The sequence below is a fragment of the Sciurus carolinensis genome (genome assembly GCF_902686445.1).
Source record: "Sciurus carolinensis chromosome 19 unlocalized genomic scaffold, mSciCar1.2 SUPER_34, whole genome shotgun sequence".
Classification (NCBI taxonomy): Eukaryota; Metazoa; Chordata; class Mammalia; order Rodentia; family Sciuridae; genus Sciurus; species Sciurus carolinensis.
Window position 1 is genome coordinate 2,253,339 of NW_025920112.1, and position 72,089 is coordinate 2,325,427.

At 41.4% G+C, this 72,089-nt stretch overlaps 1 protein-coding gene across 2 annotated transcripts; it reads left to right on the plus strand.

Annotated features, from left to right (window-relative positions):
- The first annotated feature begins 9,113 nt into the window (after positions 1–9,113).
- LOC124973367 (zinc finger protein 878-like) lies at positions 9,114–40,995 on the plus strand. Of its 2 annotated transcripts, XM_047537322.1 has the most exons (9): positions 9,114–9,350; positions 18,400–18,538; positions 20,399–20,461; positions 29,858–29,984; positions 30,252–30,312; positions 30,865–32,610; positions 34,338–34,430; positions 36,928–37,128; positions 37,246–40,995. In XM_047537322.1, the coding sequence occupies exons 2-6, from the start codon at positions 18,509–18,511 to the stop codon at positions 32,522–32,524; spliced, it is 1,941 nt and encodes a 646-aa protein (XP_047393278.1). In that variant the 5' UTR covers positions 9,114–9,350; positions 18,400–18,508; the 3' UTR covers positions 32,525–32,610; positions 34,338–34,430; positions 36,928–37,128; positions 37,246–40,995. The 2 variants fall into 2 exon arrangements, with proteins under 2 accessions (XP_047393278.1, XP_047393277.1); XM_047537321.1 differs by having other exon boundaries at positions 30,865–34,430; positions 37,246–40,994.
- The last annotated feature ends 31,094 nt before the right edge of the window (positions 40,996–72,089 follow it).

Genomic DNA, 72,089 nt, shown 5'->3' on the forward strand with positions numbered 1-72,089 from the left:
AAACCCACTTGATCGTGGTGCACTATCTTTTTAATATATATTTGTATGCGATTTGCTAAAATTTTGTTGAGAATTTTTGCATCGATGTTCATTAAGGATATTGGTCTGAAATTTTCTTTCCTCGATGTGTCTCTGTCTGGTTTTCTTATCAGGGTGATATTGGCTTCATAGAACGAGTTTGGTAGGGTTCCCTCCTCTTCTATTTCATGGAATAGTTTGAGGAGTATTGGAATGAGCTCTTCTTTAAAGGTTTTGTAGAACTCGGCTGAGAACCCATCTGGTCCTGGACTTTTCTTTGTTGGTAGGCTTTTGATGACCTCTTCTATTTCATTGCTTGAAATTGGTTTATTTAAGTTGTGTATGTCCTCCTCGTTCAGTTTAGGTAGTTCATATGTCTCTAGAAATTTGTTGATGTCTTCGAGGTTTTCTGTTTTGTTGGAGTATAGATTTTCGAAATAGCTTCTAATTATGTTTTGTATTTCACTCGTGTCTGTTGTGATGTTTCCTTGTTCATTCCGAATCTTAGTAATTTGAGTTTTCTCCCTCTTTCTCTTTGTTAGTGTGGCTAAGGGTTTATCAATTTTATTTATTTTTTCAAAGAACCAACTATTTATTTTGTTAATTTTTCCGATTGTTTCTTTTGTTTCGATTTCGTTGATTTCGGCTCTGATTTTAACTATTTCCTGTCTTCTACTACTTTTGGTATTGGTCTGCTCTTCTTTTTCTAGTGCTTTGAGCTGTAGTGTTAAGTCGTTTATTTGTTGATTTCTACTTCTTTTTTTGAATGCACCCCATGAAATAAATCTTCCTCTAAGTACTGCTTTCATAGTGTCCCAGAGATTTTGATATGATGTGTCTTTGTTCTCGTTTACTTCTAAGAATTTTTTTATTTCCCTCCTGATGTCTTCTGTTATCCATTCATCATATAATAGTGTATTATTTAGTCTCCAGGTATTGGAGAAGTTTGTTTTTTATTCTGTCATTTATTTCTAATTTCAATCCATTATGATCTGATAGAGTACAAGGTAGTATCTCTATCTTCTTGTATTTGCTAACAGTAGCTTTGTGGCATAAAATATGGTCTATTTTAGAGAAGGATCCATGTGCTGCTGAGAAGAAAGTGTATTCGTTCTTTGTTGGATGGTATATTCTATATATGTCCGTTAAGTCTAAATTGCTGATTGTGTTGTTGAGATCTATAGTTTCTTTATTCAATTTTTGTTTGGACGATCTATCCAGTGGTGAGAGAGGTGTGTTAAAATTGCCTAGTATTATTGTGTTGTGGTCTATTTGATTTCTGGAATTGAGAAGGATTTGTTTGACGTACGTGGATGAGCCAATGTTCGGGGCATAGATATTTATGATTGTTATGTCTTGCTGATTTATGCTTCCCTTAAGCAGCATGTAATGTCCTTCTTTATCCCTTCTGACTAGTTTTGGTTTGAAGTCCACATTATCTGAGATGAGGATGGATACTCCAGCTTTTTTGCTGTGTCCGTGTGCATGGTATGTTTTTCCCCATCCTTTCACCTTTAGTCTATGGGTGTCTCTTTCTATGAGATGAGTCTCTTGCAGGCAGCATATTGTTGGATTTTTCTTTTTAATCCAATCTGCCAGTCTGTGTCTTTTGATTGATGAATTCAGGCCATTAACATTCAGGGTTATTATTGTGATATGATTTGTATTCCCAGTCAATTGACTCATATTTGTTTTTGACATGATTTGGTTTCTCCTTTATTTGGCTATTCCTTTAGGCTAGTGCCTCCTGTTGCTGATTTGCATCGTTGTTTTTCATCTCTTCCTCATGGAATATTTTGCTGAGAATGTTCTGTAATGCTGGCTTTCTTTTTGTAAATTCCTTTAGCTTTTGTTTATCATGGAAGGATCTTATTTCATCATCAAATTTGAAGGTAAGTTTTGCTGGGTATAAGATTCTTGGTTGGCATCCGTTTTCTTTCAGGGCTTGGTATATGTTGCTCCAGGCCCTTCTAGCTTTTAGGGTCTAGATTGAAAAATCTGCTGATATTCTTATTGGTTTCCCCCTGAATGTAATTTGATTCTTTTCTCTCGCGGCCTTTAAAATTCTGTCTTTATTTTGTATGTTAGGTATTTTCATAATAATGTGCCTTGGTGTGGGTCTGTTGTAATTTTGTATGTTTGGAGTTCTATAAGCCTCTTGTACTTGGTTTTCCATTTCATTCTTCAGATTTGGGAAATTTTCTGTTATTATTTCATTGAATAGATTGTTCATTCCTTTGGTTTGTTTCTCTAAGCCTTCCTCAATCCCAATAATTCTTAAATTTGGCCTTTTCATGATATCCCATAATTCTTGTAGATTCTGTTCATGATTTCTTACCATCTCTTCTGTTTGGCCAACTTTGCTTTCAAGATTAAATAATTTGTCTTCAATGTCTGATGTTCTGTCTTCCAGGTGTTCTATCCTATTGGTTATGCTTTCTATGGAGTTTTTAACTTGGTTTATTGTTTCCTTCATTTCAAGGATTTCAGTTTGGTTTTTTTTTTCAGTATCTCCAACTCTTTATTGAAATGATCTCTTGCTTCCCGTATTTGGTCTTTTAATTGTTGATTGGTGCGATTATTTAATGCTTGCATTTGCTCTTTCATCTCCTCCTTCAATGCCTGCATTTGCTCTTTCATCTCCTCATTAGCTTCCCTGATCGTTTTAATTACGTACATTCTGAACTCCCTTTCTGACATTTCTTCTGCTGTGCTGTCATTGGGTTTTATTGATGTAGTATCTATGTTTGTTTGGGACATTTTCTTCCCTTGTTTTCTCATATTGGTCAGTTGTCAGTGGGACCCTGAGATATTGCAGTTTTCCGCTATTGGCTTATAGTGTCCCAGTAGATTTCCAGTGTATCACCTCCCAGCCTTCAGTAGCCTGATGTCTTGGAGGAATCTGATAAAGCAGCTCATCTGAGGAAAACTGCCCCTAGCCCCCTACTGGTTCCACGGTTTGGAACTGGCTCTGTGCGGAAATGCTCTCACTGTGGGCCTGCACCGTGCAGCTGGCCATGTGGGAAGAGCCCACTGCCGGAGTGTGGAAGGCTACCTTGGGAAGACTCTAGCTGCCCTGCCCGGCTCCAATAAGCCACCTCTATCTGGGCCTGCCACCCGGGCTGAGCTTTACCCAGTGGGCAGACTCACCCGTGGCTCTATTTCAGTCCGAGTCTCTCAATGCCTCCCCCTCTTAACTCCTGGGTTCTGGAGCGACCGGGGGTGCAGTCTCCCTCTAGGCCGCCATCTTGGATCGCCCCGTGAAGAGAGCCCGCAGCCGGAGTGGGCAGAGCTGCCTGAAGAGGTCTCCGGCTGCCCTGCCCTGATCCCTGAGGCTGCTTGCAGATCGAGGCTCTCCGCTGGTTCGTTGCCGGAGTACACTGCGCTGCAGTGGCTCCGGCACTCGGAGCCTGCTCTGGTCAGAAAGGCTCTCACTAGCGGGCCAGTTCCGTTCCGAGAACCTGGAGAAGCTGGCTGTGTGGGCGGGGCCCACCGCCGGAGTGCGCAGGGCTGCCTGTGGATGACTCTAGCTGCCCTGCCCGGCTCCGATAAGCCACCTCTATCTGGGCCTGCCACCCAGGCCGAGCTTTACCCAGTGGGCAGACTCACCCGTGGCTCCACTTCAGTCCGAGTCTCTCAATGCCTCCCCTTCTTAACTCCTGGGTTCTGGAGCGACTGGGGGTGCAGTCTCCCTCTAGGCCGCCATCTTGGATCGCCCCGTGAAGAGAGCCCGCAGCCGGAGTGGGCAGAGCTGCCTGAAGAGGTCTCTGGCTGCCCTGCCCTAATCTCAGAGGCTGCCTGCAGATCGAGGCTCTCCACTGGTTCGTTGCCCAAGTACGCTGCGCTGCAGTGGCTCCGGGACTCGGAGCTTGTTCTGGTCAGAAAGGCTCTCACTAGCGGGCCAGTTCCGTTCAACACATTTTACTTCTATTAGTTTACCCAATTTAAATTGAACCTTTTTAAATCACATGAATTGAAAGTATTTGGATCCATTTTTTAAAACTTTATGCATGCTTATATTTAGTTGCACATAGAAAGACAACACATACACAAAAGCAAAGGCCTTGTAATGTTTATCTCCAATGCAATGTAACAGATATTCAAAAATAACTCGGGAATTGGATAAAAATAACTGACCAAAAATAATTAATGTAGGATCAAAATTGTGAGCTCAAAAATATAGCATTGGGCTGGAGAGATAGCTCAGTTCGTAGAGTGCTTGCCTTGTAAGGGTGAGGTTCTGGGTTTGATCCCCAGTACCACAAAAAAAAATATATATATATATATATATTTTTATATATTTTTATATTTTTTTATATATTTTTTATATATTTTTATAAATATATAAAATATATTTTATATTTTATATATTTTTTATATTTTTTTATATATTTTATATTTTTATATATTTTTTTATATATTTATATATTTTTTTATATTATTATATATATATAATTTAAGAAAAATGATAATGGCCATTAATTATGGCATGAGAGAGTCAGAAAGAGAAGGGCAGAGAGAAGGGGTGAGAGGGAGAGATAGAGTGTTCTGTTTTGCAGCCCAGGAGAATTTAAAATGGACACTTTTTTTTTCCTTGGGTTTGAGACTGGTCTCTCACTGCGCCTTCTGGTTTCCTCCATTTACATTTCAGTGTAAGCCTTGACTGAGAACTGAAAGGAGCTAAGAGGTTCTAGCGGAAACTTGATACCTAGGGTATTTTAACCCTTTTTCCTGGTTAGTAATCAATTCAGGTTTGGATGCAGAAAATTGTGAAACATTATCTCCCACTACTTGTGAGGAATGGGGCTGCTGTATCACACTCCTTACTGGGACATGCCACTGACTGTTGGGCTGGTTACTCCCTCCACACCGGCCCACTTCCCATAGGGGGGACTAGAATATGTATGTGGGACCTCGTGGCAGGAGGACTAGGTAGGCTGGGCAGGGGAATGGAAGCAGAGACAGAATGGGATAAAGGAGATGGAGAAGCAGGGGCCGGAGGGGCCTCTGTCACACTGGAACGGTATCAGGATGGTTTGTTAGCTGAGTTGATGTCAGAGGAGGAGGAGGGATTAAGAGGGGAGAAGAAGCCAAAAGGAGGCGTTCAAGTTTGCAGGAAGAGCAAAGAAGTGCAATGAAGAAAAGACTTGAAGATAAGGAATCCCTTTCCATCTGCCCGCTTGCTCACAGAAGCTATGTGCCATTACGTGGCCATTTTGGATTGATTATCTAAAGGGTATCATGGCCAAATATCATTAAGTTTTGATGGCTTTAAGCTGGGGGTCAGGTGAAGGGTTCTAAAGTTGTCTAATAGACATCCCAGGGGTGAATCTGCCAGAATGGAGGACCCAGATCCCATGGTGGAGACTGATACACCCAAGTTAGTGGCCAGTGGTGCCGAGGGCAGAGTAGTCGACTGGAGATGAGAAGGCAGCACATCAATGGTGTCATCACACAAGCATCAGTCTGTGTGCTGGGCAAAAGCCAAGAGAGTTGAGGACCTGACATCAGGATTTTTGAGAGAGAGCAAGCGTGAAGAGGGGCCTCAACCCTGAGAGAGAATCTCCACCATAAAATCAGGAACCCACCTGGCAGATAAGACTAAGGGGACCAGTTGTAACTATAAAAGTCATGGCTGGGGATACCCCCACCCCTCAGTCACCTCGAGGGCCCGGGACACTCAACGGTCACTTCTCAGGTTGGCAGAGGAGTGTTTAAGTCAGCCTAGGGGAACCCGCCTAGGGAACTCACCAATCTGAAGTCCAGTGATGGATGCAGAGCAGAGCATCTGGGCTAATGGAAGGTGAGGCCATGTCTAGGGGGCAGTGGGGTGTCAGATGGGGTTCCACTTGCTTAAGAGACAGTGGAAGAGCCCATCCGAGTCATGGCACCAATGTAAGAACCCAGAAACCACTCTGGACATGGGAACTCACATAAGAGGGTTTATTAAGCAAACAGAGTGTCTCCCTGCAGGGTAAGAGAGAAAATGAGAGGAAAAGAGAGAGAGAGAGAGAGAGAGAGAGAGAGAGAGAGAAAGAGTGAAATAGAGGAGAGTGCATGAAAGCAAGGAGGAGAGAGAGAGAGTGACAGGGGAGATATTCTTAAGCAGTCGAATTCACAGGTTAACAGGGGACCAGTAACAGAGAAGGATACTTGCAAGCTGACTGATGAACCAATAGCTAGCTAGGATGTTCTTGTTCACTGACAAGAAGCTGGGAGGCAGGGAAATGACTGCAGCATAAAGGGCCAGGGAGCAGCTTTATATTATATTATAATTACTGTAAGAAATGTGTAAATAAAGTTTCAGAATTGAAGATCCAGTGCCCTTAAAACAAGAATGGTTTTAATGAGAGGAAATGAGTTTTATTTTAAATGCAAATTATCCTACAAATTTAAAAAGAAGGAAAAATAGCAGTTTAGTTGAAAATTGGCACATATTATTACTTAAGCAGTGGAAAGATAAGCTGAGAGGCTTCAAGAAAGCAGTTCCAAGGCAGAAAGAGAAGGATAATAGAAAATGTTCACGGTGAATGGAAGTCATTTTCATTTTCGAATGTTCTGGGCATGATCAGAACATGCTGAACTTTCCAGACTGTGGGGGTTCATGACTCCGTAACTTCCTGAAAACTGAGCCTGGGTGAGTCTTCAAAGTTTCTGTAAAATGGGGATGTTGTTGTCCCCTGTAGAACCTTGTGAGAACTGCACCCACTAATGCTCACTTCCTTCTCAGAACAACAGTGTTTGGCTTACAGAAAGTGCTGTGTTGCTCTATGAAGCATTATCATTATGCACGACGTCATATTATATTATTAGAGCCTAACTAAGGTGTTCCCAAAGAGGAAAAGAGAGTATCACAATTTGTATTTGTAGGTGATGTGGCACCTGTAAAACCCACGAGAGTCAATGGTTATTAAGGTTCAGCAAGATGTCAGATATAAACTTAAGAATCAGTTGTCTACTATGTCACAGTCATCAGGGTGCCTGTTATGAAAACAAAGTAAGCATTGTTATAGTTACAGAGCACTGAGAATTCTAGTTTATTGCTGGTGGTGATATAAAATGATACAGCTGCCACGGAAAACTTTATGGTTATTTCTCAAGAAAACAGGACAGCAGTATTACCATATGATCTTTTATTTGTTACTGGATTTATGTTGAAAAGAATAGATTTTAGGATTGCAAAGAGCCTTTTTCTTTTTTCATTCTAGGGATTGAATCTAGAGGGGTTTAACCAATGAGCTATAACCCTCGGCCTTTTTCATTTTCTATTTTGAGACAGAGTCTTGCTGAGTTGATTAGGGCCTCACCAAGTTTCTGAAGCTGCAATTGAAGTAGGGATTCTCCCTAGGATTACAGGCATGCTTCAGGGAGCCAGGAGCCAAAAGACATTTCTGCACCTATTGTTCACAATAACTCATAGGTGAGGGCAAATCAGCATTCACTGATGGTTGAAATGCAGTAACAATGTCCTACATCCATGCCATGGATGACTGTTGTATTAACAAGGAAAACTCTTGACATGCTGCAACATGAATAAACGTTGAGGACATTCTCTTAAGTGAAATAAGCCAGCAATGAAAGAACAAATTTCTCTGGATCACTTAGAGCAGGAAAATACATGGAGACCAAGTGGAATGGTGGTTGCTAGGCAGCGAGGATGAGGCAGTGGGGAGTCATTGTTCAATGAACACAGTGTTCCATTTTGGTATAATGAATAGATTTTGAATATGGGGGTGGTTATAGTTACCCCACAAAATGAATGTACATATCTCCCTGAACTGTATGCTTACAAAGCTTTAACATGATTATGCTTTTTTTTCCCATAACAAAATGAAAAAAATAAAACAATGGTGTTTTAGTCAGTTTTCCCACCAGTGTGACCAAAAGACCTGACAAGAACAGTTTTATAGGAGGGAAAGTATATTTGGGCTCATGGTTTCAGAGTCCATAGACGGCTGGCTCCATTGGTCTGGGCCCAAGGTGAGACCGAACATCAAGGTGGAGGGGTGTGGTGCAGGAAAGCATTTCAGGACATGACAACAAGGAAGCAGAGAGAAGCTAAGATCAGCTCACCAGGGACAAGAAATAACCCTCAAAGGCATGCCCCCAGAGACCCATCTGCTCCAGCCACACCCTACCTTCCTTTAGTTACCACCCAGTTACTCTCTATCAGGACATTAATGCACGAAATAGGTTAAGGCTTTCCTAACCCAACCATTTTACCTCTAAACTTTCTTGGTGGGTGTGGTGGCACATTCCTGTAATCCCAGAGGCTAGGGAGGCGGAGGCAGTATGATTTCCAGCCTCAGCAATTTATGAGTCCCTAAGCAACTCAGTGAGACCCTGTCTCTAAATAAAATATAAAAAAGGGCTGGGGGTGTGGCTCAGTGGCAAAGCAACCCTGAGTTCAGTCCCTGATCCTAAAAATATGAATTAAAAAAATAATTAAACTTTCTTGCATTGTCTCACTCATGAATTCTTGAAGGATACCTCTTTACTAAATCATAACAAATGATCTTTCATATATAAAACAAATTACAATTTTGCAAATTCTATTTGAGGAACAAACACAATTTTTAACATAAAACAAATATATCCAAAAGTAAATTTGAAAGGAAATGTACAAAACTTACACCAAAAAACTTTTTAAATACTCTAAATGACAGAAAAGACTACGTGAATTTGCTCCATTAGGGTGACATAACATCTTAAACGTGCCAATTTCAACAATTCCATTTCTGCTGGAAGGCCCGTGAGGTACTGGATGTGGAGGGGACTATGCACATACCTGGGCATTAATTACCCTGTCCAGGAGTGACACTTTTAGGAATCTGCCCTGCAGTGAACACAGGTCAGCAGGTCATGCAATCTGAAATTCTAATGTATTCTCATATTGCTTCAGATCTGAACAGCACGTTCGTTTCCACGCGGTGCTGGCGTCTGTGGCTCCCATTCAGACACCACCTTCTACACCAGGAGAAATACAAACCTTTCCCGCCAGGGTCAGGTCCCAGCGGGCAGGGTGTCCTGCTGCAGAGGGCGGGGCAAGCGCCTGTCACTCTGCCGACTTCAGCCAGGGATTGGGTGGCATTAGCTGTCACTCGGGGCTGGGGCGGTGCCTGGAGGCGTCCGTCAGGGCGCTGGGGCGGAGCTGTCCAATCAGGCGCGCAGACGGAGGGGCGGGGCGGGCTTCCGCGGTCTCGCGCGGTTTCCTTGCTGAGCGCTCAGCTCCTTCCTCCAGGTCGGGCGTCTCCGCTGACTGCGCACCCTGTGCGCCCCGCAAGCCCCGGAGGTCCCTCGGGAGGACGGCGGGTCATCCCGGAGGAAGCAAGGTGCGTGTGCGGCCTGGGCTGGGGGGACCCGGTCAGCACCTGCCGTGCGGACCCGGCGTGTGAGCTGCGGAGCGTGGCCGAGTCCGGTTGCGGTGGCCCTGGGGCCTGTCCCCTGGTCCCGGAGGTGGGCTGGACGGGTTCCCCGAGGGCGGATGCTTAGGGCGGCGGAGTCCCCGCTGGAGGGTGGCCCTGGGGCCTGTCCCCAGGTCCCGGGGGTGGGCTGAGCGGGGTCCCCGAGGGCACCTGCCTAGGGCGGCGGAGTCCGCGCTGGAGGGTGGTCCTGGGGCCTGTCCCCTGGTCCCGTGGGGTGGGCTGGGCGGGGTCCCCGAGGGCTGCTGCCTAAGGCGAAGGGGTCCCCGCAGGAGGGTGTCTCTGGGGCCTGTTCCCTGGTCCCGCGGGGTGGGCTGGGCGCGGGTCCCCGAGGTGGGCCGCGGAGCGTGGCCGAGTCCTATTGGCGAGTGGCCCTGAACCCCTGAGCCCTGGGCCCGCGGGGTGGTCTGGGAGCGGGACCGCGAGCTCGACTTTGGACCGTGCGACCGAGTCTCAGCTTGCTCGGTCGCCCCGGTCGCCTTTCCCAGGGGCGGGCTGGGCAGCTCTTAAAGCCTGAAGATTACCGGTTGTGGGTGAGCAGGGGAAGGAGTCGGGGAATCTGGACTGGAGTGTGTTCTGAGTGCGACAGTTGACCCTAGGAGTCCCCACTTGTCCCTCCTTTCACCTGGGATTAACCTGTGCACCCCACAGACAGAATTCTAAATGTGCAGGAAGCTGGTTATCAAATCCATTTTCCATGTGGAAGCCTCGCTCCTCCTAGGGCTGGCAGCAGACCTCTAAAATTCCAGTTCCCACCCCGCATTCCCAGATGACAACTGTACTCTCTAGTGAACAATTTTATCAACTATTTGTTCCACAGTGTACATTCAAGTAGACAGTATTTTAATTGTAGTTTAACAACAATGGATGACACTTTTAAGTAACTTTTTTTTTTTTTTTTTTTTTTAATGTAGGCAAACATTTGCTGTGAGTGTCAAGCAGAGAGAAATGACCTGGCAATTGTATTTAAAAGTACTTATGCCTCTCTTTATCTTGCCCAGGTACAGACACCTGTGCAGTGTCTTTGGGCAGAGGTGTTATTGGCCACTACACGGGATGCTGGATCTTCAGCTGCTGACCTTCCTTTCCTGGGGTTGTACTATGTCCTGCAGGGTGCAGCCAATTTTAGGCCCTAAGTTCGCTCCTCCTAGGGCAGCCTAAGGTGTGGGGTGCAGCCTCTCAGGGGAGCAGCTGCAGATACCAAGGTCAGAATGAGATGCTGGTGTTGAGGGAACATGACAGACATGGTTCCTGCCCTCTGGATTCTCTCAGAGTTGGGAAGGAAGAACAATCATCATGATGAGCAGGGAAAACTGGCCTCAGCAAGGCGCAGCAAAACCCTGCTAAGCTCTTGAGCAGCAGGAGGGTGGGAGGATGTTCCTGGTGACAGATGCCTGACCTGAAGCTCAAGTCTGACATGTCAGTGTCCAGTGGTGCTGCCCCTCCCTGGGTTAGTTGTCTTGGAAAGAATTGCTCCCTTATTTTAGCTTCAGTTTTTCATTAATTGTGAAATGTAATTTATTAGTAGATCTGAAAAATGAGAAAATATTCCTGAAGGGCAAGATGGAGGTACAAGTCAGGGGAAAAAATAAAGAAAAAGAAAAGAAAAAACATTTGTTATTATAGTCTGTACCTTAAAAATTCTTATGTACTGTTTTTCTTCCCCAGAGTGAGTTCACTGAGTTTTTCAGGTGTGTTCTCTTGGTGTGTGTGTGTGTGTGTGTGTGTGTGTGTGTGCACGAGCGCGCGTGTGTGCACGAGCGCGCGTGTGGGTGGAAGACAGGGGTTGCTAATTTAATATAGAATTCCAGGGCTTTGCTTTGGGAATACTATCTGGGAATAGAAATAGGGGAAATCCCAGTTTCAGTGTGGTTGCAGAAATGATTGCATTCCCAGAACAAAGTGTGATGGATAAGTTGGTATCTTTATTAAAAAGATTCAACCTACGTTGCTGAGGGCCTTGCTAAATTGCTGAGGCTAGTTTTGAACTTGTGATCCTCCTGTGTCATCCTCCCTGGTCACTGGGATTTTAGGTCTGCACCACCACAGCTGGCTAGTTAAAAATTCTTACATACCTTTTGTCTCCCCCAGGGTGAGATTAAACTTATCAGATGTGTTCTTTTTTTTTTTTTTTTTTTTTTTGGAGGGGTCTGGGGGTGGGGGTGTGGTTTAAAACAGAATTCCAGGACTTTGCTTGGGGAATGCTACTTGGGAAAAGCAATAGGGAAGATCTTGTACCAGTATGGATGCAGAAAGTGAGTACCTTTCCCCAATACATCTGCTAGATGAATTAGTTCATGACAAAGATTCACCAAGACATCAACTCCTGTGTTTTGCCGAGTTTTAGCACTGGATATTTGTGCTCTGTATCCTGTGAACTACAGGTGAATGTTTAACACTGATTTTATTCATCAGAACTAGAAATTCCAAATAGTAGTCCCCTGTGGTGATTGATCACCAAATACGTTGTCTTGGAAATACCAATTAAATAACATGTTTATTGTCCAAAAGGGAATAAATTTGATTTTCCTGCTGAATTATAAGTGTCTTAAAATTTTTCCTCCTGGAAACAAAAACACTGTTTGATTTTTTTGGGTTCTTTAAACACTGAGTCACTTCTAATCGAAAACTTGACTGAGAAGCAGAGATCTTGATTCCAGTGGCTGTAATCCAAGGCCAGACTAGATCCTGCAAAAGGAGGCCATTGATCCAGTCAGAGCTTTCTGGGCAGCCTCCCTGCAGAGGCCCAGGCTGCTCACACCAACCCTGGAAGGAGCCCTTTAGGCTGAGAAGCTCCAGAGCTCTGGAGAGCTGGGTTCCTCAGGTAGTTGTGGTGGGAGACAGGATGGGAAGGCTAAGGGATGCCCTTCCTGAGGGTGCAGTTGATGTTGTCCAGGCCTGTCCCCAGAGTGTGCAATGAAGCAAGTGTGGATTTGGGCAAGAAGCGCCCCTGTTCTGAAGGAGTAGTGCACTCGGGGGCGAGAACCCCAGGTGAGCTCTGCAGGCACCCACAGCTCCTGCAGAACAGGGCTGTTCCCCAGGGAGGGCAGGCAGGGTTAGGAAGAAGCTGGAGGGGAGGCAGCAAGGAGGGGCAGGGTCAGATCCCAGGTCAGAGTGTTTCTGCAGAAGTCAGCCTGTTCTCAGGAGGGGGCAGGAAGAGGGGTCCTGTGCTGGCTCCAGGGGCCAGTGGGTCAGAGTTCAGGGTCTTGGAGGAGGGAGAGAAACTGGAGGCAAGTTTGATTAACAAGTATTTGTTCTGATCCCTGAAGAGAAGTGTGTTGAGCTAATTGCTTATGAGGGAACAAAGAGGGGAGGGATTTCAGGATCAAGGTGTGTCTACCTGGAGGTGAGCTCAGTGCCTGTCACTCCCTGCAGTTTAACCATCTGTAAGGAGGCAGAATGTTCCTTGCTTCTGTCTTACTGAGTTTTCACTAACTTAGTGCTGCATTAGTACTCTGTCACTGTGGTGCTGTGACGTGTAAGGTGGTTCCTCGGCCTCAGTACCGTAGACTGGGTTTGCTGTCTGAGGCTGTGAGTCTCCCAGTTCCCCCACCTGTTCCTGCTTCAGGAACCTGACAAACTTTCTCATTTTTTATGTTCTTGACAATTTCATTCTTTTTTTTTAAATTGGTCCCCACGTTGTAGGGGATGCACCCTAATGGCAGCTGCACCCTCATGACAACTTCTTCCTCATACGTGGCACTGCCTGATCCACCAACAGTTTACCTGGACTTCTTTGTACTGCCACTCTCCCCCAGAAACTGAAAAATGTTCTTACCCAGCAACTCCCTGATTGGCCTGCTCATCTCCACCCCCTACTGTCTGGGATTGGTGAGCAGCAGTTCCTGAACGTGATCAGCTCGTGCCTGCCATTTAGTCCTATGGGACTCTCTCCCTCATGAATTCCCCGTGTCTTGCTGACCTTTAAGCTGATTGGTTCCCACCTAGCCCCCACCCTACATAAAAGCTGTGTAACTCCCTCAATAAACGAGCTCCTACTGTGCTTCGTGTGCTGATAGACCTCCCGGCTCTGGTGGGTTTCCATTGCCACCGACACTCATCATCCTGCTCGACCCGTATTCTCCTCAGGCGGGCCCTGTGGAGATACATCAGACCTTGTTGCTCGACAGGGAGCAACAGCTGGTGCCCCGTGTGAGGATCACAAAGTCGCCGACGGGTCAATTGGACTGTGGGTGAGTGTACACCCATAAAATATGGGACAGTCCAGTTCCAAGTCTGACCCCTCCCTTGACTCCCTTAGGATCCTCCTTAGAAGTAGAAGATGAGAACTCTCAGATCGCCAGGCATTTCAGACCTGGAAGGCTCTCATTAAGGCAGCCCCTTGGCTGCCTGAAGCAAACTTGTTTGACTGGGAAACATGGGACAGAATTGAACAACTTCTTCATAATGCACAAGTTAATAAGGGAAATATCCCCCCTCTCGGGGCTTTCCCCACTATTGCAGCCCTTAAAAGCTGTTTCCCACCGCGTCCTGTCCGCAACCCAGATAAAGATAGGGGCCTCCAAAGGACAGTTCTGAGGTTCTCCCACGCAAAGGTCAAGAGAAACTATCACAAGAGACAGAAACAGGCCCCCCCCCCGTCTTGATCCCTTTGATGCAGCTCCATGGCCACCTAGGGAGGGAACACCCGTGTCCTTAAAGCAGTCCTCCCCCGAGTCCACTCCCTCTTCTAACCCTTTCCAGGCTTCTTTAGCCCCTCCTCCACCCTATCCAGATACAAAATTTATCTTGAGCACAGGGCCACTCCCTGCCCCCGCCTCTGAAGCATGTCACCTCTTTCCAGTGAATGCTAACCCAGGAGGTAATAGGCCTGCTATCTGGTACCCATGGGAGGCTCAAGATTTAAAAGAACTAAAGAAAGCCGTTGCTGAGGACGGCCCAAACTCCCCCTGGGCAGAAACTATCCTTCAAGGTCTTGCCCACCAAAAAATTGCACCACACAGGACTGGAGAAACCTGACTAAGGCCGTTCTTCCACGTCCAATGTATATTAAATGGTGTGCCTTTTTCAATGATGAGTGTCATACCCAGGCAGAGAAAAACCAAGCCCAACACTTTTCTCAATCACATCTCCTAGTACCAAGACCTTGCTACTGAAGCCTGCCACTCTCCCAACGGGGACCCTCAAGGACCCCCTAGTAGCTCTTCCAGAGCAATCCTACTTAGTCCTAAACAGCTCTAATCCCAATATCACTAAATCCTGTTGGCTGTGTTATGATACAGCCCCACCATATTATGAAGGCATAGCAACTCTAGGAAACTATACCTCTTCCCACAACTCTAACAAATGTTGCTGGCAATCAAAAGGTTCCCTAACCTTACAACAGGTCACTGGACAAGGGCTCTGTATAGGCTATATCCCTGCATCTCATCAATCTTTATGCAAGCAAACTGTGACACTAAGCAACTCAAGTCAGTATCTAATCCCCCAGCAGGACACTTGGTGGGTCTGTTCTACAGGACTCACACCATGTGCCCATACAGAAGTGATCAATAACTCCCATGGCTTTTGTGTGCTTGTTAGGTTAGTTCCCAGGCTATTATATCATTCAGATGAAGACTTCTATCTACGACTAAGAGGAAGCCCCCCCTAGGACTAAGAGGGAACCTCTTATGGCCATAACCCTAAGCGTGATTCTGGGTATGGGACTCGTAGGAGCCGGAACAGGAACAGCTTCCTTGATAACTCAGAACCAACATTACTCTGATTTAAGAGCAGCTATTGATCTAGATATTGAGAAGCTAGAAAACTCCATTTCCCACCTTCAAGAATCCCTCACTTCCCTAGCTGAAGTAGTAATGCAAAACAGGAGGGGATTAGATTTAATTTTCCTACAGCAAGGAGGATTATGTGTAGCCCTAAGTGAAGAATGTTGCTTTTATGTTGACCATTCAGGCATAGTTAAAGAATCTATGACTAAAGTTAAAGAGGGACTAGCCAAACAGAAGAAGGAGCAAGAAGCACAGCAAGGCTGGTTTGAATCATGGTTTAATTCCTCCCCTTGGTTAACCACCTTGATTTCTACCTTACTGGGGCCACTTATCATTTTATTCTTACTCTTAACCTTTGGCCCCTGCATTCTAAATAGACTAATAGCTTTTATCAAGGACCGTGTAAGCACAGTCAAACTAATGATGTTGAGGCAACAATACGTGAGAGTACCAGCCTAAGAGGATGGATATGTGCAATACCCAAATGAGCATGATTCCTCTTTATGAACAACATGTTAACAAGGTAGCTACTAAAGCGGGAGCCAAAATTGCTGGACTAGGCACCTCTCTTACCTTATATAATAAACCTTCACAACAATTAATAAATGATATGCAATAAAGTAACTGGTGCAATCTTAGACCTCCAGGCATAATTAGATTCCCTTGCAGCAGTAGTCCTACAACTTGGGAGAGTGTTTAACTTACCAACTGCCATGGAAGGAGGGCTTTACTTGTTTCTTCAGGAGGAATGCTGCTGTTATGCCGATCGGTCCAGAATTGTCCATGACAAGATCAAGCAACTGCAAGAAAATCTGAAAAAATGGTGTACCGAGCTTCAATCTAGCTTCTTCTGGACGAGCTTACATGGCTGGCTCCCTTACTTACTTTCCTTGCTTGGTCCCTTTTCCTTCTCCTTATAGCACCTACATTTTCAATAAGGTCATACAGTTCGTACAGAAACGTTTGAAGGCAGTACAATTAATAAATGTCCAAGTACAATACCAATGGCTAACCACTGGTTATGAGGAGGCATATAATGATAATGCAAGGTTAACCCCCGGAGACCCCTTGAGCCAATGACGGGTAAGATCCCAGGTGCAGTTGGACAACCTAAGACAGGCTCTTGATGTGGCTCCCCTCCTCCCTGAACTGTTGAGGCACTGTGGAGTATTCAGAGACGGGTAAGATCTCTAAAGAGGAGACAACCTAAGACTCCACCTTCCAACTGGCTCCAGGGGGGGGAGCTAATAAAACAAAAAAACAAAACAAAAAGGGGGAATTGCAGGGGATGCACCCTAATGGCGGCTGCACCCTCGTGACAACCTCTTCCTCATACGTGGCACTGCCTGATCCACCAACAGTTTACCTGGACTTCTTTGTACTGCCACTCTCCCCCGGAAACTGAAAAATGTGATCTTACCCAGCAACTCCCTGATTGGCCTGCTCATCTCCACCCCCTACTGTCTGGGATTGGTTAGTAGCAGTTCTGTGAACGTGATCAGCTCGTGCCTGCCATTTAGTCCTGTGGGACTCTCTCCCTCGTGAATTCCCCGTGTCTTGCTGACCTTTAAGCTGATTGGTTCCCACCTAGCCCCCACCCTACATAAAAGCTGTGTAACTCCCTCAATAAACGAGTTCCTGCTGTGATTCGCACTGACAGACCTCCCGGCTCTGGTGGGTTTCCATTGCCACCAGCACTCATCATCCTGTGCGGCCCCATATTCTCCTCAGGCGGGCCCTGCGGAGATACATCGGACCTTGTTGCTCGACAGGGAGCAACACCACATGTGCAGTGTTTTCACATTGGCAGATCTTTGTCAGGTTATAGATTATGGATGAATTCAGATTACTGGCAAATTCCAGTGCAGTGTGTGGATGAGTTCTGCCTGTTCATCCATGTGTGTTCATGCGCTGCACACGTCTATCTTCTTTACCTCCATGTGGCTACAGAATGCTTTTCACTGAATACCATTTGCATGAGCAATTTCCTGTGTAGTTCCATGTTCATGGAAATGGTTTTCAGTCATTTTCTCATGTTTAATTCATTTGTGAGGTTATTTCTCGTTTCACATACCTGCACATGAATTCATTTTCTATTGTAACATGGCAGACGTTTCCTCTGAGGTGGGGCAGCTTTCTCTGCACCCTATTGCAGTTTGATGGAGTGACCTCATTCTTAATTGTCTTGGGTTTATCATTCTATTCCTTTGAATTTTCTTGAGCTTATTAAGAAAACCTACAGAACAGGGACATGTTGGGCTCTCAGAGGTAGATCCAGGTGTCCCCTGGATTAAGCCTTCCTGGGGCTGCATTTCATCAGTCAGAGTTGGGCTCCCAACTTTGGGAATGGTTTATCTCTCTACAAGTGGGTTTTCTTTTCTTTTCTTTTTTTTTTTTTTTTTTTCTTTTTCCAGGGTTTGAGCTTAGGGGCACTCTACCATTGAGCCACATCCCCAGCCCTTTATTATTCAGAGAGAGGGTCTCACTCACTTGTGCTGAGGCTGGCTTTGGACTTGTGATCCTGCTGTCTCAGCCACCTGACCGCAAGGATTACAGGTGATCCAACAGCCGTTTTCATTCTGTGGGTGAATCAGGCTCCTTACCTGATGTGGTTCAAATGTTTGCTCTTCTTTCTTTTTATTTCCATTTATTGCCATGTAAAGCATTCGATAATTGTATTGTTGTCTTTTTATTTTTTTTGCCTGAAAGTGAGTTGAGAGAGTTAAAGTGTGAGGAGACCTTGGCCATGCAGCCCCAGGCTCTTCCCAAGTGAAAGCTGCCTGTGTCCCTCCTCTCCAGTCTGGCCTGACCTGGATCCCACCTTCTCTGAGGTCAGGATCAGCTGCCTTGGACCCTGAGTGTGTAATTCCTCACACTTGCTTGTGACTCTGTGCTCAGGCAGAAGATGCAGGAAGAGGCTCCTGAGAGGAGAAGATGACAGGGCCTACTTGAGAAAGGTCTTAACTGCCTGCCTGGAAATGTTCCCCTGATGAAGCAGGTCCCCTTGGAGGGAGGAAGTTCTGATCAAAAGGGTTTTTGCCAAGAACCTGTCCTTCTGCCCTCATTATCCAGGAATTGATCCATCCCCTGTCACTCATGGCCCCACAGCGTGCATGTGTGGACTGGGGTGAGAGAGGGGTCTTGTGCAGCCCTGGGCAGTCAGCAGGCAGCTGGTGGGAGGGGTTGGCCTTCCACAGTCTCAGGCCTTGATCTCTCACCCTGTGCAGCTCAGAATCCATCTCCAGGACTATGTCTCCTCTGCTGTGTGAGGCCCCAGTGGCTCTGGCTGAGACTGTCTCCCTGTGAGCTGCAGGTGCTGTGTGATCCCCAGGAAGGATGTCTGGACTCCCCAGAAGGCAGGAAATGGTGAGTGGTGGGGCCAGGACTCCTGGCAGAGGTGGGCTGGTTAGGACTGGTGGGAGCCAGGGGTGGCTGGACTCTGGCCTCCCTCTGTCAGCTCCAGAGTGGGCCCACCCAGAGCTGAATCAGATGCTGCTCCATCTCAGCCCTGCTGCCTTCAGGCCTTTGTGTGGGCTGGTCCAGGGTGGTTCCCAGTGTGCTGCCTGGTCTACAACCACTTTGGCAGAGCTCTCTGTGCACAGCTGGACCCCTGCCGAGGCTCTGAGCGTGCAGTGAAGGCAGAGGGCCTCCTGACTGAAGTGTGGGCTCCTGGGTGGAGGATGCTGACTGCGGGGTCCCTTTCCTTCCTTCTCTGGGATGCCACCTTGCTTTTCCCACCTAGCCGCTGCCACGCTCTCAGTTGATCCTCAAAATTCCAGCTGTTCACATTTCCAGACTCTGATTTCCCCTTCAGTTACCAGCATTACCAACCCCTTAGCCTCACAGTGCATTCAACTGGGCAGAGCATGAAAGATTGATTGTCTGTTCATGAATTTGCCATGATGAGAAAGCAGAGAGCAGTCACCTGGATCTCTACTGTTACTGCTCTTTGTGCTTCTCTTCCTTTACCTTCCCCAGGCACAGACACCTCATCAGAACAACTTGTGCAAAGGTGTTCATTGCACACCCCACAGGGTCCTGTGTCCTCAGGCACTGTCCTTTCCTGGGCTGCCACAAGCTGCCCAAAGCTGCTCTTTGTCCTGTAGGGTGCAGGCAATTTCAGGCCCTGGGTCAGCTCCTTCTAGAGGACAGCCTGAGGTTTGGGGTGCAGCCTGCCAGGGGAGCAGCTGAGTCCCCGGGGCTGAGAATCTCCTGGAACAGGCCTCATCTAGACAGCGGCCTCCTTGAGACATGGTCTTCCCCAAGCCCTGTGTCCATTCCGTGGAGACAGGTGGGCAGCAGCCTGTGGATGCTGGTGCTGAGGGGCCAGGTCAGCAGTGATTCCTGCCCCTCGCATCTCTCACAGTTGTCAAGGAGCAAGAACTCTCCAGAGCATGAGAGACACCCACCCCAGTGCAGTGCTGTGCAAACCTGAAAAGCCTCACAGATGGAGTCCTGGTGCAGGTCTCCTGGGAGGGCGGCCAGGGAGTATTTCAGTGAGCAGGACCAGGTGGGAGGAGGCCCAGCTGGCAGGGACTTTCTCTGGCCCTGGATCCTGACATGTCTGTGCTCCCTGAGCACCAGCCCTTTGTGTTTCTCATCTGAAATGAGCTACTCATTTATTTGAGACCCAGGGTTCCTGAAATGTGAAGTATATTTATTCAGACATGAGCAAAGTAAAATATTCTAAAAGAGTAAAAAGAAGTATATTTCAAAAAAGTACCTAGTTTCACTTTTTTTTTCCATTTGATAACAATTTTCATCTTTCTGATTCATCTTAGCATGTGTAGAATATTTCCTAAACCTCACCTGTTTAAAAAAATTTATTTCAAACAAATTGTTGTGTGCTAGGTTGAAGAATGCACCTAGTGAAAAGAGAAAAATAAATCTGTCATTGTTGGTACGCAAAAGGGCTACATTTCCACAAAATGTGTGGTAGGTAAATTTGGAGTCCGAGAATTCATGACCATGTAGGTTCCTTTGTAAAATGAAAATGTTGTGAGAGTGGATACCTCTTTTTTACTTTATTAACACCATATTTCATGGGAGAAAACATGGCAATTGCCACATATATCAAAATATGATCATTTGCTTCCAAATTGTATTAGTATCCTGGAAATGGTTATTTCATGACAATTCTGTTGAATGAACGGAACTGGTTTTCACGCGATTACCAATAATTCATGAGCATCTTTCACCATCTCATCTAATTCCCTTTTCTCCCAGATGCAGTCACACTGTGAGTCCACGTTGTACCTTGTGAAGTTTGGGGTTTACGTAGACCTTCAGGTAGTGTATAATACTACCTGACAGTGTTCTCTAACAAGCTTTTGGAGACTCGTGGACATATTGACTACTGTTAGAGCTTTTTGTACTATTTGCACTTGTAGAAGTTTTCTGAAGTTGCTCAACAAAGCAATCCTGGTCTTGGACTTCACAGAATTTAAGAAATGAAGCCACAGAACCAGCCAAGCTGCCCCTCTGCCATTCGATCAAGCTGCATGCAATTCATTTCTCCTCTTTTCTTTGCTGATTATTTCCCATTTAGCCAGGGTGCTGAATCCAGCCACCTGTGGTCCAGGCAGGTTCCCTGGCTTGGCTGCCAGGTTCCCTGGCTTGGCTGTGATGTGTGTGTTCACATCACAGCATGTCACACAGGCTACGCCTGGAGGAATGAATTGGAGTGTTACCTGCTTCCTTTTAGAGGAGATTAAGGAGAGTTTTCTTTTCCTCTAGTGTGGTGCAGAATCCACCAGGACACCACTGGGCCATGCCTGTCCTTTGTTGAAGGTTGTTATCACTTCATGAGCCTGTTCATGTTGTGTGTTCCTCCTTGTGTGTGAGTTCTGCTCGATTGGTTGTCTCCAGGCATTGATCCAGTCTATCTGACTTCTCAGATTGTGGTCAGATACTTATAATATTCCTGTCCAGTTCTTTTACTCTCTGTAGGATTAATAATGGTGTCTTTCGTTTCTGCTGTGTAAGTTTTGTGTCTCTTTTCTTAACTGAGCTGTGGTGTGTCTGTTACAAGCATGTCCATGAAGAACCTGTATTTTTTGATTTTTTGTTTTGTTTTGTTTTTGCGGTGCTGGGGATTGAACCCAGTACCTTGTGCTTGCAAGGCAAGCACTCTACCATCTGAGCTATATTCCCAGCCCCATGAAGAACCTGCTTTTGATTTTGATTCTCTTGATCTCCTGGTCACAGTTCCACTGATGTCTTTAATTCTGTGGCAGTGTGAGGCGTAGGTTCTCCTTGCTCTTTGTCCTTTCATTCCTATAGTGGAAGTTTTTATGGGTGGTTTTCGTTCTTCTTTTCTCATGTAAGCTTTCAGCACCTTTGATTCCCCTAAGCACTGCCTGTGCTGTGTTCCACAGTTTCCTAGGATGCGGTTTCAGATCTTTTCCTCTGACATGTTCAGCCCCATCTTGAGCCGTCCCTGGCCCGTGGCTGTGTGGAACTCTGGGATGTGATCTGCACTCACCTGGAGGTCGCCCGGCTGTGCTTCTGGTACTGACGTCGGTGTGACTCCAGTGCTCCTGGTGCAGGTGCTGGAATTTGCCAGCCTTTTACACTCATGCCTGTCGTGGCTGCACGTGGCTGCTCTTGGCGCCTTCCCTGAGGTGTGGAGAAAGTTGGAGAGCCTGGCAGTGCCCATGACGTCCCTGTGGTGGGTGTGCTGTTGAGTCACGCTCACCTGTGTGCTCTCTGTGTGCTCCATCTCTCACCCACTGTTAGACGGTTGCTGCTGTCTCCCAGTCACTGGATTTCACCACGTTTCCTTGTGAGTCTCAGGTGTTCATCAGGTGTTCTCACCTGATGTAGGTCATGCATCTGAAAGACTAAGGCAGTGGGTTTGGGTCTTGTTAGTGAGTCTGGTGTCTGTGTTTTCTCAGTGGTGCTTGAAGTCAGGTGGTTTTTCCATTGATGGATTTTGCACTGATGTATTTCCCTATTTCTGTGCATTCTTTATTCGGTTTCTTTTAAGAAGTGGGTATTTGAATATTATAATGGGTTCCTCTGAATTCAGTTTCTCCTATATTGAGAGTGCTTTTGTGTGTTGACTGTAGCCTTTGTGTGTAGTGACTTTCCAGAGTAATTTTGGAACAGCTAAACAGAGTAAGTTTAGCTGTTCATTATACTTAGTGGGTCTCTCTTAGCTGTGTTGAGCCAGAGTTTTGACTGAGTCCCATGAGGAAATAGGTGGAGAGTAAACAGAAGCAATAGTGAGAGCTCAGCTCCTCCAGTTTCTATGGGTAGTTGTGCTGGGGCTGCTGGTTTAACACATGGTCGTGCTGTTGAAACTCTGCTTCAGCCTGTTCTCTGCAGATCTGAGCAGAATCACCTGGGTCCACTGGGTGTTGATGAATACTCTCATTTCTCCTTTTTTCTGTACTAGGGTTTGAATCCAGGGATGCTGTACCACTGAGCTATATCCCCAGATCTTTGTATTTTTTATTTTGAGACAGATTCTCACTGTGTATTCTAGGAGAGACTGCTTTGTGTGATCCTCCCACTTCAGCCTCTTAAATCCCTGGGATTTGAACCATGTACCACTGTGCCCCACTGAATACCTTTTTTTTGTTTTTTGTTTTTTTTATTCCGGGGAATGTACGTGGTGACACATACCACTAAGCCATATCCCCAGGTCTCTTTACTTTTTAGTGACTGGTTCTTACTACGTTGCTTAGGGCCTATCTAGGTTCTAAGGTTGGCTTTGAACTTCTGATCCTCCTACAAATCACTGGTATTGGAACCATGCAACACCACCCTGGGCATAAACACTGTAATTTCTGAGAAGAGTTTATATTGTTCCTTTTTCTATCATATTTCGCATTGTGATTTTTTTGTTTAAACATCCATTCAGATGTAGGACTCTGTTTCCTTAAAACATGTTTAAGCATTTCACACTAATTTTCTACACCAGTTGTCTTCTGACTTAGGCAGAATTGTCTGAAGTTTATACAGACTTTCAGATAGCAGTAGATCCACTGTGATATGAAATGCAGTAATTCACAGGTAAATCCTTCCCAGTTCCCTCGGTTTTCAGTGACCAGGGCACAACACTGGACCCTCAGGCTGCTGTCTTATATTTTATTATGTATATATTATGCATTTATATTTTGTATTATATATTATTGGATTTTATCCTATGTTACTGGGGTTCCATTGTAGATGAACTTTTAATTGTATTTCAGTATTTCACATATATAGAAGTTGATTTTTGATGATTAATTGATGATTACTTATTTTTTTAATATGTATTTTTTGGATGTTGATAGACCTTTATTTTATTCATTTATTTATATGTGGTGCTGAGAATCCAATCCAGTGTCCCACACATGCTAGGCAAGATTCTACCACTGAGCCACAACTTAGCGCCTGATTTTTATTGAGTTTTCTGTACTAATTTTTCACTGCTGACCTTTACACATCTTCCTCTTGGGTGCTTCCAGGTTTTGAATATCATGAGTACTGTTGCTATATTGCACTGCAGGGTTTCATGTGGACCAACCTGGTGAACTCATTTCTGTTACCCCAACTTTTGGAAATGCCCTGGGGGTCAGGAGCCACTGCTGTGACACAGGAGATGGGGTTGAACATTCAGCCTGTGAAAGTCAAGTGGTCCTGGGCCTGTGAGGAGGTGTATGAGACCTGTGTGTGTTCATATCTGTTAGAGCCTATGACTTCCCAGGAATTGATCTCCCCCATGCAGCAGGGTAGGTGCAGCCATGAGAAACCCATCAAATGTCCTGTCCACTTGCAGTAACTCTAGAAATTCAAGTCAAATATGCACCATGTGAGGTGGTCACTATTGGTGGGGAGAGAGGGGTGAAGGTGCAGAGGCTGCGCTGCCTCCTCCCATCTTGGTTCCTGTGACTGCTGTCTGTGCGGGTGAATGAGTCTGAGTCTGTATTTCCTGCACCCACCTGTGTCTGCTTGGCAAAGTCCTTGATTTTGCCTCAATGACGAGTTGTGTGAATTTGCCCTGGGTTCTGGAACACCAAGACTTTCTTATTGATTTCCTTGGTAGCATCCTTTGTGCTGTGCTGTGCTGTCTAGAAGTGGTGAAAGCAGGCATCCTTGACTCGTTTTTAGTGTTGTGGAGAGAGCCTTTGTTCCTTCAGCATAGCCTCAGATTTTGGAGATCCCTGTGACTTTTTAGGGTGTTTTGTTCTTGTCCAGCTTTGTGGGTGTTTATGTTGTGAAGACGGGTTAACCTTTGTAAGCTGCTTTTTCTGCATTCTTTCCAGGTATCAACATCTCTCCTAAAGCCCAATGCATAGGTATTTTCTGCAGTTCTTTGGGGTTCCTTTTCACTCTGTTGATTGTGTCCATGAAGGACACAGTTTTCACTTTTTGGTGTTGATTCACTGTTAAATTCACATGCTGATGAGGTGCAGTGAGCTAGCTGCATACCTGTTCCAGTGCCTCTTGATCAGATCAACACATCAGCCTTTCCTTCTCCTAACATTTGTCCTTTCCTGGTGTCTGTGGACTGCTCCCCCAGCTTCACTATGAATAGTACAGTGACATGCTGTGCACTGTGGTCCCCCTACTGTGCTGGAGGGCAGTCCTGCTGGCTCCTGCTGAGTGCATTCTGGTCCCTGATGTCCAGCCTCCTCCCCATCCCATCTTCTCCTCCCTCCCCTGTCTTCCTCACCTCTGGTAACTACTCTGTACTTACTGTGAAGTCAGCTTGCAGCTCCCATGTGAGTGAGAGCACATGGCATGTCTGTGCCTGGCTTATTTCACTTAGCTGGTGTCCTTCACTTCCAGACTCATTGCTGCAGAACAGGACTGAAAGCTGTTTTTGGTGAAATCATGTTTATTATTCTCCTGAGTCTTCAGGATGGTATCATATTCCAGAAACCATTCCCAAATCCATGTTGTGAGACTTGTGTCTGCAATTTGTTCTATGAATTGGTGAGGTTTACATCTTACTTCAGGACTTTGGTCCCCATGGATTTCCTGTGCACGTGTGCTGTGAGGTGAGGCTTTGACTTCAGGTGTTGATATGAACAGCAAGTTTGCCAGCCATTCATTCCCCAGAGGTCTGGTTCCCCTGGAGTGACCCTGGCCCCTTGTGGTACATCCTTTCCTTCTGTGGGTCAGCCTTGTCCTGGGCCCCCATTCTCGTCCTCTGCTGTACGTGTCTGCCTTTAACCAGAGCTTCACTGTCTCTGTTACTGTATTTTGAGCAGGTTTTGAAATCAGGAAATGTGATGCTTTTCACTTTATTTTTTTTCTTCCATTTTTGAGTTTCTTGTGATTCCTTGTGAATATTAGAATGATACTTCTTATTTTTGTATAAAGATGTCATTGGTTGTGAGCGTGGTGGCACACACTTCTAATCCCAGTTACTCAGGATGATGAGGCATGAGGATCGAGAGTTCAAAGCCAGCATCAGCAAAAACAAGGCACCATCCACTCAGTGAGACCCTGTCTCTAAATAAAATACAAAATGGGGTTAGTGATGTGGCTCAGTGGTCAAGTGCACCTGATTTCAATCCCTGGGACACTTCCCCACAAAAATTCTGTCATTGGTAATTTGAAAGTGATTGAACTGATTGCGGTTAATTTGGGTAGATTAGCTCACAGATACCAGGCGTCTCCACATATATCGTTTCTTTCAGAAGTGTTTTGTAGGTTTGTTGTTGAAGACTTGGCAGATCGTTTCTAAGCATGTTAGTGCAGCTGTCACCCTCTGTCCATGTCCTGGCTATTTTCGATTTCAGTTCACCCTGTGCCCTGGCTCTCTGATGTCCCATGTATTGCGGGCTTCTCCTCCACTCGGTTTCATCTTTTATTTTCCCTAATTTTAGTATATTTGAATTTCTTATTCTTCATTATTGCTTACTGTTCTTATATAAAAATGCTTTCCTGTTCCTCTAGAAAAAAATTATCTGCAAACTTATGAAACTGTTTTAGTTTTGTATTTCACATCAGAATCTGTAATGAATTAGTAATTGTCCCTGGAATTGAGGAAAATGATGCCTGTTTTAAATTAGATTCCTATTTGTCATGACTCATCTTTTAAATTGCATGTTTCCACTTATCTACAATACCTTTTATGTCATTTTTCAATTTTCCATATGAATTTCAAGTCACTAAAACTTTTCTTCTCTTGTTCTTTCTCTTTGTTCATCTCCTTGGAAATACTATGCTGCGTCCAATAGGATAATATGAAAGTTCTTTATTTATAGTCTGGGTCACTTAAGCCCTCTGGATATGCATTTTTAGGCTTCCTCCCCATTACACAAACACCATAGTGTATTTACCCAGTCCTAGAAGGAATAGCGTATTATATGGCTAGGCTCTCTGGCACCAGTGCTTCCTACACTATAGCCCTGCACGGCATTTACTTTGCAAGATACCAAAGTGGTCATGTATTAGGTTTGTCTGTACAACCATCCCTACCTACACATCAGTACTTCCTTTACTGTGGATAACTATGTATGTGTAGCCCATTGTTAATCCAAAGTGTCTTTGAGCAAAACATTATTCTGTGGTACATGACTTTATATTGGATAAGCCAACAGTCTGCTGTCTAGAACATATTGATAGGTGTTACACATTTCTTAATTCTTATTGGGTTTGGACAAATACTTTCTGTTGATGACTGGAATTCTGTTTGTTATATGTCAGAAGAGGTATTTGATACTTATCCCATTGTATGTTGATATTAATTGGAAGATATCATCAAATTGTTTCTTTATAAGTATTCTTTTTTATTAGGTGGTTAAAGTGGATCTGGAGTGAACCTACAAATTCTTCTTGTTCTCTTGGTGTAGTCAAACAGGATGAGCTCAATCCCCAGCTACCATGTTGTGACCACATCAATGAAATGTTGTCTAGTAGGCAAGCACTTAGACTTTTGTTCAGGGAGTTCTTTTTCTTTTTATTATAGTTTTTAGACACGGGGGTACTTTGATCCTTTAGGTTCTAACATAAGAATGGATTTCTACAGTAAATCAAATGTTTAGCAAATACCATTTTGTTTCCATATACTCTCAATCACTATGAGTCAGTGTAAATGCTGAGTTTGGTGGGATCCCTCCTAAATCCTTAGCTCCTCCTATCAGCTAATGTCCAACTTTGTCAACAGGGATTTCTAATGATAGGTACTCTCAAGAGAACTAATAGTAGCTCTCTTCTGCACATTAGGTAGTATGGCTTCATGATTCCATGTGCTAGACATGCACCCTACAAAAACATTAAGGGTAACCCGGGAGCATACCTCACTCCCTGGACTCATCAGTGAGAAGGGTGTTTTCATTCCGCTGATGATTTTCTGAATAGTTCCAGTCTTATATTGGAATGCCTCTGTTTCAGGAAATGAGTACACACAAAGTGTACAAGTTTTTTTGTTTTGTTTTGTTTTTTACTTCGAAGTAATTGCAGATTTACACAAAGTTGTACAAATAATATAGGAAAACTAGTGTACTGTTCATTCACCTTGCCCCAAGAGATACATTGTACTATAGCAACTTAAAACAAGGAAATCTTTTTTTTAATTTTTTATACACGTATATAGGGTATACATGTGTCATTCCGTCCTCCTATCCCCACCACCCCACTCCTTCCTTCACTCCTGTCTGCATAATCCAAAGTTCTTTCATTCTTCCATACCCACCCCTTACTATGGATCATCATGCCCTTATCAGAGAAAATATTCAGCCTTTAGTTTTTTGGGATTGGTTTATTTCACTTAGCATGATATTTTCTAGTTCCATCCATTTACCTGAAAATGCCATAAATTAATTCTTCTTCAAAGCTGAGTGGTGTTCCATTGTGTATATTTACCACATTTTCTTTATCATCTGTTGAAGGGAATCTAGGTTGGTTTCATAGTTTAGCTATTGTGAATTGAGCTGCTGTAAACATTGATGTGGCTGTGTCATTGTAGTGTGCTGATTTTAAGTCCTTTGGGTGTAAACCAAGCAGTGGGATAGCTGGGTCAAATGGTGGTTCTATTCCCAGTTTTCCGAGGAATCTCCACACAGCTTTCCAAAGTGGTTGCACTAATCTGTAGTTCCACCAACAATGTATGAGTGTACCTTTTTACCTACATCCTCAAACCAACACTTCTTGTTGCTTGTACTCTTGATAATTGCCATTCTGACTGAAGTGAGATGAAATCTTAGGGTAGTTTTGATTTGCATTTCTCTAATTGTAAGAGATGATGAACGTTTTTTCATGTTTGTTGTTCAAATGTATATCTTCTGTGAAGTGTTGCTCAGTTCCTTAGCCCTTTCATTGATTGGATTATTTGATTTTTTTTGTTAAGTTTTCCAAGTTCTTTATCTATCCTGGAGATTGGTGCTCTATCTGAAATGCATGTGGTAGAGATTTTCTCCCATTCTGTATGCTCTCTCTTCACATTATTGTTTCCTTTGCTGAGAAGCTTTTTAGTTCGAATCCATCCCATTTATTAATTCTTAATTTTACTTCTTGCATTTTAGGAATCTTGTTAAGGAAGTCTTTGGTCCTAAACCAACATGACTTGGGCCTGATTTTTCTTCTGTTAGGCACAGGCTCGCTGTTTTTCTGCCTGTCTTTGATCCACATTGAGTTGAGTTTAAGGCAGGGTGAGAGATAGAGGCTTAACTTCATTTTGTTACAAATAGATTTCCAGTTTTCCTAATACCATTTGTTGAATAGGCTTTTTTCCAACATATATTTTTGGAACCTTTATCTAGTTTGAGATAACTGTATTTAGGTAGGTTTATCCCTGTGTCTTCTATTTTGTACCGTTGGTCTACATGTCTGTTTTGGTGCCAATACCATGCCAGTTTTGTTATTATTGCTCTGTAGTATAGTTTAATGTCTGGTGTTGTGTTCTGCTTCACTCTTATTACTAAGGATTGTCTTTGCTACTCTGGATTTGGAAAAATAAGAGTATTTTTCCAAATGAATTTCACGATTGCTTTTTCTGGTTCTATGAAGAATGTCATTGGGATTGTAGTAGGAATTGCATTGAATCTGTATAACATTTTTGGTAGTATGGCCATTTTGACAATATTAATTCTGCCTATCCAAGAGCATGTAAGATCTTTCTTCTTCCAAGGTCTTTTTCAATTTCTTTCTTTAGTGTTCTGTAGTTTTAATTGTAGAGGTCTTTCATCTCTTTTGTTAGATTGATTCCCAAGCATTTTATTGTTGAGGCTATTTTAAATGTGGTTTTTCACCTGATTTTCTCTTTCAGTGGATTAGTCACTTATGTATAGAAATTCAGTTGATTTCTGTATATTTTTTATATCCTGCTACTTTGCTGAATTCATTTGTGAGTTCTAGAAGTTTTGTTTTTTTTTTTTTTTTTTTTTTTTTTTGGCGGTGCTGGGGATCGAACCTAGGGCCTTGTGCTTTTAAGGCAAGCACTCTACCAACTGAGCTATCTCCCCAGTGGCTAGAAGTTTTCTGTTGGAATTTTTTGGATCTTCTAAATATAGAATCATGGCATCAGCAAATAGTGGTAGATTGAGTTCTTCTTTTCCTATTGATACCCCTTTAATTTCTTTCACTTGTCTAATGCTCTGGTTAAGAGTACAAGTTTTGATGACCAAATCATGGACTAAATATTTGGAGATCACAAAAACATGAGGACATCTCACATGTTGAGAATACGGCCCTCATGTTGTCAGTCTCTCCTGGGATTCACTACATTTTTGTGGGATATTTTAGAACTCAGTGGCCTTCGAGGATGTGGCTGTGAACTTCACTGAGGAAGAGTGGACTTTGCTGGATCCTTCCCAGAAGAATCTCTACAGAGATGTGATGCAGGAAGTCCTTAGAAATCTGGCTTCTCTAGGTAAGGATGATGTTTCATTACATAGTAAAAGACAGATCCCCTGGGAGTATTTTTTTTTTTCTCCTCATGAATTTGGAATGTGGGAAGGGAGTACTTTGGGGAATAAATTTGGACTAATATCATTGCACTGTGCAGCATAAATAACTAGAATTTTTCCTCCCTTTTCATCTTTTTTATTGGTGCATTATAGTTGGCCAAATTGTAATTCTCATAATTCTTTCTGAAATCTTGCTGATTCATGATGACTGTTCTGGATCTATATTTTAGGAGACAGATGGGAGTTCCAGAACATTGAAGATCAGAACACAAATCCCAGGAGAGCTGTAAGGTAATTTATAGTCATAAGAGGAAACAGAGTGCCTTGAGGGAATTCTAGCATGTTTTATAATTTTACAAACAAGCAAAGAAAAGAAACATGATATGAATTATGTTTATTCTTTTTTTTACCAGACATGAACTTTAATATAAGGTACGTTTCATACTTTCAAAATAATGGATTTTTGACAGGACTAACAAACTGCATTTATGATAGCACTGTTTTTGTAGCAGCTATGGAGAAACATTGTTGCAAAGTGATCATGATACTGTCTTTCAAACAGTTTAGACATGACAGAAAACCAGTAGTTTCCCTGACCTTGGTTATAGTGTAATTCCAATGCCTATTAAAAAATGCAAAAGTATAATTAACCAACCATAAATTCCGCTTGTAATTTTTTACAGAAATTATATGGTAGTCTCTGTAAAAATTTAAAAAGATACTCAGTGTGGGAAAACTTTCAGTGATATTCCAAGTTCAGTCTTAAAAGGAATTCCTGCTAGAAAGTTCATTTGAAAGCAGTATATGTGGGAAGATCTTCATATATCAATTTTTCTTTAATAGGTCCTTTATATCTCACTCTGCAAACAAGGCATATAAGAATCATGAGACTGGAGGGAAGACATATGAACTTAAACAGAACAGAAAATCCTTCCTTCCTCTCACAAGTGATCAAAGACAAGCATCAGAGCACCCTGCAAATGGGCCTTATGGATATTTGACATGGGGAAGAGAGTTGAGTTCCAGGTGTTTTCAAGAATATGGAGGATCTCATACGGGCAAAAATCTATGTGGATGTAAGGAATGTGGAAAAGCCTTCTCAGATTCAAGTTACTTTCAAATAGATGTACAAACTCATACTGGAGAGACAGCTAACAAATGGAAACGAAGTAGGGAAGCCTTCATTAGTTCAGCTAGCCTTCAATTACATGAAGAAACCCATACAGGGAAGAAACTCTATGAATGTAAACAATGTGGAAAAGCCTTCACTACTTCCTCTTACCTTCAAATTCATAAGCGATTTCATGCTGGAGAGAAGCCCTATGAATGTAAACACTGTGGAAAAGCCTTCACTACTTTGTCTGACCTTCAAAAACATAATCGAACTCATACCGGAGAGAAGCCCTACGTATGTAAGCAGTGTGGAAAATCCTTTACTTTATCCAGTCACCTTCACTCACATGAAAGAACTCATACAGGAAAGAAGCCCTATGAATGTAAGCAGTGTGGGAAAGCCTTCACTACTTCCTCTTCCCTTAAACTACATAATCGAACTCATACTGGAGTAAAGCCTTATGAATGTAGGGAGTGTAGGAAAGCCTTTGCTTCATCCAGTCATCTTCATGCACATGAAAGAATTCATACAGGAAAGAAGCCCTATGAATGTAAACAGTGTGGAAAAGCCTTCACTACTTCCTCTTCCCTTAAACTACATAAACAAACTCATACTGGAGAGAAGCCCTATAAATGTAAACAATGTAGAAAAACCTACACTTTTTCATACACACTTAAAATACATAATCGAAATCACACAGGAGAGAAGCCCTATGAATGTAAGCAGTGTGGAAAATCCTTTGTTTCATCCAAAAACCTTCACTCACATGAAAGAACTCATACAGGAAAGAAGCCCTATGAATGTAAACAATGTGGGAAAGCCTTCACTACTTCCTCTTCCCTTAAACTACATAAACAAACTCATACTGGAGAGAAGCCCTATAAATGTAAACAATGTGGAAAAACCTACACTTTTTCATACACACTTAAAATACATAATCGAAATCACACAGGAGAGAAGCCCTATGAATGTAAGCAGTGTGGAAAATCCTTTGTTTCATCCAAAAACCTTCACTCACATGAAAGAACTCATACAGGAAAGAAGCCCTATGAATGTAAACAGTGTGGGAAAACCTACATTTATTCATACACACTTCAAATACATGAACGAACTCATACTGGAGAGAAGCCCTATGAATGTAAGGACTGTGGGAAATCCTTTACTTCATCCAGTCACCTTCATTCACATAAAAGAACTCATACAGGAAAGAAGCCCTATGAATGTAAGCAATGTGGGAAAGCCTTCAGTAGGTCCTCTTCCCTTCAAATACATAAACGAACTCATACTGGAGAGAAGCCCTATGAATGTAAGGACTGTGGGAAATTCTTTACTTCGTCAAGTAACCTTCACTCACATAAAAGAACTCATAAAGTGAAAGAAGCCCTATGAATGTAAACAATGTGGAAAAGTCTTCTGTAGTTCCTCTTCTCTTCAAATACATGAACGATCACATACTGGAGAGAAACCGTATAAATGTAAGCAATGTGAAAAAGCCTTTACTACTTCCTTTCACCTTCAAGTACATAAATGAACTCATACTGGAGAGAAGCCCTATGAATGTCAGGACTGTGGGAAATCCTGAGTCTGAGATGAGACTGTAGTTGAATTTTGGGCAGTGTTGGAATTGGACAAAATGTACTTTGCATTGGAGATGGTTGTGGGCTTTTGTGGGCCAGGGTCGAAATGTTACAGTTTGCATATGAGGTGTCCCCCATATCTTCATGTGTGAGTCAATGCAAGAAGGTTCTGAGGAGAAATGATTTTGCTGTGATAGTCTTAACCCAACCAGTGAATTAATTCCCTGATAGGGATTAACTGAGTGGTAACTTGCCCAGTCCAACACCACCAAACCTGTGGTTCTGGTGAGGGACAATGGGGAATTAGAAAAATAAAGACTCACAAATGTAGATTTTAAAGCAGGTGGAGTGCTGCTTTTTGATGGAAAGAAGCTCTAAAGAGTTACACCAGCAATCTTTATTTATATGTGTCTCACGATCAGGTTAAAGACTGTGCAAGCCTTATTGTTTGTATTCAGGAAAATTACAGAAACTAGGACATCTCTGTAGCTTTTCCACAGTTGAAATCCACAGTTGCAAAGTGCGATGTTGAAAGCTTTGTGTAGCTCTCAAGAAAGTCCATTACTTAAAGTTACTGTTAAGTGGGCAGGAGCAGCAGTGCAGGTGGTAGAACACTGTGGTTTTCCAGCATAAGAATTCCTCTATTCCCAGGGACTGTTTGTGTGCGATCAAGGTCAGAGGTGGTAGGACTTTTGCACAGAGCCTCCTCATGCAGGGCATTGTCAAAGCAGCTAAGCATCCTGTGCTGTTGCAGGGGAACATTCCCAGGCATGCCACAGCCATGAGGTCATCAGACACCCCTAGTCTTAACCACTGCTCTCCCATCCTCTGTCATCCTATCCTCTGTCACCACTCTCCACATTAACTGAATTTGTAGGGTGTTGCTGGAGCAGGTGGGAATTGGGGATGTGACTTTGGGTATATATTTGTGTTTAGCCAGTGGAGACCTCTCTGCTTCCTGATCCTGGTGTGAGCTGCTTCTCTCTGGCAATACTGTTCTGCCATATGTTCTACCTCACCTCAAGCCCTGAGAAATAGAGCCTGCTGTTGCCGCCTGCAGCAACAAGACTTCCGGAAAAAATCAGAGGTGAACTGGGAATGAACAACTTCTTTATTTTTTTTCAGAAGTGCTTCTTCTCTGAGGTGCTTCTTTTCAGAGGTGCTTCTTCTCAGAGGTGCTTCTTTGCTTTAGCTTTAGAGGAAGAGAATGTCTTATATACCCTCAGGCAGCCAATCAGCTTGTGATTAAGTAGCATGATAGGAGCACATACCACGGTACCAAGTAAGAAAGAATGAGGAACACATGTTGACCACAAGCGCAGGAGAGACATCAACCAACCAGGCAAAAGGTCATGAGAGATCACGCCATGTTAACACTAATTATGTGCCACCTCTTGGCCCAATGCCAGCCGCCATCTTAGAGCTACTTCCTCAAACGGCTGTAAACATGTCTCTACATTTCCCCTTTTTTGTTTTAAAAGGTGAAGAAAACTTTAATGGATGCATGATAGCTATCACTACATCTGGATTGACTGTGCCTGTCTTAGGCGTCCACATGTCTTACATTCTTACCCATCATCAGATAACCAGAAAGCTTGATATTATCGTCTTGGCTCCTGTCTTAGGTTGATATATCGGCCACAGGAGACTTTCCCGTCTCTGACTACCAGCCATCCATTTGAGACAACCAAGCCTGAGAAGAAGTTCCAGCTTCTAAGGTGACAAGTGCATTTTTTACAATGATCTTATTCCTTTGTTGGCGTAGGCACATCTTACACATGTAATAAAATGCTAACACAAATAGACACATGAATAAATCTAAGTTTACTGAAACTGGTGTCATGTGTAACATCCATTTGCCATAAATGATTAGGCAAAAGCCCTCTAGGGTTGATACCAACATGAGGGACTGGAAAGTGAGTTACACAGGACTGGCATCCTTTAACAATTGTTCTGGCTTGTTCTTTAGTTATTTTAAATCTGTGTTGTAAGGTAGTACTATTAACATGAAATTGATCATGAAAACGAGTAGCTTGTTTTACTGAGGAAAAGATGAAAACCGTCTGAGTGGCTAAATCAGCTTTATGATTACCCTCATGTAAAGAACCAGGTAAGTTGGTGTGAACTCTAATATGTCCAAGGAACAAGGGTTCCTTATGTTCCCATAAAAGTTTTTGTATTTGTAAAAATAATGTGTATGCTGGATTATGAGGGGCTATAGGTCCAGCCAATTCTAATTTGGGAATCGCCTGAGCGATGTAATTACTATTAGTAAAAAGATTTATTTATTGCTCCTTAAACTTTACAAGGGCTATGACAACTGCTTCCATTTCCACCAAGTGAGCCAATTTTTGAGATGTAATCTGAATGATAGTATCTTGGTGAGTAACTACTGCAGCAGTACTATTAGAAGATCCATCAGTAAAAACATTCAGGGCTTTAGGTTTGTGGATAGCTGCTCCCTGACCCTTGTTAGAAGACGATCCACAAATTCTGTGTATGGTTCTGCGCATACACTCCAGGATCATATTGATTTTGTGTATCTACAGGAGCATATTTGCCTTCTCCTGTTAGCATATCAACATTTCTACCAGGAAACCCTGCTGCTGCATTTCTGCGAGCAGTTTCAGCAGATATTTCTTGCCACTGAGCTCTCCAAATCAGATATTGTCTTCCAGATAACACTGCTTTGCACAACTGTTTCCAATCAGTAAGAGTCAAATTTAAATTACTCAAAGACTCAAGCGTACTTATGGTAAATGGTGCCTGAGGTCCATATGTCATAACTGCCTCTTTAAAGTTTTTAATGGTTTTAAAATCTAATGGTTGATGGTATCTCTGTCTATTTTGGCCCTCAAATATGGGCAGGTCCCACGAATTTTGGGGTTTGTATTCAAGGGCATCTAAGCGCTTAGAAAGGTCCTGAATGGCCTTGGTCAGAGGATCTTCCCATGGTGGTACAGAAGGCTGAATAGGATTTACCTCTCCCCTACCTTTTTCCCTTGTTTTTCTCAAATTATCTGAGTAATTACTTTCTAAGTCACTACCACTCAATTCTTCCTCACCTTGTTCTCCTTGTTTAACAGATCTTGCTCTTGTACCTCTTCTAAGGCTTCCACACTTTCAGCGACACTTTCCTGGATGCTAGGTTTAGATGAATTTAAGCATTCCCTAATTAATTGCCACATAGGAAACATTCCTTTAGGAAGAGGAGCCCCCTGTTTTTCTGTCGCTATTAGATCCTGTTTATGAAGATCCCATTGTGGCACCTTGAACAGCCCTTCCTCTATAAACCATGGGCTTACTTTTGCTAGAATTTGAATATGACCATGCAGTGGTTTCCTTCACTGCTCTGCCATTACTTTTTAATACATCTTTTATTACCTTAGTCATTTGGGTCTTTGAAATTTATGACCCCATTTCTTCTTACTTTCCCTCACCCTAAACGCTCTGGCCAGAGACTCGGGCGAGGTTCCTCAGTACTTACCCGCGGTGCCATGAAAAGGCTTCCCCGTACAGGCCACCACTTGTTGCCACCTGCAGCAACGACCGCGGGAAAGAATTGGAGACGGACTGGGAATAAACAACTTCTTTATTTTTTTTCAGAGATGCTTCTTTTCAGAGTTGCTTCTTCTCTTGGTGCTTTTTTTCAGAGGTGATTCTTCTCAGAGGTGCTTCTTTGCTTTAGCTTTAGAGGAAGAGAATGTCTTATATACTCTCAGGCAGCCAATCAGCTTAGGATTAAGTAGCATGATAGGAGCACATACCACGGTACCAAGTAAGAAAGAATGAGGAACACGTGTTGACCACGAGCGCAGGAGAGACATCAACCAATCAGGCAAAAGGTCATGAGAGATCACGCCATGTTAACGCTAATTATGTGCCACCTCTTGGCCCAATGCCAGCCGCCATCTTAGAGCTACTTCCTCAAATGACTGTAAACATGTCTCTACAGCCTGCTTTCTATGGATTAAGACCTCTGAAACCATGAGCCCTTAAGTAATCTTTTCCACATCTACAATTGTGCTGGTTAGGTCATTTAGTCACAGCAGCGAAAATAGCTGACTAAAACAAGCCCTATGAATGTAAACAATGTGAAAAAGCCTTCACTTGTTCTAGTCATTTTCAAATACATGTCCCAATTCATACTGGAGGGAAGCGTTACAGATGTCTACAATGTTGGAAAGCCTTCATTTTTCCTTCTTGCCTTGACAGACATAAATCAATTCATATTGGAAGAAGCCTTACAAATGTAAACAATATGGGAAAGGCTTTGCTTCATGTAATGTCCTTTCACTCACATGAGCAAATTCATACAGGAGAGAAGGTCTATGAATGTAAACAGTTTGGGAAAGCCTTTGCTTCATCCAGTAATCCTCACACCCATGAAAAAATCATACTGGAAAGAAGCCCCAGGTATGTAAACATTGTGGTAAAACCTTTAGTCATTCCACTCATCTTCATTTGCATGAACAGACTCAACTTGGAGAAACTCTATGAATGTAAATAATGTGTCAAAGTCATGTTTTTCAGTTTTCCTTCAAACACGTGAACAATCTCAGTGGAGAAAGGTCCTATGAGGGTACAACCTTCACTAGTTTGGCTTATCTTCAAATACAGGAAATAACTCATACTGGGGAAAACCCTTATTGCTGTAAACAATGTGGGAAAGCCTTCACTTATTCCTGTGGGCTTTGTGTACATAAAGAGTTACTGCGTGGAGAACAGACCTCTGACTGTAAACATTGTTGTAAATCCTTCATTAGTTGTGATTATCTTCATGTACATGAATGAACTGGTGTTGGCAAGGCCTTATGAATGTAAACAATGTGATACAACCTTTGCTTATTCCAATTCAATTTGAAAACACCAGAGAACTCATATTTGAGACAGGTGGTGTCAATGTAAACAATCTGGAAAACACTTCAAAACGTCCACTCACCTTCAAGTGAATAAATGTACTCATATGACAGAGACACTCTGTAAATTTAAGCAATATGGGAAAGATTTCATTTATTCTTATCAGCTTCAAATTATAAACAAATTCATTCTGGATAGAAGCCTTATGAATATCATCAATGTTCAAAAGCCTTCAGTTGATCTTCCTACCTTCAAACACAAGAGCAAACAGTGTTGAGAAACCCCCTGAGAATAAACAAAGTAGTAAAGCCTTCACATTTTGCAGTTACTTTCAAAAATATGAAATAACTCAAATTAGAACAAAGCTATATTAATGTAAACAATCAGAAACCCTAACCTTCCTTTGTTGCATTTCTCCTAATAAGCATTACAGAAATGTTAATGTAGAAATGCCCTTTGAATGAAAAAATTGTGGCAAATGTTTCAGTATTCCTGGTCATCTTCAAAGATATGAAAGGATTCAAACTACACAAATTCTGAACATTAAAAAAAAAATTGTTAAATCATTCAGTTTTCCCAGTTGCTTTCAAAACCATTTTACTCACAGTGTGAAAGAAACCCTCTAAATGTCTGATATTTACTTCCTATATATAAAATATAATGGAACAAAGAAATGTGTGAATGCATTCTTCTTTTCCAGTTTCTTTGGGGAAAAAAAAAATATTGCACCCAGTGAGAAACTCTGGACAAAAAAATCTGATAATCTTCACATGTTTCAGTTTGGTTTATGTGTCAGATTTCCATTACACTGGCATAAAAGGAGAAAAAACAACCTAAAGGATGGAAGATTTATTTTGTTTCATGGTTTTATGACATTCAGTCCATCATTGACTGACGGTCTTTCCTTCAGGCCTGAGGTGAAGCAGAACATAATGTGCAATGGTGTAGAAAACTGGTACTTAACTCATGGCAGCTGAGAACAGAAAGCAAGAATGAATTAAGTACATCAGGTTTTATTGTGCAGTCTTTAGTTTGGCCTTCCTATTTTCTTTGCTTCTGCTTCCCTTGATACAGTAATGTATACTGTTGATGGAATTTATAACCTTGTTTCCTGATGATCCAGGTACTGATTAGTAAAAAAAGAGGAAACAATGGTGCTAGCTTCCAATAAAGCATGGGAGAGGCTCCCTCAAGTGTTCTCCAAGAGTAAAATCCCAAGTCAGTGTGTGGGCTTTCCTTAGCACTGCTGTTTATCAGCATTCCAAAGTTCTTATGACAATAAGGTTTGATGGGCTAAGACAATTCCACTGCATTTTGTACTAACCCTCACAAGAATAAATCACATTTCCTGAAGATTGCGGTGGTGACTTCCATTGTGGATTTTTGGGCAGCTAACTCTTTCACTTAACCACACAGCACATGAGCACTACTGGAGATGAGATGAAGATACTACCTGTGCAATCTGCAAATTTGCATGAGTAACTACCCAAAAATTTTAATAAACCTTTATATACAGAGAAGAGAGGAGTGTTATGTGTAATGTGCAATCCTAGAAACCTAATGACAAATGACCTGCCTGATCAAGACCTGTTACTACTACTGGCTATGCCTCTATTTCAACAAATATGCTGATCCCCTGGTATCAAGGTACAGGATGGTTCTTCAGTTGGTCGTGAACCAGCCTAGTGCTTCCCACCCCTGTTCGTTGCTTGTAAATCTTAAGAAAAATGTGGAATGTGGACATAGAAGACTGAAGAGTAATCCCATAACATTACTTGACACACATGGTCTCTTTGAGAAGGAAAAGTGATGGAAGGGAAAACATAAGAGGTGGCAGAATGGGGAGCAGAGATGGGAAGAGAGAACACTGACCACACCCCTCCCTGGCTCAGGGGCCAGTAGAATGTTTTGGAATAAAGCTTTTGTTTTTTGAGGCAACAACAGAGTAAGTGTCCTTATTTTCAATGAATCCCTGAGAAATAGGTGAGAATAATATTGGGATAAAGTATTGGAGGAAAATTATGACATTCTTAAATCTGAGGGGTGGGTGGAAGGAAGGACTGAATATTATTAATATATTTGCCCTGGTATTTCAGTTTCCTGTTGTGGTCACTGAGCTCAGGGGAATGGGAAACAATGTCTCAGAAGAAAACATCTATGTCCAAATTGTGAATGCAGACATCTTGTACCACAGGATCTGCTTTATATAGTACCTTCATCCCTATATATTCAGAGGCAAACTATTATGTAATTGGTAATTACTTTAGGGGATGCGCAATTAGGAATTTATGTTGATTGACTATGCTATATGATCAGATGATTCATTGAATCCACATTATAGTAATTAATGTGAAAAAGAATTTTGAAAGAACTAAATACTGAAAAAATAATAATAAATTAGCTTATCAAATTCTCCAAATAAGTCTCAGAAATGTGAGAATATAATGTTCTTAAGCAGGAACATGTTCAGAGACAGGGAACAAATCAATCGATCAGAAAAGAATTCAAAGAGACAAACACACATGGATTGTCATTTGGTTTTTGACAAGTGTGCCAAAAACATGATGGAGAAAGGACAGCATTTATTAAAAAAAAAATGGTGCTGGGAAAACTGATTATCCATTTGTAGGAGAATGAGAAGAGTTTCCTATGTCTTACCTTGTACAAAAGTCAATTCAATATGGATTAAATGCCTATGAATTAGACAATAAATGATGCAATTCCTAGGAGAAAAGGGTGAACACTCCAAGATAGCTGCAAGGAACAGTTTCCTCAGTAGAACCTCTGAGACTCAAGAAATTTTAGGAAGAATTCATAAATGGAATAACATCGAATTCAGAATCTTCTGCAAGGCAAAGCAAACAAAATGTGGAGAAGACAGGATGGGAGAAAATCTTGGAGAAATCACTCTTATAAAAGAGAAATAATATCTAGTATTCACAAAGAACTCAAAAAACTTGCAACCAACAATACCAGCCCAATTATTAAAAGAGCAAATGCACTAAACAGACAAATATGGAAAGAAGGAATACAATTGAACAATCTATATGACAAAAAATAGTTAAATAGGGAAGTTAAAATAAAAATTACAGGGACATTTCATTTCACCCTGTTTAGAATGATACTCACCTAAATACAAACAATAATAATTACTGGAGATGTGGAAGAAAATTGATTCTTTTACACTGTTGGTGGAATGTTAAATTAGTGCAACCACTTTGGAAGTCAGTAGGAGGATCCTTAAAACACTAGGAATGGGAAATCATATAACCCAGGTATAAACTCTTTATATCTTATCCTAAAATATTGAAATTAGGATGTCTGTGATACATGCGTGCCCAGGTTTATAGCAGCACAATTTAAAATAGTCAAGTTACAAAACTGGTCTCAAAGTGACTACAGAAAATGTGGGGTAAATGCACAGTATAACCTTAGTCATAAAGAAGATTGGACTTTTCATTTGAAAAGAATGTATGGAATCTGAGAATATATTAAATGAATGAAAAGTCATTCAGAAAGGCTTGTGTCTTTTTTTAATTTTTATTGTAAACAAATGGGATACATGTTTGCACATGAAATAAAGGCATGAGATTCGTGTAATCATATATCTACACAGGGTAGTGGTGTTTGATTCATTCTGTTATTTTTTCCTTCCCCCCCACCCCTCTCACCCCTCTTTTCCCTCTATACAGTCCCTCCTTCCTCCACTCTTGCCCCCCTCCCACCACCCATTATGTGTCATCATCCCCTTATCAGTGAGATCATTCGTCCTTTCATTTTTTGAGATTGGCTTATCTCACTTAGCATGATATTCTCCAATTTCATCCATTTGCCTGCAAATGTCATAATTTTATCATTCTTTATGGCTGAATAATATTCCATTGTATATATATACCAGAGTTTCTTTATCCATTCATCAATTGAAGGACATCTAGGTTAGTTCCACAATCTGGCTATTGTGAATTGAGCAGTTATGAACATTGATGTGGCTGTATCTCTGTAGTATGCAGATTTTAAGACCTTTGGGTATAGGCCAAGGAGTGGGATAGCTGGATCAAATGGTGAGTCCATTCCAAGTTTTCTAAGGAATCTCCACACTGCTTTCCAGAGTGGCTGCACTAATTTGCAGCCCTACCAGCAATGTATGAGTGTGCCTTTTCCCCCACATCCTCACCAACACCTATTGTTGCTTGTATTCTTGATAATGGACATTCTAATTGGGGTGAGATGGAATCTTAGGGTACTTTGGATTTGCATTTCTCTTATTACTAGAGATGTTGAACATTTTTCATATATCTTTTGATTGCTTGTAGATCTTCTGTGAAGTGTCTGTTCATTTCCTTAGCCCATTTTTTGATTGGATTATTTGTATTCTTGGTGTAGAGTTTTTTGAGTTCTTTATAGATTCTGGAAATTAGTGCTTTATCTGAAGTATGAGTGGCAAAGATTTTCTCCCAAACTGTAGGTTCTCTCTTCACATTGCTGATAGTTTCCTTTCCAGAGAGAAAGCTTTTTAGTTTGAATCTATCCAAGTTATTGATTCTTGCTTTTATTTCTTGTACTATGGGAGTCCTGTTAAGGAAGTGTGATCGTAAGTCAACAAGTTGAAGATTTGGACCTACTTTTCCTTCTATAAGATGAAGGGTCTCTGGTCTGATTCCAAGGTTCTTGATCCATTTAGAGTTGAGTTTTGTGCAGGGTGAGAGATAGGGGTTTAGTTTCATTCTGTTGCATATGGATTTCCCGTTTTCCCCGCACCATTTGTTGAAGAGGCTATCTTTTCTCCATTGCATATCCTTGGCACCTTTGTCTAGTATGAGAAAATTGTATTTATTTGGGTTTGTGTCCATGTCCTCTATTCTGTACCATTGATCTACCTGTCTATTTTGGTACCAATACCATGCTGTTTTTGTTACTATTGCTTTGTAGTATAGCTGAAGTTCTGGTATTGCGATAACCCCTGTTTCATTCTTCCTGCTAAGGATTGCTTTAGTTATTCTGGATTTCTTATTCTTCCAGATGAATTTCATGATTGCTTGCTCTATTTCTGTAAGGTACATCATTGGGATTTTAATTGGAATTGCATTGAATCTGTATAGCACTTTTGGTAGTATGGTCATTTTGACAATATTAATTCTGCCTATCCAAGAACATGGGAAATCTTTCCATCTTCTAAGGTCTTCCTCAATTTCTTTCTTCAATGTTTTGTAGTTTTCATTGTAGAGATCTTTTACCTCTTTGGTTAAATTGATTCCCAAGTATTTTTTTTTTTTTGAGGCTATTGCAAATGGTGTTGTTTCCTCATTTCCCTTTCACATGTTTCATCGCTTGTGTATAAAAATGCTTTAGATTTATGCATGTTGATTTTATAGCCTGCTATTTTGCTGAATTCATTGATGAGGTCGAGAAGTTTTCTGGAGGAGTTTTTAGGATCCTCTAAATAGAGAATCATGTCATCAGTAAATAGTGACAGCTTAAGTTCCTCTTTTTCTATTCGTATCCCTTTAATTTCTTTAGTCTGTCTAATTGCTTTGGCTAGAGTTTCGAGGACAATGTTGAATAGAAGTGGTGAAAGAGGACATCCCTGTCTTATTCCCATTTTTAAAGGGAATGGCTTCAGTTTTTCTCCATTAAGAATGATGTTGGCCATGGGCTTAGCATAAATAGCCTTTACAATGTTCAGGTATGTTCCCACTATCCCTATTTTTTCTAGTGTTTTGAGCATGAAGGGGTGTTGTATTTTGACGACCGCTTTTTCTGCATCAATTGAAATAACCATATGATTCTTATCCTTAAATCTATTGACATGATGGATTACGTTTATTGATTTACAGATGTTAAACCATCCTTGCATTCCAGGGATGAACCCCAGTTAATCGTGGTGCACAATTTTCTTAATATGTTTTTGGGTACAGTTTGCCAATATTTTGTTAAGGATCTTTGCATCTATATTCATAAAGTATATTGGTCTATAATTTTCTTTCCTTGATATGTTTTTGCCTGGTTTGGGTATGAGGATGATATTAGCTTCATAGAATGAGTTTGGTAGGGTACCCTCCTTTTCTATTTCCTGGAATACTTTGAGAAGTATTGGAATGAGTTCTTCTTTGAAGGTCTTGTAGAACTTGGCTGAGAATCCGTCTGGTCCTGGGCTTTTCTTGGATGGTAGGTTTTTAATGGCTTCTTTTATTTCATTGCTTGGTATTGATCTATTTAAATTGTGTATGTCCTCCTGGTTCAGCCTGGGAGGAGCATATGTTTCTAGAAAATTGTCACTGTCTTCGGTAGTTTCTATTTTGTTGGAATACAGATTTTCAAAGTAGATTCTCATTATGTTCTGTATCTCAGTGGTGTCTGTCATGACATTTCCTTTTTCATCATGAATTTTAGTAATTTGAGTTTTCTCTCTCCTTCTCATTGTTAGTGTGGCTAAGGGTTTGTCTAGTTTGTTTACTTTTTCAAAGAACCAACATTTGTTTTGTCAATTTTTTGAATTGTTTCTTTTGTTTCAATTTCATTGATTTTAGCTCAGATTTTAATTATTTCCTGTCTTCTACTACTTTTGCTGTTATTCTGTTCTTCTTTTTCTAGGGCTTTGAGCTGTAATGTTAGGTCATTTAGTTGTTGACTTTTCATTCTTTTCTGGAATGCGCTCCATGAAATGAATTTTCCTCTTAGTACTGCTTTCATTGTGTCCCAGAGATTTTGATATGTTGTACCATTGTTCTCATTGACCTCTAAGAATTTTTTATGTCCTCTCTGATCTTTTGTGTTATCCATGTTTCATTCAATAGCATATTATTTAGTCTCCAGGTTTTGGAGTAATTTCTGCTTTTTATTTTGTCATGGATTTCAACTCTCAGTCCATTATGATCTGATAGAACACAAGGCAGTACCTCTATTTTTTCGCATTTCCTAAGGGCTGCTTTGTGGCATAACATATGGTCTATTTTTGAGAAGGGTCCATGTGCTGCTGAGAAGAAAGTGAATTCACTCTTTGATGGGTGGAATATTCTATAAATGTCTATTAAGTCTAGGTTATTGATTGTGTTATTGAGTTCTATGGTTTCTTTGTTTGGTTTTTGTTTGGAAGATCTATCTAGTGGAGAGAGTGGTGTGTTAAAGTCACCCAGAATTATTGTGTTGTGGTCCATTTCATTCCTGAGATTGAGAAGTATTTGTTTGATGTACAGGGATGCACCATTGTTTGGGGCATAAGTATTTACTATCATTATGTCTTCCTGATTTATGGTTCTCTTAAGCAGTATGAAATGTCCTTCTTTATCCCTTCTGACTAACTTTGGCTTGAAGTCCAATTATCTGATATAAGGATGGAAACCCCCACTTTTTTACTGAGTCCTTGTGCGTGGTAGTTTTTTTCCCATCCTTTACCTTTAGTCTGTGGATGTCTTTTTCTATGAGATGAGTCTCTTGCAGGCAGCATAATGTTGGGTCTTTCTTTTTAATCCATTCTGCCAGTCTGTGTCTTTTGATTGATGAGTTTAGGCCATTAACATTCAGGGTTATTATTGAGATATGATTTGTATTCCCAGTCATTTGGCTTATTTTTGGATTTTAAGTTGGCTTGGTTTCTCCTTTGAATGGTTTTTCTCTAAGGTAGTTCCTTCCTTTGCTGTCCTCCATTGTTGTTTTTCATTTCCTCCTCATGGAATATTTTATTGAGAACATTCTGTAGTGCAGGTTTTCTATTTGTAAGTTCTTTTAACTTTTGTTTATCATGGAAGGATTTTATTTCATCTTCAAATCTGAAGGTTAGTTTTGCTGGGTATAGGATTCTTGGTTGGCAACCATTTTCTTTCAGAGCTTGAAATATGTTGTTCCAAACCCTTCTAGCTTTACGATTCTGGGTTGAGAAGTCTGTTGCTATCCATATTGTTTTCCCCCTATATGTAATCTGATGCTTTTCTCTCACAGCCTTCAAAATCCTATTTTTATTTTGAAAATAAAATGTTAGGCATTTTCATTATAATGTGCCTTGGTGTGGATCTGTTGTAATTTTGTGCATTTGGTGTTCTGTAAGTCTCTTGTATTTGATTTTCCATTTCATTCTTTGGGTTTGGGAAATTTTCTGATATTATTTCATTGAATAGGTTGTTCATTCTTTTGGTTTGTATCTCTGTGCCTTCCTCAATCCCAATAATTCTTAAATTTGGTCTTTTCATGATGTCCCATAGTTCTTGGAGATTCTGTTCATGATTTCTTACCATCTTCTCTGTTTGGCAACTTTATTTTCAATATTAAATATTTTGTCTTCATTGTCTGAGGTTCTGTCTTCCAAGTGGTCTAGTCTTTTGGTGATGCTTTTTTTCATTGAGTTTTTTATTTGGTTTATTGTTTTCTTCATTTCAAGGATTTCCATTTGTTTTTGTTTGTTTGTTTGTTTGTTTGTTTTTTGAGTATCTCTATCTCTTTGTTGAAATGATCTTTTGCTTCCTGCAGTTGCTTTCAACTGCTTATTGGTATTATCAATCATTGTTTGCATTTGCTCTCTTATCTCATCTTTTGCTTTGGGAATCATCTTAATCATGTATAATCTGAAGTCCTTTTCTGACATTTCTTCTACCATACTGTCATTGGATTCTATTAATATAGAATCTAGATTTGTTTGGATCATTTTCTTCCCTTGTTTTTCATGTTGTTCATGTATCTTCCCCTCTAGCAGTGCAGATCTGGGGTATTGCAGATTCCCCCCTATAGGCTTATAGTGGCCCTATAGGTTTCCAAAACCTTTTCTTTAAGGGGAGATCAATATTAGCAGTGCCCAATTCAGACACTATGCAATCCTAGACCTAATAACCTCTATGAGAACATTAACAATATTGTCATAATAAGCAGAATGGGTTCAAATATTATCTTCAGTATAACAAACAGATTTGCAATAAGGTCTGCAGAGAGGATGCAGAGGGATGTAGCATGTAGCTATTAATGGGATAAGAAAAGAATATACAGCAGTTCTAGATAATAGAGTGAGTATAATCAAAAGAAACTGGATGTTAGCATGCAAAAAGGGAGAAAGAGACTCTGAGGGAACAGGTATACAAAAGGGTAAAGAGAGTAAGAAAAGTAAAGAAATAAAAACTTAAAATTGTTCAATAAGGAGAAAAAAGAAAATCTACACTATAACAGTCATATAGTAATGAAAGCTCCCAGTCTTCAGTAGCCTGGTGCATGAGAGGTACCTGACAATGAGCTTCAGGTCTCCAGCAGGCATCTCAGGATGGGATTTGCCCCACCTAAAGACCAGAGCTATGGCTTCCAGGATTATCCAAGATGGCCACTCTGGCTTCCAAATGTGTTGGCAAATGGGGAGGTGCAGCTCAGGGTGTGGACGTGGTTGGCTGGATGTCCTGGAGATGGGTTGTGGTTGGTCAGGCAGTCCTGGAGGTCGGGTGTGTTTGGTGTGTTTGCAGGATCCTGGAGATGGAGTGCGATCAGTTGGCCTGGGGTCCCAGTGATAGGGCGCAGTTGTTCTAGGGATCCTTTCAGCAGGGAGCAGTCAGTTGATGTGAGGGCCCTGGAGGCAGGAAGTGATTGGTCGGGCTGAGGCATCCTGGAGATGGGCTTAGTCAGTCCTACCAGGGGTCCTACAGGTCCTGGCTGTTGTCTCAAAATGGTGGCAGGCACATGTAATCAAACCTGCAGGTACTGTCACAGTGAACTTCCAGGCAACAGCAGGCAGCTGGTGCTCCACTGGCGGTCAGCGATCAGTTTGCTGTCGTTGGACAATCAGGAGGTGTACCTCGTGCACTGGGTGATGGATAGGTGTAAGGCAGGTGATGGACAGGCAAGAGGCAGGGAAATGGTGGATGACAGGCACCTGACAGTGAGCAATCTGCACTCAAAAAAGGCATCCATACACTGGCAGACTGCAGGTGATCACAGTAGACAAATGGGATAAACAGCAGGTGATCCATAAGCAGCAAAAACTGCCTCACCAAGAAACAGATATCCTCTGCTTGAAACCGGGGTTACACAGCAACAAGGAACACAGCCTCCTTCTAGTCTGCCATCTTGGATCTCCCCTCGGGTCTTTTCATATATGGAAGCTAGAAAAGTGTATCTTATGACAATCAGAGGGAGATCAGTAAAGGAAAGGATCAGGCACAGGGAGGAGGGAAGCCTAAGGATAAAGAAAAATTGCTGGGAAATGATAATGGCAAAGTTACATTGGTATATCTGTGCATGTGTGATCACCTAATAACACCACTCTATGTAACTCTGATGCACTAATAAAAATACAGTAAAAGAGAAAGGGTACATTCAAGCTAATCTGCAATCCCAGTGTTTGAAGTTCTCTGCATCCTCATCCTCCTCTCCTGTTGGAAACAACCTGAAGGGGGAGTTTTCCTGTCATGGACAGTGCTAATTGGGAATCAGGCATGCATGGGAAGGCAGTTAGAGAGAGAAGGTTGCACATTCTCTCTGGGGTGCCTTCATCTCATATTTGCATATACCAGCCAGCTCTAGGAGAGTTACTCCCTATGTGTCTATCCTGACCTGTGATGAATTATGTTGTCCATCTGCTCCCTCTACTGGGCTGTGGCAGCTCATGGTTGTGCTATCAACATCCAAGCAGGTGTTCCAAGTCAGTCCTCTTTATGTAGGGCATCTGATTGTTTCAAAAGAGAAATATTTGTAAAGTGGTGACATCCAATGACAACTTTGCTTAAAAGAAATAAGAAATTACTTAATTCTGAGGCAAATGTAAATGACCATGGCCTTGGCACACAGATTCATGTTACCCTTCTTGACATGTTCCACCAATGAAGTGTTTCAATGAACTTTAATACCCATGGAGCAAAGATGATCGTGAATCAGTAGATTTACTGAATTCCTCCCTGGGGTCTTTAGGCAGGGAAGGAGACCTGCTTAATAGTTTTCAGAAATTATCTTGTAGAATTCTTAGTTTTAAGATTGATGTAGGGAAGAAATTGGCTAAGCTTAATGATACAATTTCCTAATATTATCACAAGGATGTTAGATCTGATGTAAAAGTTGAAAATACACAACTTTTATATAGCCCAAAATAATTATGGTTCTAAACCTGCAATATTTCCTCTTTTCACAATCATGAGTGTCTGCTCCATGAAGGGCCTACAGTCTGCAGCTTCAGAGAAGTTCAACTTTACAGTGGCTCCCTTGGGCTGAGCACAACAGTGTGCACACAGAGCTTGAGAGGCTTGTTCATAGCATTTGATAAAGATGCTGAGAGAAAGGAGTCTTCAAGAAAGAGAAGTAGAGGCTGGGGAGATAGCTCAGTTGGTAAAGTGCTTGCCTTGTAAGCACAGGGCCCTGGGTTCGATCCCCAGCACAAAAAAAAAAAAAAAAAAAAAGAAAGAGAAATAATTGTGAAGTTTTTATGGAAGCAATCCCTGAATCATGTGAGTGGTACTAGCCATTGTGAGCTTGTTCTCAGTATTAGTCTTTCCATCCTCTGCCTCAGACAGAATTTCCCTGCAACATAAAATAGGTAAATTATATCTAAAGTGCCAAATGTGAAGGTTATGTTGTGGAGAGAAAGTGGTGATTGAATGGTTAAGCATTCAAACCAACCTCTATATATCCTTGTACTCTAGGACGACTGACAGTATGTTTTTTCCCCTGTCCATACAGTCATGTGTATTTTATGAATTACTTTATCTGGTGTTTGGAGTATTTCATTCATTTTCTGTCAGTTCTAATTTTTTCTTCTGGCCAATTTGAGTCCATGACCATAGAGTCATGTTCAGGATCTAAGAAAGGTTTACATTTTCCTAATTATCATAACTCTTTTTCCCTCACTGTGTATAATTTTTGTAAGATTAGATTGAATATCTTTGGGAATCTCATATGACAGTCAATAGAGTAGAAGTCACTATGAGTTAGGTAGAAGTCTGAAGACTCCCAAGCATTTTCTGCATCTGGTGATAGTATTTACATCATTTGGAATTTTGAGTCTACCAAATTGTTCCTATAAATAATTCACATGGGTAAATGACAGGCTTAGGTCCCAGACCTTGGGATGGATGTCTGCCACAATGCCAACAAGTGGATGTCAGGACAGGTATGTTGTACTGGCAAACAGGTTCAGCTGCAATAAATTGGTCATTATATTTGTCATATACATTTTTTCTTAATTTACTGTCTCCAGGAATAATAAAACTTATGCAATTGGCAAGACCCACTTGAACATACTTAATTTTTCCTTTCAGCACAAAGAAAGTTTTGGCTAGAATTATTTGATATATGAAATAAAGTCACTCTCAAAGGGGGTTTGTTATGGTTTGAATGTGTGGTGTCCAGAAAAAGTACCTGTTTATGCAGGAATATCCAGAGGTAACATGATTAAATTATGAGAACTGTGATCTTAACAGTCCATACTAGTTTGGATGGACTGATTGGGTGGTAAGTGCAGATAAGTGGGGTGTGCATGGATGGGATGTACCATTGGGAGCATGTCATTTTTCCTACAACCCTTTGTCTTTCTGTCTCTCTCTCTCTCTCTCTCTCTCTCTCTCTCTCTCTCTCTCTCTCGCTCACTGTCTCCCTTTTTCACTCCTGTATCCACTACCCTTTCCCTCCCCTCCCCCTTTCCCTCTCTCTCTCTCTCTCCCTTTGCTTCTTGACTCCATCATGTACCAAGTAGCATCCATCAGGTTGGCTATTCCACCAAATTGTGCTACCTCACCTTGAGCCGAGTGCAATACAGTAAACTGTCTATGGAATGGGACCTCTGAAACCTCAAGCCCACATCAATGTTTCCTGTTCTATATTGGTTTCCACTGGATATTTTCATCAAAGTGATACAAATAGGGTTCCTTTTTGGTAGATGGGTTTTAGATTTGAGATATCTTGCAAAAGGTCACATGTGAAACATCTCAGGAACGTTTAGAGGTGAAAAGATGTGTTGGTGAGCATTTTTATCTGATCAGCTCATTAATCCATTTTAATGAATTAACTTGGTGGCAACTGAGAAGGTAAGGTGTGACTAGGTAGCTGGAGCATGGTTTTGTGGTTCATATTTTGTCCTTGGTGAATGCAGCAGCCTCTTTCTGCTTCCTAATTGCTGCATCCTGAGCTGCTTTCCTCCTCCATGCCCTTCTGACATGGTGTTCTGCCTTACCTTGGGCCCAGAGCAATGCAGTAAGGCATCTATCAACTGATACCTGTGAAACCATGACCACCATATAAACTACCTGCTCTAATATTGTTGTCAGATCTTTTAGTCATGGCAGGAAAAAAAGCTGATTAAAATTATAGATTTAAAATGTGGTTTTACCAACCTCAAACCTGGACTTTTTCTTTAAATTGTATTGGAGAACTTTTACCTGGGGTTTATGTAAAATTTAAATCATTCTGTTTATATATTGGTTACAGTAGATTTGAATAAAAAATTCATAATGAAACATGATTAATACGAGGATATAATGTCATAACTTGTAGTTAACTAAAGTTGAGTTTAGCATTGTTCTTAACATTTACCAAAATATGCCAAGGAATATCTCACCACATAGACATACATGGGACAGATATCATGTTAAGACAACAATAAAGAGAGTAACACATTTTCATTAAACAATAGGCACAAAGCAATCTATTATTAGTTCCTTTTCCTCTCCTCCTCCTCCTCTTCCTTCTCCTCTCTCTTCTGAATCAAATTGCTTAAATTTACATTCTAAGAATAAGAGCTATTAGCTTCTAGAAGAGTCCAGGTAGAAAATTGTCATGTAAAATCTTCAAACTTAGTCTTCAAGCTAAGCATTGGGTCAAATACCATCATTTGCCCAAGCAAGTAAAGATGGGAATAGATAAAGACATACTAAGACAAGATAAGGGGCTGGGGCTGGAGTCAGTGGTAGAGCTTGTCTAGAATGTATGAGGCCCTGGGTTCTATCCTCAGCACCACATAGAAATGAATAATTAAAGGTATCATGTCCATCTTCAACTCTGTGTGTGTGTGTGTGTGTGTGTGTGTGTGTGTGCGTGTGTGTATGTATTTATAAAAAATAAAAAGAGAAGATGACAAGGAAAAGTTCATTAAGTCAACATAAGTTTTCTTATACACATCTACATTTATGCCTTTTCCATTCTTAGTGATTTAGTCTTGGTTCCCATCCTGAGATGTAGAGACACCCTGTATAAATGGAAATTTCCTTATCACATCATTCTTTAAACAATAGGGTCTCAAAATAACATGCTGAAAATAGTTCATTTTGAAATCTCATTTTTGTAGATCATTGGTTTCTGATCTATCTTGTGTTTTTTAACTGTGTTAAGAAATGAGGTCCATTTTGCTTGCCACACTCTAGACCAATCGTGGAATGATTGGATGTGAAAAAGTATTCTTTTAAGAAGCATCCCAATGTGAGCAGATAGGAGCAGCCTTCACTCTGCCTTCAGAAGATGTGGAAAGGTGAGGTTGTCTGTTGGTTTGTCAATGTCCTGGCTCTTTATAGGCATGTGTTCAACCAATGGCAGCATTACCATAAAATAAGGACTGGAGAGCAATTGGCATCAGTACACAGTGTCCCTAGACCTGATCTACTTCCAATGTGTGGAGGCAGATGAAGGATTGGAACAACTGTGGGGTTCTCTGACCTGAGCTACTCATGGGTGGGCCTCAAAGGTTCCTTCTCCAGACCCACCTCCCAACCACCCTGGGGGGTATCCAAGGTGTTTGGTCAACAAATGGCACTGAGGAAAAGCACCAATTATCATTGCCTCCATATGAGCCATGCAAATTCCCCCCACATCCACTTCCTCCTGGATTTTCCCTTTCCCTTGCCAAGCAGACAATAGCAATTCAGATTGTAAACTAAGAGAAAGATGTGGAATGACTAGTAATAAAGTGCCCAGATTCCCTTTGTTCACAGAGTTAGCCTTCTCTAGTCCATTTAGAATCTCCCCATTACTGTCCCTGTGCTTACATGTGCTCCTTGTGTTCTCTTTAAGATGCAAGAGGGAGGCATTTAAAATCAACCACTCCCATGATCCCCTCCAAGAAAACATGTTATATGCCTAACAGCCAATAAATGTCCCTTCACCCTCTGGATATTCCTTTTGTGATTTTTTTTTTTATAATCAGGTGTTTATAGTGGCAGGGAAGAAAGCTGTGAAGTCTTTAAGCTGAATCCTCCAAGGGTCTCTAGCATAGGCCAAACTGGGACCCTAGCACTGTGCCAAAAAATGCCAGAAATAACTTTGGGAAAGTCAGGTGGTGAGAGGTGGGTTTTCTGGACTGTATTGAAGCTCAACCTTAGGGAGATGTCCTTAATACTTCGTCTATCTCAAATGGGAGCTTCTCTCTCAACAGTATTGCCAGGTTCACCACTAGCCTGCATACTGCAAAATTACAAATGATCAAGAAAAGTGGCTTTCATATGCTACCAGACTTGGCCTCAATAATCTCTACTATGAGAGGAGAAAACCTTGAGGAATCATCTAGTAATGGAGAAAAATCAAGGGAACCCCCCCAACTTAATACAGATAACAATAGATTTAGGGAAGTTTTTAGAGTATCCAAATAAATGTATTGCAGTGTCTCAGAACTTATGACAGATATTTAATGTCACCTAAAAATTTTGTGCTATTACTTAACCATCTAGAACGCAGGCAGTTCCCAGAAGCCATCCTAACTGGGATCTAAATGATGAGCAGGATGCCTGGAAAACTATTATGTAAGGCTCTCAGGAAAGTCCTACAATTTTCAAGGAGAAACTAAAGGAGGCAATGAAAACATACCACCCTGGATCCTGAATTCATAGAAGACCACCTAATTTTAAAGGATAAATTTATCAGTTGTCCCCAAATAGTTGGAGGAATTTACAACAATTGCTCTCTGGCCCTTCTTGGTCCTTAAAGATATCCTCCAGATTTGCATCTTCTATTTTTTTTTTTTTTTTGATAATAGAGATCAAGAGGAAAAGAAAGAAAGGGAGCATAAAGACAATAAAAAGGTTTATTAAAAAACATTTAAAATTTAAACAGCAAAATCTTTTAATACCCTACAATAACCCATGCAATACTGTCATTTTAGGAGTTCAAAAGGCAAATGGGAGGGCTGGGGAGATAGCTCAGCTGGTAGAGTGTTTGCCTTGCAAGCACAAGGCCCTGAGTTCAAAAAAAAAGCAAATGGGGAAAAATGGGGAATGATACCTAGTCTAAAACTTTAGAATAATGAATGAAGCCATGATTTCCCTTCATCCTGTAGTTCCTAATCCACATAGTCTGTTATCTGATAGTGCAACTGCTGCTTGGTTCACTGTGTTAGATTTAAAAGATTCCTTTTTCTATATACCATAGACTCTTAATCACAATGTCTGTTTACCCTTAAGGAACCAGATAGTGGATCTCAACTAACACAGACAGTGTTGCCCCAAGGATTTAGACAGAGCCCTCACCTGTTTGGACAACCCTAGCTAAAGACTTAACAGAATTCAGAGATAAAACATCTGTAATTGTCCTCTAATATGTAGATGACAACCTTATATGTGCCACCACACTGGAGGAATGTCAAAAGGCCATTACAGAATTCCTAAACTGAGATCTTATAGAGGTCATAAGATCTCAAAGAAGAAAGCTCAATTATACCATCAATAGGTTCAATACTTAGGATTGCAGCAGTCTCAAGGAACCTGCAAGCTAGGTCAGGAAAGCCTAACCCCCATAGGAAAATATCCTCTGCCCCAGACCAAAAGGTAACTCAGAGGTTTCCTAGGGATAACTGGATACTGCAGGCTTTGGATTCCTGGGTAAGGGGAATTAGCTAAACCTCTTTACAGTCTCCTTAAAGAAACTCTACACCAAGGAACTACTGCCTTGATATGGGAACGAGAACTTGCTAAAGGCTTCTAAGGTATCAAAAAGTAGGCTTACTTCAATCTCCTATCCTTAGATTACTTCTGGAGCAAGATTTAACCTGTTTGTCAATGAGAGAAAAAATAGCCCTAAAAATAGTCACCCAAAAAATACTGAATGGGCAGCCATGGACAAACTAGCTCAATAGCCAATGGCATATTCCAATAAGGAGGTTAGCATAACATTTTATTGGGATTCGTTTATGTCATTTTATATTCTCTAATTGGAACTACACCTTATATTATCTTCTATACTGCAATAAAAATGTAAATGCATTTCTAAAAAATAATGAAAGTCTAATCTGTTTAAAGATTAATTATAAAACAGGAAACATTTTGCCAGTTGGCCACAAAAAAAGGGAATATTAAAAGCTCTCTCAGACTTTCTTTGATTCGCGTTTTAAATATCATGTTATATTGTTAACAAACATTCACATAGACTCACCAAACAATATATGTAAATTTTTGTAAAATGATATTGAAAAAAGAGGCAAAGATCAACATCAAGCTAGAACCATTTACTTAAGATTTGTGAAGAGCCCCGCCTTACCTGAGCTAAGTTTCTGCCTCCCACCTTACTGCATGTTTGCATGACTCCAAAATAACCCAGTCTTCAACTCATTTAAAGTTATATTCAGAAGATTGATTTTGTTTAAAATTACTATAATTTCAAACAGGATATAATGTATAGCTCAGCCAAAATTCAAGATAGCTATTACTCAAACTAAATATGTTTTTATTCTTGTTAATTCCATTTTGTATTTTCCTTTTAAAATCTATGCCTGTTACTTGTTAATGTTTTGCAGAAATACTGCTTCAAGAAAAACAACCTGACTTAATTTGAGATAATAAGTCATCACCTACAGGACAGATAAGATAATATAGAGCCACAATTAAATAAAGGGGGTAAATAACTATAAAGTCACAGACACTAAAGTTAAAGCCCACTACTCTAACTTTATAACTGGTGAGACTGCCTTGCTGGATTTAAGATCAAAACTTAAATATAAAGGGGTCAAGAACCCCAATATTTGACTCTTGCTCTCTGATTCAGTCTGAACTCAGGGAACAAGAGAACTTCTCTAAGGAACTTTGGAGTTCTGGGCTACATGACCTCCTGATCAGGGAGATTAATGAGACCACTAAAGAACAGAAAGCCAATCAGTGCAACTACTGCAAAGAGGAGAGTCTTTGGAAAATGGAGACATTCCTGATATTTCCAAAGGAAGCCATTTCATCAAGGAAACACTACCTAGCAAATGACACTAGCAGAACTAAGAATTTGCTCTCAAGTTCCCCATGAGTGACTCCATTGAAAACTCAGCTGACTCTTCACAACAGACAGGAATAGGTCAATTTTACCAGCTTGATCTTGAGCACCTAGCGAACAGTTAAAACCAAAACATAGTCATTCCCGGGCATTTAAAAGGAGAAACAATAATTAAATGCAGGGCTAGGATTATGGCTCAGTGGTAGAGCACTTACCTGTCATGTGTAAGGCCCTGAGTTCAATTCTCAACACTGCATATAAATAAATAAATAAATAAATATCCATTGATAACCAAAAAATATTTTTTAAAAATAATAATAATATAAATGCAGCTTAAGGTGCACACTTGTGTTAGCCTTAAGAATAAGTAAGATTGGAAACCACAAAAGAGAGATTCTTAGGTAGACATGACTGATAAATATCAAGAGAAACGGTCAAAGTTAAAAATTTTTAGTCAATTTAAGACCTACAGATCTGCCTAATCTCCTGTACAGGGGCTTAATCAATGTTTGCTAGTATGATTATCTAGCCCTAAGTAACAGAAATATAGAGATCTCTACTAAACTGGCTATACTGATAAAAGAATATTTTACAAAAATCAAATAACATTAAGTAGTTTAAATATTTTATGGGGACATGTATGAAATTAAAAATTAAATGTTGTGGGAGATCTAAGATGGCGGATTAGAGGGAGGCTGCATTCCTTGTCAACCCGTAACTGGGGCTTCAGGCAGAGGAATATCTGTTTCTCTGTGAGTCAGTCCTTGCTTCTCATCAATCCCCTGCTGTTTACCTTGTTTGTTCACCTTGATCACCTGAAGTCTGCAGTATATTGACTACTTTTTGAGTGCAGATGGCTTATTGCTGCCTATCATCCCCCATATGCTGCTTTGCTTGCCTCTTGCCTGCCCATCGCCTGCCTTTCATCTCCCCATCACCTACCACCCAATGCCCACCTACTGATCATCTGCTGGTAGCCTGTAGAGCGCCCACAGACCACCAGTGGACCAGCTGCCTGCTGCTGCCTGGATGTTCATTGTCACAATACCCACAGGTTTGGTTATACCTGGCTGCTGCCATTTTAGGACAACAGCCACGGACCTGCAGGACTTCTGGCCCAACTGACCACACCCTGCTGCCAGGGCCCCTAGCCCAACTGACTGCACCCCACAAGGACTTGGCACCCACACACTTTGCTGCAGTTCCACATTTGCCAACATGTTTGGAAGCCAGTGCTGCCATCTTAGATTATTCTGTAAGTGGAAGCTGTCATTTTTAGGTGGAGCAAATCCCATCTGAGATGCCTGCTGGAGACTGGAAGCTCATTATCAGGTACTTCTCATGCATCAGTCTACTGATCATGGTTAGTTTTGAATAGTATATGACTGTTATAGTGTAGATTTTTTTTTTCCTTTTTGAAAAATTTCAAGTTTTTATTTCTTTATTTTTCTGGCTCCCTATTTTCCTTTTGTTTTCTTGTTTCCTCAGAGTTTTCTTTCTCCTTTTTCTCATGGTAGCCAATTTCTTTTGATTACACCTTCACTCTTTCTATGATCTAAACTTCTATATATTCTTCTTTTCCCATGAAGAGTTATATCCTACACTCCTCCCCAATCCTCTTTGTCCTCCATTAGAAACTACAGACCTCATTGCATATCTATTTCTTATGCTGTAGATAATAATTGAACTCATCATCTCTGTTTATTATGACAATATTGTTAACATCTTCATAGGGGCTATTTGCTTTAGGACTGAATATTGTCTGTACTGGGTGCTGCTGACATTGATCTCCCCCTTAAAGAAGAGGTTTTGGAAACCTGCAGGGTCACAATAAGCCCATGGGGGGAAACTGCAATACCCCAGATCTGCACTGCTAGAGGGGAAGATATGTGAACAACATGAAAAAACAAGGGAAGAAAGTGTTCCAAACAAACCAAGACTCTATACTAATAGAATGCAGTGACGGCATGGTAGAAGAAATGTCATAACAGGGGTTCGAAGTATGCATAATTGAAATGACGTGTGAAGCAAAGGATAAGAGAGCAAATGCAGGCAATGAATGATCACTCCAATAAGCAGTTGAAAGACCAAATGCAGAAAGTAAAAGATCATTTCAACAAAGAGATAGAGATTCTGAAAAAAACCAAACAGAAATCTTTGAAATGAAGGAAACAATAAACCAAATAAAAAACTCAATGGAAAGCATTACCAACAGACTAGATCATTTAGAAGACAGAACCTCTGACAATGAAGACAAAATATTTAGTCTTGAAAATAAAGTTGCCAAACAGAGAAGATGGTGTGAACTCATGAACAGAACCTCCAAGAACTATGGGACATCATGAAAAGACCAAATTTAAGAATTATCGGGATTGAGGAAGGCACAGAGATACAAACCAAAGAAATGAACAAACTATTAAATGAAATAATATCAGAAAATTTCCCAAATCTGAAGAATGAAATGGAAAATTAACTACAAGAGGTTTACAGAATACCAAGTGCACAAAACCACAAAAAATCCACACTAAGGCACATTATAATGAAAATATCTAAATATTCAAAATAAAGATAGAATATTAAAAGCTGCAAGAGAAAAGCATCAGATTACATATAGGGGAAAACCAATACAGATATTCGCAGGTTTCTCAGCCCAGACCTTAAAAGGTAGAAAGGCCTGGAAAAACATATTTCAAGCTCTGAAGGAAAATGGATACCAATGAAGATTCTTATGGTCAGCAAAACTAACTTCCAGGTTTGAAGATGAAATAAAATCCTTTGATGACAAACAAAAGTTAAAATATATATATATACATAGAAAGCTTGTGCTACAGAATATTCTCAGCAAAATATTCCAGGAGGAGGAAATGAAAAACAACAATGTAGGTCAGCAAAGGGACAAAATACCCTAAAGGAAAAGCCAATCAAAGGAGAAACCAAGTCAAGTTAAAATCCAAAAATAAGCCCAAATGACTGGGAATACAAATCATATCTCAGTAATAATCCTGAATGTTAATGGCCTAAACTCATCAATCAAAAGTCATAGCCTGGCAGATTAGATTAAAAAGAAAGCCCCAACAATATGTTGCCTTGAAGAGACTCAACTTATAAAAAAGGACGTCCACAGACTAAAGGTGAAAGATTGGAAAAAACCTACCCTGCACAAGAACTCAGTAAAAAGTGGAGGTTTCCATCCCTATTTCAGATAAAGTGGACTTCAAGCCAAAGTTAGTCAGAAGGGATAAAGAAGGTCATATTATACTGCTTAAGGGAATCATAAATCAGGAAGTCAAAACAATTATAAATATTTATGTCCCAAAAGCAGTGATTCCATGTACACCAAACAAAACCTTCTCAATTACAGCAATAACAAACTAAAAAGCTTTCTCTCAGCAAAGGAAACCATCAGCAATGTAAAGAAAGAGCCTACAGAGTGGGAGAAAATCTTTGCCAATCATACTTCAGATAGAGCACTAATCTCCAGAATCTATAAAGAACTCAAAAAACTCTACACCAAGAATGCAAATAATCCAATTGACAAATGGGCTAAGGAAATGAATAGACACTTCACAGAAGAAGATCTACAAGCAATTGACAAACATGGAAAAATGTTCAACATCTCTAGTAATAAGAGAAATGCAAATCAAAACCACCCTAAGATTCCATCTCACCCCAATCAGAATGGCAATTATCAAGAATACAAGCAACAACAGGTGTTGGCGAGGATGTGGGGAGAAAGGTACACTCATACATTGCTGGTGGGGCTGCAAATTAGTGCAGCCACTCTGGAAAGCAGTGTGGAGACTCCTTAGAAAACTTGGAATGGAACCACCATTTGACCCAGCTATCCCACTCCTTCGCCTATACCCAAAGGACTTAAAATCAGCATATTACAGAGATACAGCCACATCAATGTTCATAGCTGCTCAGTTCACAATAGCCAGATTGTGGAACCAACCTAGATGTCCTTCAATTGATGAATGGATAAAGAAACTGTGGCATATATATACAATGGAATATTACTCAGCCATAAAGAATGATAAAATTATGGCATTTGCAGGCAAATGGATGAAATTGGAGAATATCATGCTAAGTGAGATAAGCCAATCTCAAAAAACCAAAGGACGAATGATATTGCTAATAAGTGGATAATGACACATAATGGGGGGTGGGAGGGGTTAGTGTTAGGGTTAGAGTTAGGGTTAGGGAGGGGGGCAAGAATGGAGGAAGGAAGGACTGTATGGAGGGAAAAGAGGGGTGGGAGGGAAGGGAAAAAATAACAGAATGAATCAAACAACATTACCCTATGTAAATTTATGATTACACAAATGGTATGCCTTTACGCCATGTACAAACAGAGAAACAACATGTATCCCATTTGTTTACAATAAAAATTAAAAATTAAAAATTAAAAAAAATTACAGCAATAAAATAGACCACAATATGATAATTCTTGGTGATTCTTAACACACCAATGTCACCACTGCATAGATCTTCCAAACACAAACTAAAAAAAGAAAACATAGAAATTAGAAATCAATGACAAAATAAAAAAACAGAAACTCCATCACCTGGAGACTGACTGAATAATATGCTATTGAATGAAGCATGGAAGACGGAAAACATCAGGGAGGAGATAAAAAAATTCTTAGAGGTAATTGAGAATGATGATACAATATATCAAAATCTCTCGGACACTATGAAAGCAGTACTAAGAGGAAAATTCACTGCATGGAGCACATTCAAGAAAAGAATAAAAAGTCAACACCTAAATGACCTAAAATTACATCTCAAAGCCCTAGAAAAAGAAAAGAGATCAACACCAAAACTAGTAGAAGACAGGAAATAATTAAAACTAGAACTGAAATCAATGAAATTGAAACAAAACAATTCAAAAAATTGACAAAACAAAGAGTTGTTTCTTTGAAAAAGTAAACAAAGTAGATAAACCCTTAGCCACATTAACAAAGAGAAGGAGAAAGAATACTCAAATTACTAAAATTCGTGATGAAAAAGGAAGTATCATGAGACAACATTGAAATACATAACATAATGAGAAGCTACTTTGAAAATCTATACTCCAACAAAATAGAAAATATCAGACATCAACAAATTTCTAGAGACAAATGATCCTTCCAAACTGAACCAGGAGGACATAAACAACTTAAAACAGATCAATTTCAAGTAATGAAATAGAAGAACCCATCAAAAACTGACCAACCAAGAAAAGCCCAAGACCAGATGGATTCTCAGCTGAGTTCTACAAGACCTTTAAAGAAGAACTTATAGCAATACTACTCAAAGTAGTTCATGAAATAGAAAAGAGGGAACCCTTCCAAATTAAGTCTATGAAGCTAGTATGACTCTGATACCAAAACCAGACAGACACATCAAGGAAAGAAAACTTTAGACCAATATCTCTGATGAATATAGATGCAAAAATTCTTAACAAAATCCTGGCAAGTTGCATATGAAAACATATTAAGAAGATAGTGCACCATGATCCAGTGGGGTTCATCCCAGGAATGCAAGGTTTGTTCAACATCCGGATATCACTAAATGTAATTTATCACATCAATAGACTTAAGGTTAATAATCATATGATTATTTCTATAGATGCAGAGAAAGCACTTGACAAAATAAAACATCCCTTCATGCTCAAAACACTAGAAAAAATAGGGATAGTAGGAACAAAACTCAACATTGTACAGACTATCTATGCTAAGCCCAAGGCCAACATCACTCTTAATGGAGAAAACTGAAAGCATTCCCTTTAAAAATGGGAACAAGACAGGAATGCCCTCTTTCACCACTTCTATTCAATATCATTCTTGAAATACCAGCCAGAGAGTTTAGACCAAAGAAATTAAAGGGATACGAAGGAAAAGAAGAACTCAAGATGTCAGTATTTGCTGATGACATGATTCTGTATTTAGAGGATTCAAAATCCTGTACTTGAAAACTTCTAGACCTCATAAATGAATTCAGCAAAATAGCAGGATATAAAAATCAACACACATAAATCAAATGCATTTCTATACATAAGCAAAAGAGAAATGAGGAAAACAATTCCTCTCTCAAGAGCCTCAAAAAAATATAATTGGGAATCAATCTAACAAAAGAGGTGAAAGATCTCTACAATGAAAACTATAGAACACTAAAGAAAGAAATTAAGGAAGACCTTAGAAGATGGAAAAATGTCCTGTGTTCTTGAATAGGCAGAATTAATATTTTCAAAATGGCCCTACTTCCAAAGGCACTATACGGACTTAACACAATTTCAAATAAAATCCCAATGACATTCCTCATAGAAATAGAGAAAGCAATCATGAAATTTATCTGGAAAAGCAAAAGACTCAATAGCTAAAGCAATCCTGAGCAGGAAGAGTGATGCAGGAGGTATCACAATACCAGACCTTAAACTCTACTATAGAGCAATAATAACAAAAAAGGCATGGTATTGAAACCAAAATAGACAGGCAGACCAATGGTACAGGACAGAAGACATGGAGACAAACCCATAAAAGTACAGTTATCACATACTAGACATAGGTGCCAAAAACATACAATGGAGAAAAGATAGCCTCTTCAACAAATGGTACTGCCAGAACTCTAAATCCATATGCAGTAAAATGAAACTAAACCCCTATCTCTCACACTGTACAAAACTCAACTGAAAAATGGATCCAGGATCTAGGTATTAGACCTGAGACCCTTCACCAAAGAGAAGAAAAAGTAGGCCCAAATCTTCCTCACATTGACTTAGGACCAGACTTCCTTAACAAGACCCCCATAGTGCAATAAATAAAAGCAAGAATCAATAAATGGGATAGATTCAAACTAAAAAGCTTTTGCTCAGCAAAGGAAACAATAATGTGAATAGAGAGCCTACAGAGTGGGAGAAAATACTTTCCACACACACTTCAGAGAGAGCACTCATGTCCAATAGTTATAAAGAACTTAAAAAACTTTACACCAAAAATACAAAGAACCCAATAAATAAATGTACTAAGAAACTTGGCAGACACTTCACAGAAGAAGATGTACAGGTGATCAACAAATATATGAAAAAGTGCTCATCATCCATAGTAATTAGAGAAATACAAATTAAAACCACCCTACGATTTCATCTAACTCCATTTAGAATGGCTATTATGAAGCACACAATCAATAATAAATGTTGGCGTGGATGTGGGGAAAAAGGCACACTCATACATTGCTGGTGGAGTTGCAAATTGGTACAGCCACTCTGGAAAGCAGTATGGAGATTCCTCAGAAAACTTGGAATGGACCATTTGACCCAGCTATCCCACTCCTTGGTTTATACCCAAAGGACTTAAAATCAGCATACTACAGTGATGCAGCCACATCAGTGTTCATAGCAGCTGAATTCATAATAGCTAGATTGTGGAACCAACCTAGATGCCCTTCAGTTGACAAATGGATAAAGAAACTGTGGTACATATACACAAAGAACTATTACTCAGCCATAATGAAGAATAAAATTATGGCATTTGTTGGTGAATGGATGGAGTTGGAAAATATCATGCTAAGCGAAATAAGCCAAACCCAACAAACTAAAGGCTGAATGTTTTCAATGATAGTGGATGATGATACAAAATGGGGTGTTTGTGTGCAGTGTTGCAGGAGAGCAAAAGAAGATGGAGGAACCATGGGTGGTGTAGAAGAAAATGGGGCGGGAGTGAAAAGATAGAAAAAGCTTGCACCTGTGTAAATACGAGGCTCTTCCCAAACTGCCCTCAACCCCTCATAAAAGCCGCAAAGAATTTTCGTCTCTTATCTGTAAAGACCAGGTGGCTGACCCATAAAGCAAACTTTGCTGGCAAAAAAAAAAAGCAAACTTAAAGATAATGACAACCCTCCTCTCGGAGGTCAGGGTGACCCAGAACTTAAACTAACATGCTTTGTATACAATTTTGTATGTTAACCAATTAAAAAGAACACTGTAAAACTGCTTGCCTTTCATTATAAAAACCCTGCTAAACAAGGGCTCAGGGCCTCTTAGTGACACCAGTTACCAAGGACCAGGCTCGAGCTTGCTAATAAGTGACTCTTTGTTGCTTGCATTGATCGTGGTCTCTGGTGGTCTTTGTGGGGTCTCGAGCCGCTGGGCACAACAGGAGGGGTTGGGGGAAGGAAGGATAGTGGACTGAGACAGCCAACATTACCCTACATATATGTATGATTACATGAATGGTATGAATCTACATGGTATACAACCATAGAAATGAAAAGTTGTACACTATTTGTGTACAATAAATCAAAATGCAGTCTGTAAAAATAAAAATTTTATAAAAAAGTAAATGTATTTATATTTCTGATAACTCTGACAATGTTAAAAATTTACATTCCCAAATAAAGGCCTTATCCTCTCCAGTCTTTGTTAGAACTTGTTGTAGGAACAATTTTTCAGTTCTTTGACCTCCTGGTAAGAGATTACTGACGTCTGTCATCTTCAAGATATTCATTGACATGTTCCAGATGCTAAAACATTGATTTTGTATTAACCTCATTTCCCTACTCATGCTTTTGTTTTTCCCTCATAGAAGAAACCACCCCAGATAACTTTACATCCTGTTCTTCCCCAGCCAAACTTTTACAATAGATCCCTCAATAGAGCTGATTTCTAATAGGGAACTCAGCACTGCTTGCCTCAGGCTGCCTGCTTCCTGCTCCAGGCAGCAGGAGTGGTCATCATCTCATTTCTTTGCAGCAGTAAGGAGTCAATATGAAGCCAAAATTATAGGTGATTGGGGGGAATCAAGGAAATGGGGGCCAGTTTGGATCCTGGAAGTTGGACACGGTCCCTGGGAGATTGGAATGTCAATGTCTCAGGAGCCCTTGGATCACCAAGGTCACCTGCCTGCACTACCCCACTCTAAAGGCTGCAGGCAGGGAATTGCTAATTAATGGCCCCTGGGCTGCTTGCTACCTGCCTGAATCACTCCTGTTTGGTTCTTCCTCCTGCCATCTGCTTCCCAGCCTTTCGCCATCTCACCAGCCTCTCCTGGGCCTCCGCAGGTGGGCAGGAGGGAGAGAGATGAGGGGGAGACAGCAGAACGAACTGAAACTTTAATCTATAAAAAGGGCAGGTTGCTTGCCTCCAAGCACAAGGCCCAGTACCCAGTACCGGAAAAAAAAAAAAAAAAAAAAAAAAAAAAAACGGCAGGGGGCTCTCACTTCTTGGGATACCAGAACACTGGCCACGGCCCCTTCTCCCTCCCGGGAGAAATCTGTGTTCCTCCTTTGAATCAAACCTGCTCTACAAGCTTGCCTCCACCAGCTTCTCTAATGCTCACACTTTGACATTTGAGGAAGCAGAACTCATCACATAACCCCTGTATCATCCTGAAAAGAACACATGTCAGCAGGTCATGCAATCTGAAATTTTCATGTATTCTCATATTGCTTTCGATCTGACCGCACGTTTGTTTCCACGAAGCGCTGGCGTCTGTGGCTCCCATTCAGACACCGCCTTCTACACCAGTAGAAATATGAATCTTTCCCACCAGGGTCAGGTCCCAGCGGGCAGGGAGCAATGCTGCAGAGGGCGGGGCAAGCGCCTGTCACTCTGCCGACTTCAGCCAGGGATTGGGTGGCATTAGCTGTCACTCGGGGCTGGGGCGGTGCCTGGAGGCGTCCGTCAGGGCGCTGGGGCGGAGCTGTCCAATCAGGCGCGGACGGAGGGGCGGGGCGGGCTTCCGGGGTCTCGCGCTTTCCTCGCTCAGCGCTCAGCTCCTTCCTCCGGGCCGGGCGTCCTGTGCTCCGGCGTCTCCGCTGACTCTGCGCAGCCTGTGCGCCCCGCGAGCCCCGGAGGTCCCTCGGGAGGACGGCGGGTCACCCCGGAGGAAGCAAGGTGCGTGTGCGGCTGGGGCTGGGGGGACCCGATCAGCACCTGCCGTGCGGACCCGGCGTATGAGCTGCGGAGCATGGCCGAGTCCCGGCTGCTGTGGCCCTGGGGCCTGTCCCCAGGTCCCGGGGGTGGGCTGGACGCGGGTCGCCGAGGGCGGCTATCGCGTCCCACCGCGTCCCTTTCTGGCCGCAGAAAGACAGGACATACGTCTGAAGCTTCAGAAGTTTATTGTGCACAGTCTTCCTTCCTTTCCTTCCTTTCTGTCCCTCTCTCTTTTACTCTCTCTCTCTCACTTTCCCCCTCCTGCGCTCTCCTCTCTCCCTCTCACTTAGCCGTTCCTCTCCTTCTCTCACTCTGCTCTCGCCTGCTTCGGCCGCTTCTGCACTCTCCTGCTTTCATCCGCTTCTGCGACCACCTTCCACCCCTCTCTTGCACACTCTTCTGCATAACCCCCTCCCCCAGGAAGACGCCAAGCTTATATACACTTCAACCAATCAGGGGAGAGTACACGAGGTAAACGCGCGGACAGCTGCAGGCATAGAACAGTTACACGAGGGAGGCATGCTCTAATCAATTAGCCACTCATCAGAATTTGCTGGTTGTTTACTGTATAGCTAGCCGCTTTTGGCCCAGCACCAGGCGCCATCTTGACTATGCCCGAGGCTCCGGAAACCCCGACAGATCCCCCTTCTTTATTATTAAACTAAGGCTCGGGACCGTGTCTGTCTTAGGTTGAGTGGTCAGCATATGTCCTTACCCGTCATCAGAGTCTGCAGAGCATGCTGCAGCTCCTGTCTTAGGTCAGTACATAGCCACCTTCTTCATTACCCGTCTCTGACTACCGATCCAGCATCAAGAGCCACACTAATGGGGGGCTGTCGGCCTTTAGGGCGGTCATGGCCTGATGGAAGATAATCTGATCTTTCTATCGGCTAGCTCGTAGATGCATGCCAAAACAAATGGAGAGAAGGAGGCCAAGGCAGAGGAATACTATCCTAGCTCCTAAGCCTGCCCACTGTTTGACAAATCTATAAACATTAACAAAATAGACCGACAATTTTTCTAGGTAACCCAGCCGCGGTGCTGAAATACAATACGGATAACACAAACAGCTCTTAAAAAGTAAATACATCCCAGTCCCAAAAGTTCTTGCAAGGTATCCACTTGTTGTAGCAAGTCCATTCTCCAATTTGCAAGAAGTAAACCTGCTGTTAGATGTTGGTTCAGAGTCTCTATGGTCTGTAAGGCTGCAGCTGTACTTTCGGCCAAATGATCGTTACTGTATGGTTGTGTCATTGCTGCTGCTGCAGAGACCGCAATGGCAGTGATCACGGCTGCTGCAATGCCAAAGCCTCTTCTGTTTCTTGAGAATAGCACTGGCAATTCTGTATCTGCAACAGAAACTGGGACTGGTAGGAAAGTAGGAATGCGCATCAGAATCCAGCACTGTGAGAGATATTAGTAGTGTTAGTTAGCAGAAACATGAAGAGAAGAAATACACAAGCTGGCATGGGAGGAAAGGTAATATTTCTGGTATAGTTAAGGTCAGCAGAACAAGTTGTCCTACTCTGGGTCTGATCAGCATGATTCCAATAGTAAAGTGCAAAGGTTCCTCCTGTTAAAGCAAAAAAAAAGGCTAGAGATCGGTGTATTCTTGTCTAGGAATCACGAGTTGGGCTGGCAGACCTGTAGAGGGATTGGTGAAAATTAAGAGAAGGAAGGATCATCATTGCGAGGAGGAGCAGCATCACTTGCATGTTGTAAAACTCTGGTCAGCCTTTCTGGAATCCAGACTGGAGTCTGTTGATCCTGTGGGAAGATACAAACAGACCCTCGGACCCAACGAAGGACTGGATCCGGTCCTTTCCAACAACCTGTCAAGATGTCTTTCCATTTTGCCCATACTTGAGGAGCATCATGGGGATTATAGTGTCGATCAGCTGCAGAGTGGCCGTCCCTATCCAAAGTTAAGAAATTTAGAATGAAGAGAACTAAATTAAGTTTATCTTTAGGAGACTTGTAGGAGGCTCCTATTCCCCCCTTTTGCTTATTTAAACAATTTTTTAAGGTAAGATGTGTTCTTTCTATAATGCCTTGTCCCTGAGGATTATAGGGGATGCCAGTGATTAATTGAATGTTGAATGTTTGTAGAAACAACTGAAAGCTTTTAGAGGTATAAGCAGGACCATTATCTGTTTTAATTATTTTAGGTATGCCCCAGCTAGCAAATGTTTGCAGGCAATGTTGAATGACATCCCTTACCTTTTCTCCAGAGTGAGTGGAAGCCATAATGACTCCTGAAGCAGTGTCTACTGACCATGTACATACTTAACATTACCAAATTCAGGAATATGGGTTACATCCATTTGCCAAATGTGATTAGGCAACAATCCCCTGGGGTTAACTCCAAAGGATTGTACTGGAATTAAAGGAGCACAGTGTTGACAATTTTTTACTATTTGTCGAGCCATACATTTGGAGATAGAAAATTTTCTACTTAAGGTAGTGGAATTTACATGGAATTTCTCATGAAAGAGTTTTGCTTGTTCCTCTATGGAAAAAACAAAAATTGATTTGGTGGCCATATCTACTAAGTCATTAGCATTGGCCAAAGGTCCTGGTAAGTTAGAATGAGCTCTAATATGTCCTACATAAAATGGATGTTCGCACTGTAAAATAAGGTTTTGTAGTGTGGTAAAATAAGAAGCTACAGTGGACATGGAAGAAATATGGAGTACCGTTTCAAGAACTTTTAAAGCGTTGACAACATATAAGCTATCAGATAGGAGATTGAATGGCTGATTATCTACTAATTTAAAGGCTAATACTACAGCTGCAAGTTCAGTAACTTGTGCAGAGTTGGGTGGAACTATTATGGTGTGAAGTTGTTTATTGATAAGTACTGCGCCCACTCCATTTTTGGAGCCATCAGTAAAAATGGTTACACAGTCTTTAAGAGGCTGGGGACTAGTCACTTTTGGAAAAATTATGGGAGTATTTTTACAGAATTGAATCCAAGGATGTTGGGGATAATGGTTATCAAACTGAGCTGAGGTGGAACAATATAATACTGACCAATCATCATCATTATTAATTAGCCATTTAATTTGCTGAGTGGAATAAGGAGTTACAATAGTAGACGGATGAATTCCAAAAACAGCAATGCAAGATTCTATTCCCTTGAATATTACCTGAGCAATAGCTTGGGGATATAATTGCAATGTTTTAGCCGGAGAACTAGGGAGATTTATACTTTGCAAAGGTCCTCCTTGCCAAACTATGGCAAAAGGGGTATGCTTCTCTGGGATTATGATTAAACTTAATGGTTGAGTAGGATCACAACGATCAACGTAACACTGCTGAAGTCTATTCTCTACTAGCTGTAAGGATATCCGTGCTTCGGGAGTAAGTTTCCTAGAAGAATTCAAATCAGGATCACCTTTTAATATATCGAATAAAGGTTTCAATTCCCCTGTGGATAATTTTAAATAGGATCTAATCCAGTTAATATCACCTAAGAGTTTCTGAAAATCATTCAAGGTATTTAATTGGTCTGTCCTGATGGTTAGTTTTAATGGTCTGACTGTAGTAGCAGTGAGTTTTGTACCCAGATATTCTTGGATTTCCTCTAATTGCAATTTTTCAGGGGCTATCGTTAGTCCTCTTTTTTCTAATGCTTGAGTTATAGATTGTAATGCTTCTAGCAATACTTTTTTTTCTGGATGGCAAATAAGTATGTCATCCATATAGTGATAAATCAATAATCTCTTAAACTTTTGTCTAACAGTTGTTAATGCTTTATCTACATATATTTGACATATAGTAGGACTGTTAGCCATACCTTGAGGCAACACGGTCCATTCAAATCTCTGATCAGGTTGAGAGTGATTAAGAGAGGGCAAAGTAAAGGCAAATCTCCAACAATCATTTTTGTGTAAGGGTATAGAAAAAAAGCAATCTTTTAAATCCAGAATAATAGGCCAATTTTTTGGTAGTGCAGTAACAAGAGGGAGTCCACATTGGATGGGTCCCATAGGGTACATTTGTTCGTTTATAGCTCTTAAATCATGTAATAACCTCCATTTTCCTGATTTTTTCTTTGTTAAGAATATTGGAGTATTCCAAGGAGAAGTAGAATGTTGTAAATGACCTGCTTGTACTTGTTCTTGTACTAACTTATGAGCTGCCTCTAGTTTCTCTCTTGTTAGGGGCCACTGTGGAATCCAGCGAGGCTTATTATCTTTCCATACTATAGGAATTGATGGTTTTTCAGTGGCCCCTAGGAAAAACCCAGTCCATGAACATTGTTTTTTGGTGGAGGTAAAGGCAATGGTTGGGTAGATCCTTGACTATGTTTTCCTAATCCTTTTTTATCATCATAGTTCATATTTTGTAACATATTTCTTACAGGAGTCCCTTGGTAAGTCTGATCAGTGGTGAGTTTCATATCCATTTGCTGCAGGACATCTCGTCCCCATAGACTAATAGGAACATTACAGACATATGGTTGGAATATTCCTGTATGTCCCTCTGTATCCTTCCATGATAGTGAGGAAGCACTTTGGTTGGGGCTTTCTGCTACTCCTAAGCCTCTCAAGCTCTGAGCTGCTGTGATCAATGGCCAGTGTTTTGGCCAGACTGCTGCACTAATAATACTTTTGTCTGCTCCTGTATCTAATAAACCTGTAAATTCCACATTTCCTACTTTTAATTTTAGGAGGGGTCTCTGTCCCATATCCATAGTAAGGTTTATTAAGGTAGTTCCTGTTGATCCAAAACCCTTTTGTCCTCTATTTGCATTTTCACTGGGCCATAGAAAGTGTTGACTGGGTAGTATTAGCATTTGTGCAATACGATCCCCTGGAGAGATGACCATAATTCCTTTGGGTGAAGAGACCAAGGCTTTTATTTGTCCAGTGAAATCAGGATCAATAACCCCTGGGTGTACTATAAGTCCTTTTAGTGTTGAGGAACCTCTACCTAGTAATAGTCCTACACTGTTCTGTGGGATTTTTTCACGCCAGTCGGTATCAATCATCTGTACCCCCATATCTGGGGTCAATATAAGTCTGGAGGTGGCACAGATGTCCAATCCTGCGCTCCCTGAGGTGGCTCTACGCTCCCCTTCTCTGTGGGAGGATACCACTGCCGGGGAACTTGTTGAATTGCCCCGTATATTTGTTGCGGCCCCCGGGGTGGGGCCCTCACCCCGTTTTTTGTCAGCTTAGGATTGGGTGGCAAGGGGTTACCTTGTCTATCTCTTGCTGATCGGCATTCATTAGCCCAATGAGGCCCCTTTTGGCATCTAGGACATGTCCCAGGTGCTTGTCCTTGCCCCATTTGAGGGGGTTTCAGAGGATATGTAGCCTTTAAGTGACCCATTTGTCCACAAATAAAACATGATCTTGGGGGCCCTTTCTTTTGCCCATTTCCCCTCTGCCCTCCCATGGCTAGGGCAGCGGTTATTGCACTTGTTTGTCTTTCCATGGCAGCCATCTGTGCACTAGTTTGTCTATCTAGGGCGGCTACAAAGGCTGCACTCTGTCCTGTTGTTTCATTTATGTCCTTGCAAACTCTCAAATAATTACTTAAATCTTTGTTTCTCCACGGTCTAATTGCCTCTTTACACCACTTATTGGCTTGTTCGTAGGCAAGCTGCTTTATTAACGGCATGGCACTATCAGCGTCTCCAAAAATCCTTGAAGCTGTTTGAATCAATCTGTCTACGAAATCTGCATAAGGCTCATTACTTCCCTGAGTCACTTTAGATAACTGACCATGCAGATCTCCAGCACCTTGTAAAGTTTTCCAAGCCCTAGTAGCCGCAGCAGCCGCCTGGGCATAAACCCCTGGATGATAATTAAGTTGAGCTTGGACTCCTTCATATGGTCCTATCCCCATCAACATTTCTATTGTTATTTGAGGATTACCGGACGCTGCATTGCGCCTGGCTGTTTCAAAGGACAGCTCTTGCCAGGTAGTTTTCCACATAAGATATTGACCTCCTGACAGGGTAGCCTTTGCTAAATTAGTCCAGTCTATGGGTAAGAGATTTTGTTGTCCTATTGTTTCTACTAAGGAGACAGTAAATGCTGACTGAGGCCCATAAGTGCTAACTGCTTCCTTTAACTGTTTTACAGTTTTAAAATCTAGGGGCTGATGATAACGCTGCTGTTGTCCATCCTCAAAAACCGGATAAATGGTAGGACCTTGTAACGAACTCCATCCTTGATGCCTACCCCTTTGTCTTGAAGGTTTTGACATTAATTCCATTGGTGGTGCACTCGGTGTCAATGGCACCAGAGGGCACTCTTCTTTTAAACCTAATTTTTTGACCTTCTCCTCTAACTCCTCCCCAGATAGTTCCTCTTCTGATTCTAGTTCCTCTTCTGAGTCAGACTTCTCTTCTGACTGGTGGGAACGTTCCTCTTTGAGCTCCTCCAAAACCTGACTTCCCTCTTCTAAAGGCCCTTTAAAACTACGCCTTTCTTTTTGTTGGAGACATGATTTTACTAATGAC

Bases quoted from the DNA above. Each gene is read 5' to 3' on its own strand.
- LOC124973367 (XM_047537322.1), top strand. From the start codon at position 18,509: ATGTCTGGACTCCCCAGAAGGCAGGAAATG. The intron at 20,462-29,857 runs GTAGTGTATAAT...GGGATATTTTAG, and splicing joins GGGTTTACGTAGACCTTCAG to AACTCAGTGGCCTTCGAGGA. The intron at 29,985-30,251 runs GTAAGGATGATG...TCTATATTTTAG, and splicing joins TAGAAATCTGGCTTCTCTAG to GAGACAGATGGGAGTTCCAG.